Source organism: Homo sapiens, chromosome 11 (genome assembly GCF_000001405.40).
Source record: "Homo sapiens chromosome 11, GRCh38.p14 Primary Assembly".
Taxonomy (NCBI): domain Eukaryota; kingdom Metazoa; phylum Chordata; class Mammalia; order Primates; family Hominidae; genus Homo; species Homo sapiens.
The window spans coordinates 37,443,769-37,515,857 of record NC_000011.10 but is presented as its reverse complement, the minus strand read 5'-3'; the positions used below and the strand labels follow the sequence as shown (position 1 = coordinate 37,515,857).

The following is a 72,089-nucleotide window of genomic DNA, read 5'->3' as shown; positions in this document are numbered from 1 at the left end:
AATATAATAAGATAGTATGGTATTAAAGCCTGTGTGTGTGTGTGTGTGTGTGTGAGAGAGAGAGTGTATGTGTGTGTGTGTGTGTGTATTTTTTCATGTCTCTCTAGTGATATTATTAAATAATTAAATCAAGCAAAGACAGATAAACAAGAGACAAATCTCTTATGTAGAAGAAATAAAAATTGCTTTTCCCTTGAAGCGGTGGAACACAACTCATTATTTAAGCATGGGCTGTTCTTAGTGACTTCCATCTTAAAAGCACAGTATAGAAAGGTGGGAAAAAGGGTAGCTACAGTGGAGAAACTTAAAAAATGCTACCTCAGTGATATGGTTTGGCTGTGTCCCCACCCAAATCTCACCTTGAATTGTAATAATCCCCACATGTCTAGGGAAGGACCAGGTGGAGATAATTGAGTCATAGGGGTGGTTTCTCCCATACCGTTCTCCTGGTAGTGAATAAGTATCATGAGATGTAATGGTTTTATAAATGAGAATTCCCCTGCACAAGCTCTCGTGACTGCTGCCATATAAGACGTGACTTTGCTCCTCATTCACCTTCTGCCATGATTGTGAGAGGCTTCCCCAGCCATCTGGATCTGCGAGTCAATTAATCCTCTTTCCTTTATAAATTAACCCTTTCCTTTAAAAATTAACCAGTCTCGGGTATGTCTTTATTAGCAGCATGAGAAAAGACTAATACACTCAGCCAGGTGATCAAAGTTAACAGCAAGAGTTATATCATGTTGATAGTACCTACCCTTAAATTGAAGTGATGAAAAATGGCATTTCACCACTGTCCTTGTTCTGCCAAAAGCCCATAAATCCAACCTAATCATGAGAAAAATAGCAGATAAATCCAAATTATGGGACATTCTACAACATACGTCACCAGGACTGCTCAAAATATCAAGAATATGAAAAACAAGAAAAGTGTGAGAAACTATCACAGCCAAGGGGAGCCTAAGGAGACATGACTATGAAATATAATGTGTTACTTTGGATGAGATCCTGGAATAGGAAAATGACAGTTAAAAATTAAGAAAATTTTAGTTTTCAAACCTAAGAACATTAGTTAACAAAAATGTATCAACATATGTTTGTTCATTGTAACAAATACACCATACTAATTTAAGATGTTGATAGTAGGAAAACTGGGTAGATGTGGAATATATTGAAGCTCTACTATCTTTATACATTTTCTGTAAACATAAACCTGTCCAAAATAAAATTTATTTTAAAAATATAAGTATATATTAATAATTCCATTTTTTAACTCTGGAGCTGTAGCTCTGCTGTTTGCTGTTTTCACTTAGGGTGTAACTTTGTACTGGGACCTTATGTTTAACTGAATGTTTTTCTTCTTAATAAAGAAAACTGTGTGAAAAGTGTGTTGTTTATACATGCATAGAAAGAATTTCCTCTTGCTTTTCCCATAAGGATATCAGCCTGGAACTTCGTTATTTCCTCAACTTACAGTTTCTCAGACTGCTATATAGATAACTTTTGCACATACTGTGTAAATGTAAGTGGGTGACTACAGTGATCACAAGAGACTTCTACTTCTGAACTCATCTTGACACATACACATTTTTATGTTGTCTGTGTTCGCTACCCTAGAACATCCTTTTACTAACATTTTTTTTGTTTTTAGCTCTCTAGGGTTCTAACTTTAAGAGGTATCTCATTTCAAGTTATTTTCCCTTTATTTCCCAAAATTTTGTTATTTTGTTAACTAACTTAGTTTGTTAAAGGATGTTTCCTTTAAAACATAAGCCTTATGTCTCAGAGATAAGCAAAGCCCCAGCTTCTACTGAACTTTCTCTTCGTTTCAATGCCTTCCTTGGTTTTGGCTGCTAAAATGTGTATTCCTCTCTCCAAACCTCAACTATACTTTAGAAAAAACATTTCTTTTTTAAAAATGTTTTTACTGTGGTAAAGTATATACAGTTCATTGGTAACAAATACATTTATATCCTTATTTCTCTTCCTCAATCCTCCCTCTCTCTTTTCCTACCCCACCTCTGGTTACCACCATTCTACTCTTTATCTTCATGAGATCCATTCTTTTTAAACTCCCATATAAGGGAGAATATATAAATATGTGTCTTTCTCATAGTCATTTAACATAATGGCCTACAGCTTCATCCTTTAAGCTACAAATGAAGAAAATATGTTTTATGGAAGAATAACGTTCCATCCTGTATATGCACCACATTTTCTTTATCTATTAATCCCTTGATGGGAGATTTTATATTTTGACCATTGTGAATAGTGCTGCAATAAACATGGGAGTGCAGACATCTCTTTGATATATTGATTTCCTTTCTTTTGGGTATATATCCAGTAGTGGCCTTGCTGAATCATATGGAAGTTCTATCTTCAGTTTTTTGAGGAATCCCCATCCATACTTTTCTTTTTAGTGGCTGTACTAATTTACATTCCCATCAACAGTGTATTAGAGTTCCCATTTCTCCACATCCTGGCCAGCACCTGTTATTGTCTGTATTTTGATACAAGCCATTTTAACCAGGGTGAGATATATCAAATTGTGGTTCTATTTTGCACTGGAAAAGATATTTCTAATTTTCATGCAATAGTTATATGGATTTCAAATGGAAAGATGTTCATCATATATAAACTGTTATCTTTTGTGGTTAAAGTTATAGTTTTTAATTGTTTCTGATTCTAATGTCAGGTTTAGAAAGTATATACCAAGTTTAAAGAGATTGTCACAAATTGGACTTAAAATTTTAAATTCTGTATACATTTTAATTAGTCTGAATTCATTTACTGTATATTTTGAGTTACATATTAAACATTTTCTATGTGTATATAGATCTTTACGTGTATATATTTTATATATACTCTTTTCATATATTAGCCTGATTCCAATAACATATACTAAATATGAATGTATTCTATTACCATTTTAATGCCACATTGATCATATACTAAATCTCACATACATCTTTTGTTCAGTTTTTAATCTACATTCTGTTGAATTAATTAGACAATGTATTTATTTTCCCCAACTTTCAATGATCAAATATAATTCCCTTCTTTTTTATCCACTAAGAAGAGCCCTTATTTTTTCTTACGTATTACACTGAATAGTTTTGAAGATTTATTTCAGAACAAATGCCTGTTGTCATCTTTCTGTCTTTTAATGCTTGTGAAGGAATTTACAGAAAACAAATTCACCAGTGAGAGTTTGGTGGGAGTGCATTGCTCTTACAGATTAATGTTAGTATTGCTAAATTTTATCATTAATTAACCAATTACTCAACATTTCTATGACTCAATCACCTTGTCTTTAAAACATGTTTAATGGTGTACCTGCTTCATAGTGATAGTACATACCACATAAGAGCACTTTGAGTATAAAATAAGCAGAGTATTATTAGCATGTAGCACAAGTTAGAAAGAACTGGTAAAAAGGAGGAGTCAGAAATCCAATAGAAAGAGTGGATAACTGATGGAGTAATATTTCAGAGGATGCAACAAGTGACAGGACTCCAAAGTCCTGGCAGAGGGCCAATGTCTTACTTGTTATGTCAGATGAGAAAGTAAAAAAGATTTAGATTAGATGGTGGGGATTTAGATAAAGTTTAGGATTAGAGGTAGGAGATTGAATTAACCTTTTTTTTTTCAGGGAAATAAAAGGAAGGTCAACTGCAGACATACAGAAAATAGTTTGTGGTAGGAGGTGTTAGAAGAGTACAGATGCTTGAAATAGTAGCTGTGGAGAATGAGAAAGAAATAGATAGGAAAAAATAATAATTTCTGACAGTGTTGACATTCCAGTTAAGAATGGTCATTGTGATAGATTACACTTTATTTTCCAGTTCTTCACTCTGCTTTAACAAGGTTATACTCTCACACCCTTTGGCAGGTAGCATAGCAGTACTCTCCAACAATGGGTGGTGGATACTATCTGGCCCCTCAACACTGGGCCTGGCTGGGTGATGTGTTTTTGGTTTGGCTGATGAAATATTAGGAAATGCGAAGCAAGCAGAGGTCTGGCTGCACATTGGCTTGGCTATTGAGCTTCACTGTAAGAAGAACAAAACTAAGGTAACCACAGGTCCAAAGAGGGTGAGCCTTGCAAAGCAGTCCTGAACCAACTCAGAGCCTGAAGCCAGACTTAGCTATCCTGATGTCAGAGCAGAGCCAGCCATCCTACTGCCAGCCAAGTCCTCACCTAGACCAGACAAACTGCAGTCAGCTTGCAAAGCCACAAACATTAAAAAATGAATAATTACCAAGCAATTGTATTTTAAGGTGGTTTGTTAGGCAAGATTATTGCAGCAATAGCTGACTAATATACAGACCATAAATATGTACCAGCACTAAAATGTGTAGTAATTTTATTCAACAGTGTTTATGAGGCATAGTGTAGGAATGGGAAAGGAATGGAAAAGAAGAATGTATTCATTCAAGTTTGTGATTTTCTTGAATAAGAGGTATGGGAACAATTGACAAGGTAATGGTTAAAGTTATAAACAAGCCTCTTTCTCTGTTATTAAAGAAAAAAATTACTAGCTTTATTGCTGTCATACTTTTTTTCTGACTCTGTTACCTAAGATAGATAGATATAGATAGATGATAGATAGATAGATAGATAGATAGATAGATAGATAGATAGATAGATAGATGATAGATAGATAACTTTGGACTTTAAAAAAGCTATTTGAAATCAATTTACCTTTTATATTTCTATCAGAGTTTTTTTTAAAAAAACATAAATGAAACCATGAATTAATCTCTTGTTTTTAGGAATTAATTCCAAAATCTTTCTCATACTTGGCCTCTGCTACCCAGACAGCATGCTACCCCTTTGACCTCCTATCTGGATATTATTTTGCCCACTCTATGTGACAGAGCCCTACTGAAGGCTGTCATGAATTTATTTTGCTATTCATTCTGCATGTCAGACCATTTCCCACCTAAACATATAGCTGTAAGCATGGACACACACACACAAACACACACACACACACACACACACAAAAACCCCTAGAGAACGCCAATTCAGATGTCACCAACTTCTTCAACACACACAACCCAGACACACTGGCTTGGTTTTACTCTTTATTAAGGTACTGAATTACTTCGATACTGCCTAGTAAAGTGTCATTACCTTTAACTCCCTGAGTGCCCTGTCACTCTCATTTTTCTGGCCCTGCATGAGACTTTCTGCCCCTTTCTAGGAATCTAGCAACTATGGGATCAATGCGTGCCACATTTTGGGGTACCCAGGTCCTTTTCCAGCTCTAGGACCAGCATCTTTACTCTTGTTGGTCTGTGTATATGGTAGACTCTGTATTAACATATTTTAATATCACCCTGAATACAACCTTGTGAATACTACTGATGCAGCACTTTCTTACTTGAACATACATGTATGTGTAAGTCTGTCATAGGAAAATGTTTACTCTTAAAGTTAGGAGCAATATCTTTATAGTTCTTTTATCCCAAGTGCTTAGTAGAAGTTTATTTTTAATATTAAAAATGAATAGAAAAAGAATCAGAGAATCCACAAGTTATTGTCAGCTAACAACATAATAGTGCCCCAAATAAAATTTAGAAATTTCTATACATAAAATTTTAGAAATATATAAGCCTGATTTTAATTGACTTCTCTAATTTGCATTCCTTTTGTAGGGCTGGTCAGTGATCCATTTTCAGTTGGAAACAAATTGGTTTTATCATGTCCTAGGTTTCTTCCAAATCTGCATGAGAATTTCGGAGAGCAACACTTTGAAGATGGCAGAGAGATCATCGGTATTTGTTCCATTCTCTTCTGTCTCATGAAGGCTGGAGTTTACGGCAGGATGGTTTGAATGAGTCAAGTACCTCATATAATCTTCACGTAAGAATTTTGAAAGTTGCCTAATTAACAGAAATACATGGAAAGCCTCCCATGTCTGAGACCTTTAGAAAAACCATTTGAACAGCCTGATACACAGGGAATTACTAACAATTCCAATTCACCAGTCTCAGGGCAAGGCATATGCTTCAAATTCAAATAAACTTCAGTGTTCTTCAGCTGTCTGAAAATAGCCACTCCAAATGATTGCCTTGTGTATAATTCTGGTTTTATTATCTCGACACATTAAAGAGTTTACAGATTTACATATTGAAGCTTCAGCCTCAGGCTTTAGTGACTTATTGCTATGTCATGGCTCATATCCTTTCTTTAATACTGTGTTTCCTAGAGATACAACCGATCAAGTCACAAACTGTATGTCATGACTGTCATTGTTCAAGGGACTCAGAATCCAGGGGTCAGGTTCATTCTTCAAGGACTTCTGCTACAAGTAGATCTTTGCACCATCATCAATCACTTTTTTTAAATAGACTTTTTTGCTATTATAATTTTCCAATATAAATAACATAATTTTCTGAATCCAGGGTCATTATTCTCTTCAACCTTACTCAGAAAAAACTAAGATCTGAAGGAGGGGTATCCCAGAGCCTAGATATTGAACAAACTGTACAAAAATATTTTAAAAAATAAACTAGGTCACACACCACAAACACATACACACACACACACACACACACACACACACACTCCCCTTTGTCAATGGCACATAATTTTTTAAACTATACTTTAATTTTCCACCCATTTATTAATCATTCTTTTGTTCTGTGAAGCAAGGTGGTAATATCCGTGTGTGTGTGTGTGTGTGTGTGTGTGTGTGTGTGTGTGTGTGTGTGTATTAGGGATGTGGTATGTAAACAAGGAGGAAGTAAAGGGTTTCTAAAACTTGAGATTCCAGGACAGAATGAATCCTGGGGATGAATATTTAGAAAAACTATAGTTTTACAAATGCAAGGTTAAAATAAGCAATCAAAAAAGTGGAGGCATCTGAACTACAGAAAGCCCATTTTGAAGTAATGGCACATGGAAGAAATGACCTTGTTTATAAACAGATATTAAAGAGCAAAAAAAAAAGTTACTATGCACAGAGAAGCGGATTTGTCAGTGAAGGGGTGTGCCCATGCCCTTTTTTTTTTTTTTCCGATGGAGTTTCACTTGTGTTGCCCAGGCTTCAGTGCAATGGTGTCCAGGATGGAGTGCAATGGTGTCCAGGCTGGAGTGCAATGGCATGATCCCGGCTCGCTGCAACCTTCGCCTCCAGGGTTCATGTGATTCTCCTGCCTCAGCCACCCGAGTAGCTGGGATTACAGGTACCCACAACCTCGTCTGGCTAATTTTTGTATTTTTTAGTAGAGATGGGGTTTCATCATGTTGGCCAGGCTGGTCTCGAACTCCTGACCTCAGGTGATCTGCCCTCCTTGGCCTCCCAAAGTGCTGGGATTACAGGTGTGAGCCACCATGCCCAACCACCCATTTTTTTTAAACCTTCTGTTTCCTAACAATCTGGTGATCCCTCTCTCCCAAGCCCTCCAGTCCTGAGAGTGGCAGCTGATTGAACTTCAAATGGTGGGAATCATTTGAGTATTGATCTTAGTAGCTGTAATTGGTGGAACTATTTTTTACCTTACTATATGCTTAAGAAGAGAAAGTGGGTCAACAAAAAAGAGCAAGAAAGAGCAGACAGAGACAGAGAAAAGAAAAAAATCAAATGTTCCCATGAAAGATAAAGGGAGTCTCTTGTTCCAACTAATTTCTGCATTTTCTTCAAATTTTTTGAGGAAAATCCTTTTATTTCTGTAATAAAAGATTGTCCAATAGGTGCAGAAGAGTATTATCTTAATATTTGTTAGCTAAGAAACAAATATGTGTCCCTCTGCATTTTTTTTCCTAAAATAATCACCAAAAAAGTTAAAATATATTTACTGTTGAGGGAAAAATACTAAGCACGGAGACAGGCCCTCACTTCTGTTTTCTTATTTTTCTATGTTGCATATATTTACTTTGTAGGGACAGAAAGGTGTGATACCTTTTCTCTCCCATCATAAGGGTCATGGCCAACTCTCCTATCGCAAAAGACAGGTTAACAGGAGAAAAGCATAACACCCAGTTATTTAATCAAGTTTTACATAAGCCTTCAGAAATGAAGACCCAGGGAATCTATTTTTATGCATGGATTTGATGAAAAATTGATGGCCATGTAGAAATGTGATTAGACATAGGGTATGTTCTAATGGTAATAGAGAGGAGAACCTCAGCAATACTTGTCTTCTTAGATTCTTCTTGGTCTCCCTACGCCGCAGTCTTTCCAATTCTTTCTCTTCTAGGTATGGAGCAGGACCTTTATGGAATTTAGAATCTTTTAGAAAGAAGGGAGAAGAAAGAGAATGATCTTTCTAGGTTTTATGGCTTGTTTGAGGGAAAGGGGATCTAGTTGCTAGGATTCACCTTGGTGAAAAAGAATTCTGATTTTTGTGACTTTCTTCAGGGGAAGAAGAGGGGCAGGAAACAGGAGAGCAGGAGAAGGTCAGAAAGAAACTTTACTTTTAAGGCTCCTTCTTTTTAAATTTTTTTCTTGATGCATAATAGATGTTTATAGTTCTAGGGTACATATGATAATTTAATGCATTCATGTAATCAGTGTACTGGGGATAACAATCACCTTAAATATTGCCTTTTCTTTATGTTAAAAACCATTCAATTTATTCTGATGCCTTCCAATATCCTTTAGATCAAAGTACTCAGCTTGCCAAAGCACCATACTTTGGTGTATCATTTTCTGAGCCCCAGCAGCAACAAGGAATATATGTAGCATGAAATTACAGGTTATCTATGTATCTTAAACAACTACTAATACAGATTTCTATTGTAAATGTGAAATTGATCTCTCTCACAACAATTAATCAATCTCTCACTAGGAAAAGCAGATAAGCACATATCAGTTCTATGTTTTATCTGTTGAATCTACGTAACACTAATGAAACACTAGCATTCTAATGTGAGAAAACAAATAATTTCCAAAACAATTGTGAAGAAGCTCAGTTTCCAAACTTTGTGAATCTTTCCCATCCAAGTGCAACTCGGGACCCCCATTTAAAAAATATATATTAATCACCCACTTTGTTTCCCTCCCCTCTCATCCCTTCATTCCTTCCCTCTCTAGACACTCCCCTCCAGCAATGCATGGTTATGTAATTATGCTCTTGCTTAAGAAATTCCATCAGCTAACTTGAAACAAACCAGGCAGAGAGCCCCAGTTGCAGAATTCTCCCGCTTAAGGGAAGTTAAGAACAATTCGTCCACCACCAACAGGCTGAGGTCAAAATAACACCAACCAGACCTCCAAACAATTACCCAAGATATCCATCAGAACAAAGACACACAGACCCTGCCCCCTGCACCATGCCCACGTATCTCCCATACCAACTCCTTATGGTAAAATTTAAAATTTAAGATGGTCTTTGTGACTGTAGTCCACCATCTTCTCGGCTTGCTGGCTCTCTGAATAAACCTGCTTTTCCTCCCATCAACTCTCATCTCTTGCGTCTGGCTTTTGAGTGTTGAGCAGCTGAACCTAGGTTTGGTTATACAAGCAATTTTGATATTGTAAAACAAAAAGTAAGTGAGACAAGTTTCAATCAATTTGGAAGTTTATTTTGCCAAGATTAAGGACATGTCAGTGACACAGCTTCAGGAGGTTGTGAGAACATGTGCCCAAAGTGGTTGGATTACAGCTTTGTTTTATACATTTTTGGGAGACAGAAGTTCCAAAGACATCAATTGATATATGTAAGGTGTACATTGGTTTGGTCCAGAAAGGAAGGATAACTCAACGTGGTCATAGGTGGGGCTTCCATGTCATAGGTGGGTTTAAAGATTTTCTGATTGGCAATTGCTTGAAAGTGTTAAGTTACTATCTGAAGGCCTGGAATCAATAGAAAGGAATTTCTGGATTAAGATAAGGGGCTGTGGAGACCAGTGTTCTTGTTATGCAGAAATGAATCCTCCAAGTAGTAGGCTTCAAAGAGATTAGATGGTAAATATTTCTTATCAGGCTTATAAAGGTACCAGAATCTTAGTTAATCTCTCCTGGATCAGGAAAATATTTGGAAAGGGAAGGGGATTCCCTATAGAATACAGATTTCTCCCACAGGAGACAGCTTTGCAGGGCTATTTTAAAATACATCAAAGAAATACATTTTAGGATAAAATACTTTGATTTCTTCCAGGGCCTGCTATCTGTCATTTTGTGATATACCGTATTGTCACAAAGAGTCCGTTTGGTCAGTCCTGAGACCTCTGTTTTAATGTGAATGCTGATTAGTTGTGCCTGAACTTCCATGGGGAGAAGGTATAATGAGGCATGTCTAATCCCTCATTTCCATCACGGCCTGAACTAGTTTTTCAGGTTTACTTTGGAATGTCCTTGGCTGAGAGGCGGGATCCATTCAATTGGTTGGGAGTCTTAGAATTTTATTTTTGGTTTACAATATTGAGATGCTGCACAACAAGTATAAATTTATCACCATTTTCTCAGCATTTTAAAAAGGTAATTACTCAAGGTGTGTTAAAAAAGCAGTTAAGAAATATTGGTTGAATAATTTTAAAATATATTTCTGAAACTGAAAATCACAGACTTAGCTTATACCACACACAGCAATCATCTGAAATAATTTCCTCAAAACTAAAAGGGCAAGACCCAATACTGGTGACTTGGCAATTATCAGAGAGAACTGCTACATAACATTAACACTAAATAGATCCAGGTTTCAGTTTGCTTCATTCCAATAAGATGATGGCTGTTTGCTTATCTTAGCCATAGATAGAGGGTGGGTGGCGTGCGTTCCCTCAGGTCCCATTTTTTTCCCCCACAGCTGATATCATTATGAATCATAGCCCTCGGTTTCAGTGAGCATAGGTCTTGTCTCAGATTCCTTCTCAACATTCCATGAGAAAAAACTAATTTGTCATAACTACTTAGGCTGTAGTTTTTATGAAGCTATAATTTAGAAATCTATGCAGGAAGTAATAAGGGTTTGACATTAACTCATGACGAATAATAAAGAGTGCCTTTGATCCTTTTTCTCCTGGGCACATATTTTATGAAAATATATACCTTCCATTAATGAGTCCAAAAAAAGAGACTAACAACAATGTTGAGATAAAATAGATACCACTTAATAATTACCCAGTATGTCCCAAACACTGTGATAAGTGCTTTACTCTTCTTATCTTGTTTAATCTCAATAACAATTCTATGAGATAAGAAATGATATATCTGCAGTTGCTGAGAAGGAAACCAAGGCTTAGAGAAGTGAAATAACATGCTCAAGATTACTGAAAAATTCGCTGACAGCCAATATTTGCTAGCCAGTTGTTCTGACTCCAAAGCCTATCATCTTAACAATTACACTAAAGTGCCTCTCCACCTCAGCTACAAAGTCCAGTATTCAGAGACAGACTGCTCTTTGCTGAGAAAGTTGCATTGCAATGACCTCATTGTGTAGCGCTTGAAAAGAGTCCTTTCTCATTAATTAAGGAAAATTCCCTTTTGGCAAGAGCAGTCCCCACTGTAATGAAAGCAAAGCACTGGTCTTCAATTTAATAGGGATGCTTTCAGCTCTGAGGGCAAGGAAGGAGGCAGCTCTGAGTCATTACTTATTGCCACACTCAGTCAGTGGAACAATCATCAAACATAGAGGGCCACATTCTTTACTCCAGGTTGCCAGAGCAAAAATAGTGCTTCCTCTCACTTTCAACCTCAGCTTATTTGATTATGAATCAGCTGTTACTAACTTTAGAGCAGTGGTTACCGCTTGGGGTCTAGTAAGGATGTGATGAGGTCCACATGCTGTCGTTGTTACTTCCAAAGCCTAATAGTTGTGCTAAGACTTTATAGATTAATGAAGACACAAAATGCCCCTGATTTTGATAAGGATGTTACCAAATGAATGTGGTTATTGTAAGATGAAACCCCAAAGCTGCATGTATTTCCCTCCAAAAGTCTGGATTGCAGGCACTTTCCCACTGCATTCACATCTCTGCTTTAAATTGTCTCCATCCCCTATGATACTGTCACTTGTGCTATAGATGTCAGCAGGAAATGAACCAGAAAGGCTTATAATAATGGCTTTCATTGAAGGTCAACATACTGATATATTGTAGTGATTACATTTGGTAGAGCAACACAATGAAACCAAAGATACGGGGTTACTGAACTCTGAGTCTAAAAGCCAACATTTATATTTATGCAATACTACTTGTTTCTTCCCCCATTTTCACTTGTGGAACAGAAAGTGGCTAGCAGAGGATGCCAACATTTAGCATATACTATTAATGTGTAGTAGAAACTAGGTAATGTTTTATAGTCACACATTTATTCCCTACAACAACCCAATGAAGCAAGACCAATTATTGTCCCTGGGTGAAGGAAATGAGTTTCTGAGACATGGGGCCCCACAGTTAACAAGCCGCTCAGTTGAAATTCACAGCACCCTGATATGTCACCCTAAATTTCAAAGATAGGGTGGGGCCTTTCTCACAGGTTCCAGATCTGCTGCTTCTTTTCGCTTACTTGGCTCCTTGTGCAAACACTGGTCATAACATTAATCCTGAGCATCTTCACATTGTTGGTGTACAGTCTCTGTCTCTTGAATTTGGGCTGTGGCTTCCTATACAAGAACAATCCTCATTTGTTTCACATTAGGAACACTGGATCCCATTCAAATGAAACCACATACTTTATTGATATCTATCCTATCTACCTTATGAGAAAATATCATTTGGGTATAAAAAATGATCTTCAGAAGCCCAGATCACTGTCTGATACGGATACCTTTCAATAGAGTTTCAATGATTAAAAATTAGTGCAAGTACAAGGCTCTAGATCAGAAGAAAAAATAAGAAGAGTAAGTTTCCACTATTACCCACTACAATAGTCAGAGTCATGTGGTTTTACATCTTCCCAGGATGACTCTGTAATATAGCACATGAGATTTTAGCTGAATGCTCTTATCTGGCCCTATCATTCTCTTGATAGTGTGGTGCAGGAGATAAAAGTTTGAGATCAGAAAAACATGGGTTTGAATCCCAACTCTATTACTTAAAAGCTATGTGAATTCAAAGAAATTACAACTCCCTGGACTGAATGGTAGCTACCTTCCTCAAAAAAAAAAAAAAAAAAACCCTCTGAAATACTACAAAAACATGATCTCCATAAAGGTGAATCAAAACCCTCCTATTGCTGCAACAATGCTCGATAGGTATAGGCACACAGCCATCATTTCATGTCATAACTTAATATCCTCTTTTCCCATTCTCCATATACCCTCATGAACAATTAGACCTACTTAATGCCATCTGCTTCTAATTCACTCCTATAAAATTATTTTGCATCTGTCTTTACACCATGGCCTCTGATTTTGCCTCTCAAAAATCCTTAGTCGATAAAAAAAAGTCAATTAATCATATTAAAATGAAATATTTTTCAAGGGTTGTGAAATCACTAAAGCAAATAGCAAGAAATGACAAGCAGAATAGCAAGAAGATTCTTACAAACATTGCAATTGGACAATTTACTTTCAATTTCAATTTGAGCAAATCCTACAAGCCACATATCCTTTAGAAGCATACCTACAGCAATAAATATGTAAACATAACATTTGCTGAAAGTGCAAATGAAAACCTGATCTCAGTTTCATGGAATGCTAGGACAGTCGTATTGGAGATACAGATATAAAATGTTAATCATTTTGTCCTATGTTGAATTTATTCTCGGCATACCATGAAAGACCTTAAGAAATTAAGATTCATGTAAATGGAGTTGGGAGTCAGGATGGTAACATCTCAATTAGACAGGAAATTCTTATGATGTTGACGAGTAAAATGACATGTCAAATTTTATAAAGCTGGCTTTACTGACTTATATTTGAGGATTTCTTCTGTTTCAGGGAATTAATTTAGGACATCTCCTATGAAATAGTGATAGAAAATTTTGTTTCTCTGGTGTCACAATATGGGAGAGAAACTTATGCCCATGAATATTCACACTTCCACCCTCACTCTACCAACGCTCCCAATTCCAAACACTAGAAATCTTAGTTTTTCCAGGGAAATTCTCATTTTTCCTGTGTTTTTCTATGTTTTTGTCTTCTGTTTTACTCATGAAATTCATGGGTATTTTTCTAAGAAAATTATCATGATGTAATTCTGATAATATGAGCGAAACAACCAATGAAACACTTCTGATGTAATAGTCAATCTGTAATTTTTGAAATGGGCAAGAGTGTCCACTTCATGTAGTTGTAGCGAGGATTATATGGTTCATTCAAATTAAAATGTTTACACCTTGCACCTACTAGTCATGCAAAAATTTTTAATATTAGCAATTTTGTTTTTACATATGTAAAATAACTCTATTTGTAAAGAATAAAACATTAAAGGTTTATTTTTTTAGACTCAATTAAAATAATTTTGTAGGCATACCAAAATGTCATGGGTTCTTTAAATGATAATGGAAAGAAATCAACTGATCAGATTAGAGGACATTTCTCTCCAACTCAGAAGTTAGTTATCACGAAGTAAGGGTCAGTTACCTCTTGTATATTTAGTTCATAATCTAGAATTGGGATCAAATTGTGATGTACATTAAAACATTATTTGACCTTGTTTATTATTATTTGATCTTGTCAAGAATGACACTGCTTTTGTCATCAGAGGGAACATTAATCAGCATTCTTTTTTATCAATTTATACATCATCAAAAATACATTATGAACTTTCCCTCAGAATGTGAATATGGTCTTATATTCAGCTCAATATTTTTATCAAGTTAAATTCTAACTAGGATCTTAATTGATAAGACCTATATTTTTCTGTCATGATAACATAGCAATAGCATATTAAAAAGTTGAGGGCTTTTGCCTTGTCAGATTTTAAATGCATTTTCTATTATCTACCTTTCTACTGCTGCCACAACAAATTATCAAAAATATAGCAGCTTAAAAGAATACACATTTTCTTCTTTTAACGTTCTGTAGATCAAAATAATACCAGCCTCACTGGGGTAATATCAAGACGGTAGCGAAGTTGAGTTTCTTTCTGGAGGCTCTAGAAGAGAATCTGATTCCCTACTCTTTCGGGTTGTTGGCAAAATTCAACTTCTTGTGGCAGCAGAATTAAGATCCCTGTTTTCTTGCCGGCTCTCAACTGAGAGCCACATCCAGCCTTAAGAGGCCTTATACATGCCTTGATTGGTGTCTCCTTTCCCTGTCTGCAAAGCCAGCAACAGCTAATCTAACTCCTTTCACGGTTCAAATCTTGCTGACTCTACCTTCATCTTATCTCACTGACTGACTCATCTGTTCCTGTCTTCCACCTTTAAGGGCACACATTACTGCAATGAGCTCATCCAAATAACCTAGGGCAATCCCCCTATTTTAAACTCTGTAAGTTTAATTGCTTCTGCATGCATATGTGTGTGTGTGTGTGTGTGTGTGTGTATATATACACATATATATGTATACATGTCATAAGGCAAATATATATATATGGAATTTGATAAGTATATATATGGAATTTTCTATTATCTTGATTATATTACCTTACCTTGATTATATATTTGCCTTATGACATAATCACAAAGTCCATTGATTACAGCATGAATATCTCTGGGCACCCATTGTTCTGCTTACCACACTGATTAAATATCTCTCAGATTCTCTAAACAGAAAGAATTTGTTGTCTAAATACTACACAGACAGTTTCAATCATAAAACCTAGGCAAAGCAATGTATGATGAGAATCTGTGAAAAGCAATTTGTGGATTTTGTCAAGTTTTTAAATCTGTATTTAGAGCTCTGTCTGAGTTTGTCAACATTTTAAAATCAGTTAAGCAATGCTCAGAATGCTTCATTGCAAAACGTTTCATGCGCAATGCAATTAGAGACAAGACTGTCTAATCCATTTAATAGCTATTTCAGGTGATGGTTTATATCAAAGAAACAATATTTCTTAAGTGTTCACATTGTACAGATATCATTCTAAATGCCTTTTAAAATCCATGCTCCCATCCTAGAGGTTAGTTATACTATTTTTAATAACATTTTGTAAAAATTGGGAAACCGGGCTGGGTGCAGTGGCTCATGCCTATAATCCTAGCACTTTGAGAGGCCAAGGCGGGTGGATCACTTGAGGTCGGGAGTTCGAGACCAGCCTGGCCAGCATAGTGAAACCCCAACTCTACTAAAAAATACAAAATTAGCCGGGCCTGGTGGTGCGTGCCTGTAACTCAGCTACTTGGGAGGCTGAGGGAGGAGAATTGCTTGAACCCGGGAGGTGGAGGTTGCGGTGAGCCGAGATAGCGCCACTGCACTCCCGCCTGGGCAAAAAAAGCGAAACTCTGTCTCAAAACAAAACAAAACAAAACAAACAAACAAAAAACATAATACTAAAGATCAGAAAGTTGATATAGTCAATAATGAGTAGAGCTGGGATTTTAAAACAGGGAGACTCCCTCTGGGTAAGTTCTGGTCAGTAGAAATTTCTGTGATGATAGAAAATTTATATCAGCACTGTTCAATAAAGTAAACATTACCCACATGTGACAATGTAGCTCGAAATATAGCTAGTGTGAATGAAGAGATAAAACTTCTGATTGTATTGAATTTTAATTAATTTTAATTTAAACAGTATTTTGTGCCCAGTGGCTACCATATTGGCTAGTGTAACTCTACAGTCCATCTTCTTAATCAACTCACTGCACAGCCTCAAGAAAGCACTTTGCTACTTCTTGACTATTCTTTCATAAGCATATGCGCTGCAGCTCAAGTTATGCTTTGCATTTCTGAGTTTGGAAATAGAACAATTTTAGCATCGTAAATAGTCTAATGTAATAGTTTATCTCTTGTTATGATTTGTGGAAACAAAATAGAGAAGAAATCTGCTTGGCAGATCATTTTATCCTCTCTTCCACTTCTGTTTAGGTGAGATAAATCACTTATGGTTAATATACACAGTGTTCTGTAATGCAACGCCATGATGTAAATTAGCCTTGGTTTTTCTATGGGTATGTAAATTGTCTTTTTTAGGGCTTTATTTATAGAAAATTTCAAACATATAAAAATGTAAAGAGAATGGTACTTTGAAACACAATGTTCTCATTATCTAACTTTTAAAATTATCAGTTCATGGCTACTTTCACATCTTCTGTACTCACACATGAAACAGAATATCAAATGTATTTCAATTAATTTCAATTATTATCCTAATTGATTCAAAAACCATTCCAATTTTGGATAGTAAGAAACTGTTCATTGGCTGATAATTTTTTTATTTGTGTTTTATTCTACCAACTGCATATTCACTTTCATTTGTTTCAGCTAACTTTCAGTTTTAATGTAAGTTAATTTTACAGTAATAAAAAATTTCACAGGGTCTCAAGTAAAACATAAAAAACTAGACATACTAAAAAATAATCTGTATCCCTGTCTGCTCTCAATTTTTTTTGTTTCCCCTTTAGGTAACAATTTTTATGACTTTATTTATTTTTATTATCTTTTTCCCTTATTTACTTTATTACTCTATTACTTCATTTTATTACTTTATTTGCTTTATTATCTTTCTACTAAGGTATATAAATAAATACATATATCTGTTAATTTTCTTCATTCTTGGATAAAAATATGGGCTAACATACGAAGCTTTCTCTTCCTTACTTTATTTAACAACATTTCCTGCCAATCATTACGTATTAGTACATAGAGCTATCTTTTATTCCTTTCATTGCAGCTACATGGTTCTTTATTGCATCTATGAGCTATTTTTTTATTTAACAAGGTCCCTATGAATAGATATTTGGGATTATTTTCAGGCATTTAGTATTACAAGTCATTCTTCAATTAATAGCATTCTTCATAAATCTTTTCATGTTTTTGCCAGTATAAGACTTTCTTACATACAAAAACAAATGGAAAAACTGTAATACCTAATTCTTTTAAAAAATAATCTTTTCAGAGTATGGTAATTCTGTGAGAGTCTAATTTTTGCTAGTATGTAGAAATATGATCACTAATTTTATTGAGATACACACACCCTTTGCATGCACACAAACCTAAAAGTATAGAGGTAGTGGGTGACTTTTAACACCTCTTGATTTCTTTCCACAGTTACAAAGCTAGAAATTCATACCAAAAGGCAATATACCTTTTACTTGAAAAGTTCCAGAGTTGTATTAGTAATGTGTTATTTTTTATACTGTCCATTTGAAGATAAGGAAGCAATCTCTATCACTGTCTCCACCTTCCTCTATATCATCACCAAAGGACAGAATATGAGCTTGTGTTACTCAATTTCAGATCTGATGAGGCCACGTTTGCTGGAAGGTAGGGTCACTCTTCTTTTGAAAGGTCTTAAACATGAAAGAAACTATGCCTTTCTCTGGTGCTCTCTTCTCTTCACATGTGCTAGGAAAGTAAGCACACTCCTGTAGGCCCTGCCCTGCCCTGCCCTGCCCTGCCCTGCCCTGCCCTTCCTTCCCTTCCCTTCCCTTCCTTTCCTTTTCTTTCTCTTTCTTTTTTCTTTCTTCCTTTCTTTCTTTCTCTCTCTTTCCTTCCTTTTTTTCTTCTTTCTTTTTCTTTCTTTCTTATACTTATATGTCTCTCTGTAGAATTTATGTATCATTCATTCTATATACTGAAAAGTCAACTTTATTTCTACATGGACGGAACCTCTCTCTTCTGCCGCTTGAGAACCTGCATGTTCCCTTGGGAGCAAATGTGACTTCTTTTACATTGTACCTCTCTGATTACATACCCTCTTGTGTTAACAAATGTTAGGAATTGCTCTCTTATTTGAAGCCACTTAGGGCTAAATAGCTTAAGAAAAATGGTTGCTCCATATGGTTCTGTATAACTTACCAAATGTGTCTGTATCATCTGGTTCAGGGGCCAAGTCTATCTAGCAATGTATTTATTATTTTACATCTTTAAGCCACTAATCCTCATGTATTTATCTTCCTCAAAATCTAAATACCTCTATTATTCATTCTTCTGTCATAGAAGCACTTTCAAGAATACTAGAGATTACAGTGAAATTTGATGTTTCACTATTTGAAAAGGACAATTACTGCTTTTATCATCTTCTGCAAAATGCCACGCAAAGAATTTGGGTGTTAGACATAAGGCTCTCTTCCCATCAGTAAGGAACAAATGACTGATGTCTATTATGTGATTCAACTCCATCGTAAAATATAGCTGTCAGTAATAAATATAAGGAGACATAAGTTCATTTTGCAAGCAAAGGCTAAAGTGTCTACTTGGCATTTGAGTTATAATTTAGCCCTCCTTTACCTCCAGCTATATAACATATTCTTAAAATTTTACAAATCAGAACAGAAATGTATCCTAGAGGATCAACTAATACTTTATAGTGATTAATTGATGACTAACAAAAATATTTTCCAGGCTGTGAAAATTAGTGACTTTGTAACTCCTACTGCATTCAGAAGTCTGAATATTAAAGTAAAATACAGTATATTTTATGATGGCATCCAGGAAAAGCTGTATCAGTGTGAGTCATCAGTTATGTGTGTTATGGGTAATGAACTAAAGAAGGATCATGCCTAGAATCCCTGACCTAGGCATTGAGATTTTGCTTAGTTTATATTTACAAAAAGAAGAATAAACAAGCAGAGTAGATTAGCCAAACTGTAAGATACGGACTTAAAAATCATAGAAATTCTGCAAAATAAAATTCTCTCAGGTATTAAATAAGGGATGAAACAAAAATTTCAAAACTTTGCAATATTAAATCAGATAAGCTGATACATATGGAAATTCTTTATGAGCATTATTATCATGGAAGGGTGGTCCAGCAAATGTAGGGTTTCCCATTAGTGAATTGATGGCTTCCTTTAACTCTTCTACAATCTTGGCCATATATCTACTAGTAGAAGGATAATAGTGAGAATTTGGGGCTGAGAGTAAGGAAAATCTGGGTTAAACATAGTGATTTTGGTTATATCACTGGTTATTCACTTCGAACAATGCATCAACTCTAGTAAAAAGCAACAAGAAAACCTCTGTACCATCACCTTGATTATTTATATACATTCTAGTAAAAGCTAAAGATTCCCCTCTTATAACAAGCACAGACAACCATAAGTAGTAATCATTAATTGAGCATCTACTATGTTCAATCCATGTACCAATATTAACCCTGAATATAGTATTGCCTACCGTGCTCATTGTCCTTATAGGGAACTTTCTGTCCAATATCCCTTTAGGTAGTTAAATTTTATACCATATTGTAAATCTATTCTGCCCATCCCCTTAGTAGAAAAGCAAAGTTTAGTCACTTTACCCAAATACAGAGAATCAATAGGTTATACACCTAATCTATAACCCTTCTAGGAAACAAAATATGTGGTGGCCACCTGATTACCATTCTCATGCTATATATATTATATTATATAGAAATATAATAGTAGAAACTGAGGTAATTAGTGGGAGAGTTAAAGCTGGAAGGTCATGATAAGAAATGATGCTAGAGAGACCATGATAGAGCATATCTGTGTAAGTTTTGAGTGAGCAGAAATAAGTATACAAACATTGTGAGTAAAAAAATTAGAATACATGATGGCGATGTTAACAAAGAAACAGATGGAATTTGAAGTTCATTGGTATTAAGACACATCAGTCCACAAAATAATAGATTATTAGAAATGACTCTTTCATTTTCAAGTGACACAAACCCTGTATAAATCAGCTGATACAATGAAGTCCATAGGGAAAGTCTAGCTTAGAACTGAATCTAGGTACTAAAATGCTTATATCAGGAAACTTTATTGTAATTTTGCTTTTCTATGTGTTGGCTTCATTTTCTGACTGTTTCTCAATGAAAATAATTAGACTTACATTACACAAGATGTCATTTCCCAAGGAAAAAAAACGTGGTGGCATTACCAAAGAAAGGCTGAATGAGTGCTTGGCAGGCAAAAAAGCAAAGGCCTATTACCTTGAACCTGGTATTAGATTTTGGTGTGGCTATTTTCTGCTTTGTTTTATTTTCTAAACCACTGTATTGCGGTATTACTGACAAACAAGAAGTTTTACATATTTCATGTATATAACTTGATGAGTTTTGGAGATAAATATACATCCATGAAACCATCACCACATTCTATGTATAAACAACCTATCTATTGCTTCCAAAAGTTTCCTTCCCCTTCTTGTTTATGATGATGATTATTATTTATCTGTGATAACACGTAACATGAGATACAACCTCCTAGCATATTTCCAAGTATACAATACAACATTGTTAACCATAAGCACTATGTTGTACAGTAGATATTTAGGACCTACTCATCTTGTAAAACTGAAACTTCATATTATTTGACTAACACCTCCCCATTTTCCCTTCCCCCATCTCCTGGCAACCACCATTCCACTCTCTGCTCCTCTGAGTTTCACTGCTTCAGAGTCATCACATAAGTAATATCATGTAGTATTTGTCCTTTTCTGTTTCTGCCTTATTTTACTTAGCATAATGCCCTTCAAGTTCTTCCATGTTGTTGCAGATGGTAAGATTTCTTTTGTTTTGAAATCAGTATTTTGTATAAGGTGTAAGGAAGGGATCCAGTTTCAGCTTTCTACATATGGCTAGCCAGTTTTCCCAGCACCATTTATTAAATAGGGAATCCTTTCCCCATTGCTTGTTTTTCTCAGGTTTGTCAAAGATCAGATAGTTGTAGATATGCGGCGTTATTTCTGAGGGCTCTGTTCTGTTCCATTGATCTATATCTCTGTTTTGGTACCAGTACCATGCTGTTTTGGTTACTGTAGACTTGTAGTATAGTTTGAAGTCAGGTAGTGTGATGCCTCCAGCTTTGTTCTTTTGGCTTAGGATTGACTTGGTGATGCGGGCTCTTTTTTGGTTCCATATGAACTTTAAAGTAGTTTTTTCCAATTCTGTGAAGAAAGTCATTGGTAGCTTGATGGGGATGGCATTGAATCTGTAAATTACCTTGGGCAGTATGGCCATTTTCATGATATTGATTCTTTCTGTCCATGAGCATGGAATGTTCTTCCATTTGTTTGTATCCTCTTTTATTTCCTTGAGCAGTGGTTTGTAGTTCTCCTTGAAGAGGTCCTTCACATCCCTTGTAAGTTGGATTCCTAGGTATTTTATTCTCTTTGTAAGCAATTGTGAATGGGAGTTCACTCATGATTTGGCTCTCTGTTTGTCTGTTGTTGATGTATAAGAATGCTTGTGATTTTTGTACATTGATTTTGTATCCTGAGACTTTGTTGAAGTTGCTTATCAGCTTAAGGAGATTTTGGGCTGAGACAATGGGGTTTTCTAGATATACAATCATGTCGTCTGCAAACAGGGACAATTTGACTTCCTCTTTTCCTAATTGAATACCCTTTATTTCCTTCTCCTGCCTAATTCAAGATGGATTAAAGACTTAAACGTTAGACCTAAAATCATAAAAACCCTGGAAGAAAACCTAGGCATTACCATTCAGGACATAGGCATGGGCAAGGACTTCATGTCTAAAACACCAAAAGCAATGGCAACAAAAGCCAAAATTGACAAATGGGATCTCATTAAACTAAAGCGCTTCTGCACAGCAAAAGAAACTACCATCAGAGTGAACAGGCAACCTACAAAATGGGAGAAAATTTTCGCAACCTACTCATCTGACAAAGGGCTAATATCCAGAATCTACAAAGAACTCAAACAAATTTACAAGAAAAAACAAACAACCCCATCAAAAAGTGGGCGAAGGACATGAACAGACACTTCTCAAAAGAAGACATTTATGCAGCCAAAAAACACATGAAAAAATGCTCATCATCACTGGCCATCAGATAAATGCAAATCAAAACCACAATGAGATACCATCTCACACCAGTTAGAATGGCAATCATTAAAAAGTCAGGAAACAACAGGTGCTGGAGAGGATGTGGAGAAATAGGAACACTTTTACACTGTTGGTGGGACTGTAAACTAGTTCAACCATTGTGGAAGTCAGTGTGGCGATTCCTCAGGGATCTAGAACTGGAAATACCATTTAACCCAGCCATCCCATTACTGGGTATATACCCAAAGGATTATAAATCATGCTGCTATAAAGACACATGCACACGTATGTTTATTGTGGCATTATTCACAATAGCAAAGACTTGGAACCAACCCAAATGTCCAACAATGATAGACTGGATTAAGAAAATGTGGCACATATACACCATGGAATATTATGCAGCCATAAAAAATGATGAGTTCATGTCCTTTGTAGGGACATGGATGAAATTGGAAATCATCATTCTCAGTAAACTATCGCAAGAACAAAAAACCAAACACCGCATATTCTCACTCATACGTGGGAACTGAACAATGGGATCACATGGACACAGGAAGGGGAACATCACACTCTGGGGACTGTTGTGGGGTGGGGGGAGGGGGGAGGGATAGCATCGGGAGATATACCTAATGCTAGATGACGAGTTAGTGGGTGCAGCGCACCAGCATGGCACATGTATACATATGTAACTAACCTGAACAATGTGCACATGTACCCTAAAACTTAAAGTATAATTAAAAAAAAAGAAAAAAAGAAATCAGTATTTTGAAGAGATATCTGCAGTTTCTTGTTTTTTTGCAACATTATTTACAACATCCAGGCCCTGGAAGTAACCTAAATGTCTATCAATGGGTGAATGAATAAAGAAAATGTGGTACATACATACAATGAAATATTACTAACAGCTAACAAAGAAAAATGGTAGCTAGTTTTTTAAAGGTTATGAAAACCATATTAATGAATCAATCAATTTTTTTAACAAATTACTAACAAGACATATGCAAGTGGATATATTTATATATCATTATTATTCAATTAATCTACCAATATTGAATAACTATTATGTGCCTAATCCTGGTCTAGACTTTGGAAATAAGTAGTAAACACTCAGACAGAAATACAGATAATGAGTAAGCAAATAAAAAAGCAAGAAAACTATACAGACAATTAAAATATGGTGGAGGAATGAAAGGACTAGATGATGATATTTTTTAAGGGAAAATCTCTTCTGAAGATTTGATATTGCAGCTGAAAGCTGTCAAAAAGGAACCATCCAGTGTGTTCCAGGCAGATTAAAGAAGATAGCATCTGTTTATTTGTTATATTTGACTGTTATATGGTATTTAATTACTAGACATGGTAAACGAAAAAGTGCTTCCACAATAGTCTGTACTCATCAGATCATAACACTAACCAAATTTTCATGCAATTACTTATTTAACATCTTTATTCTTCACCAGAAAAATAAGCTCCATATTGACAGGAACTTTAGTTTTTGTTTGTTCGATTGTGTATCCCCACGGCTAACTCTTGGTATGTACTCAGTGGATGTTTTCAGAATGGCAGGCTAGATGCAAAAGAATTGACAATATTGAAAACCTGTCCTTGAGAACTTTCTCAAAACAAACAATTCAATTCTCTTATTTTAAAAAGAAACTATAATCAATGTTTTAGAAGACTGACAATGATTTTGAAAGTCTTTTAGAGTCATCCCAAACACAAGCTTTGTGTTTGGGAACTCTTCCAAGTGCTTGGTAAAAATCAATCTTTCCTCATTATAGAGCAATATTCCTGACACACACACACATATATATATATATATCAGGACACACACATATATATATATATCAGGAATATATATGTATATGTATCATCGTGTGTGTGTACATATATATATGTGTACATCTATACATACATATACTTATGTGTGTATGTATGTGTATATATGTGTGTGCATATATATACTTGTATATATATAATTTCCAGAATGTATAATACTGTATGCACATAATTCCAGAATGTATATATTCACATATATACACACATACATATATACATATACATACACACATACATATACGTATGTATAGATGTACACACATATATGCATATATGTATATATAGATGTACACACATATAGGCATATATGTATATATGTACACACACATATACATATATGTATATATGTACATACACACATATACATATGCATATGTGTATTTTATGCGCACATATATACATATGATATATATCCATATATACATGTATATATACACATACATATATACATATACATAGACATACATATATGTACATATATGTACACACATATACATGTATATATACATGCACACATATATACATATACATGCACACATATATATACATATGTGTATATATGTACATACACACATATATATAACGACAGTAATAAAATCTATAATCAGAATTGTGCAACTTTAAAAAATGCATGTTTCTGGTCTGTTTTCATCAGCAAAATTTATAGATCAAATGCATCAATATGTTGTAGAAGTCTTAGAATGGTGATGTTTCTGGCATTCAATTTTCGTTCCTGATTTTAATTTTGCTGATTTCCATGCTATTGCTATGGTGATAGGATTAGAAACAACCATTGTACAAGAATGGCGATGGGTCTGCAATTCCATGAGATTTTCTCCTATTAAAAAAAATATTACACATTCTGGAACTTACATGGAAATGGGCTAAAAATACAGAGAAGAAAGAATTTAAGAGTTCAGATGCGTGAAGGTAGAGAAAGAAACAAAATATATCAGTGAGGGAAATGCTTGAGCCTATGTCAAGGGCTTAAACAGAAACCATAAGAAATAGCCTTCAGAATGATGCTAGAAGGAATGTAAGTGATTGTGGTTAAAGATCACCTCTGGCTGAGCACTAAATGGGTTGTGGGGAGGAACAATATGGAGCATGATTGGGAGAATAAATAAAGTGTGTGTGTGTGTGTGTGTGTGTGTGTGTGTGTGACAGAGAGATAGAGAGCCAGAGAGAGAGACAGGTTGGATGATCTAGCAGAGTAAAAGGAAATTTGAAAAAGGAGGCAGAACAGACCATCTCACATTCCTCACTACTGGTCAGGTGTGAGCTGGTGAGGCTGGAAAAAGCTTTAAATTCACAAGGAGAATAGAAACTTCATTTTAATATTGAAAATAAAACAGTAATAACCTGAAAATTGTGGGACTTGTGTCCCACAAAGCTAACAACTATATCTATTTTCCAGGAAATGGCAAAGAATATCTGACAAGATACATTTGAAGAAAGAGGTGGAAAATACTAAGATTGTTTCTGATTATACCTGATCATGTTGAGCTCTTTAGCAAGACATTTATGATCTCTAATATTAATACTCTTTACCACAGTATTATTTAAAAAAAAAAACAGAAAAATAAATGGGACTCTATTTTTACTCTCAAAAACCATATAGTTTAAAAGTAGAAAAAAATTATAAGAATAAATTTACTGGGGGAAATGACAGTTTTCAAATTGCTCATAAGATACCGGCATTAAAGATAAGAGATTCTAAAATCTTCTTTCTTTTGCATGGTCATTAAGTTACCTTCCAGCTCCTCCCAGCTGAAGACAATAATCTTTGTAAGAAAGAAGACTGATGCTCACACCTGTAAGCCCAGCACTTTGGGAGACCAAGGCAGGTGGATTACGAGGTCAGCAGATCGAGACCATCCTGGCTAACACAGTGAAACCCCGTCCCTACTAAAAATACAAAAAATTAGCCAGGTGTGGTGGTAGGCGCCTGTAGTCTCAGCTACTCAGGAGGCTGAAGCAGGAGAATGGCATGAACCCAGGAAGCAGAGCTTGCAGTGAGCCGAGATCGCGCCACTGTACTCCAGCTTGGGCAACAGGGCGAGACTCTGTCTCAAAAAAAAAAAAAAAAAAAAAAAAAAAAGACTGATGAAAGCTGCAGTTATTTGCTTGCTTCTTATAATTCATTTTACTAAGTTGTAAATCTCCTGAAACAATTCATCTGTCTTTCATAGAGCAAGTCCCCAACAAATGCATGTCTGGTTGAGTAGCAAGCACTGTGGCTGAAATTTGAAATCCAGGCTTAAATGTGCCTCATTCATACTGGCATAACTACTATTAAAGTTAAGAAGAATATAAATGGAGAAATCAACTTAAACAAAGGTCAGACAAGAAGAGTGAGTAGTTGCTGGTAAGTGGGGGGAAAAGGAGAAAAACTACTGCAAAAGTGGACTAAAATATTTTATTAATTTTAAAAATGTGAATTCATTTCAGCAGCAAACTGGAGGCTGCTGACCAGGCAAAGAATAACAGATCATTGTATGTATTTGATTTAGGCAGTACACTAAATTTCCAATGAAATATCTAGATATGACTGCTTTTTATCACGGTTAGAATATTGATGCTATACACATGTGCAATGTCCATTCCATGTCTAATTTGATCAGATAAAGCAGGGACTTAGCCACCATCTTTGGGGGGAAGAAGACAGAACATCATATATTAAGAATAAATTAAAGTAGGTTAATTTGTTTTTTTTAAAAAAATAGAAAATTAAGAAACACATTGACAGAGCTATGAAATCAAACTGGCCTGCCAGAGCAGTACATATTCAAGTTCAGAATACCCTTCCAAAGAAAGACAAGCAAGGAAATATGGTAATGTGTAAAGAATACTAAGATTTAGCAATATCGTCTCTGTTTTTAACTAGCTATGTGACCCCCTCTGTGTTCTTCGGTTTCCTTCTGTGAAAAATGAAAGTGGAGGATGAATTAATCTTGTAGGTCTTCTTGTTCTATCATTCTATGTAGAGAGAAGGCTTTTACATGATGGAATGATCAATGGTATTTATTGTAACATCCAAACTAATTAGAGATGATTCAACAGCACCAAATATATGTGGGCTCATTAATAATCATAACACTGAAAACCATGCAATCTTTTTTTTTCATCTTTTTAAAAAGTGTTCAGTTCTCTTCTTGGGTACTCATAGGAGAATAATTTATATTAAGCTGTTGGCGTCACAGTTAATAAACCTAATGAAGTATAGCCGAGCTCCAGATTTCAGTTTTGATGTGGTTAATTGATTTTATGAAATCTTTAAGCGTATGAATGACAAATGTTTAGAAGTCACTCCTTGATCCCATTTTGTATGTTTGCAGTGACTTCAATTTGAAAACTCTCAATGGTGATTTTGCCTATTTATTTTTAACACAGATGTCTAATAACTTTCCCATCTTTTAGCCTAAATACAGCATCACTGTTTGCCCCAGGCAACAGGCAAAAATGATTGATAGCATTTCAAAATTCCAGAAGAAGCACAGAGGGTGCTTCACAGTTTCTGTCATAATTAATTGAGAGTCCAACAAGAACATATGTTTGTGTGGCATTACAATGGGAAAGTGTTAAAGGAAATGGAGTTATTTCCACTTGTAGCCAATGGTGGGCAAATGAAAGCAGAATCGGCCCTACAACACTGAGCAAAAGAAAATTAAAAAGTGAATCTATTTCAAATTCAGTCTGTTTGGCAACCTGTAATTCATAATTAACTGGTGTTTCAGGGCAGATTAATTACATAGTACTAACCATGCAATTATAAGTAAATTTATTTATTTCTTATTCTTCAGCATTTTAGGCAAGGGGAGCTCACCATACATGTTAATTAGTTTTAGATCCACTCAATGTAATTTCCATATAAAAGGTAGAGACGTGTAATTACCAAGTATTCAGTATTTAACAAGTATATGTTTCTCAGACTAAAGAAACGAGGTACAGTGCAAAAAGCAGGGTTTTAAAGTCAAACTTGTATTTGAATATTTGAATCCCATTTTCTCCACATTATTATGGACTTTCTCATCAGTAAGAATAGAGTTGCTGTATTGATTAAATATGCGATCACTTAATTTATCTCTAGCTATATAGCACAGGTATAGTCACTGAAATCATTTTTCAGCCTGCTCAGATACCTCACAAGTCTTCGTGGCTTGACTATTCTGTTCCTTCTGCCTGATACAATATTTATGTATTTCTACAGCTGTTTAGTTCCATCTTGTTTTTCATGATCTAGATAAAGATTCAGCCAAGTATGGCCAGTGGGTCAAATTTACCATCACCATCCACCACAAAGATTCCTAAATAAAGTTTGATTGGAACACAGCCATACCTATTCATTTAAGTATTGTTCATGGCTATTTTCATACTACAACAGCAGAGTTGAATAGTTGTGACCAAAAACTGCATGGCCCACAAAGCTTAAAATATTTTTACTTCAGGTATTTTTCCTAATACCTAATGTAAATGATGAGTTAATGGGTGCAGCAAACCAACATGGCACATGTATACATAGGTAACAAAACCGCACATTGTGCACATGTACCCTAGAACTTAAAGTATTTTTTAAATATATATATGTATATATATATTTGCTATGTAGCAGATAGTAAAAGTTTGCCAACCCTTGATTCAGAAAATGCTCCATATTCTCTATGCTTCATTTCCTGACCAACAACATGTTTGTTTTGATATATTTGTGCTGTACATTAACTGTATTTTCACACGAGCACCGAGAAGTGGAGACTGCATTTCAGTGTTCTTTTGTCTCCAGTCTGCTTAACATAATATCTGACACTCAAATACTTTTGGTTTGAACCTAAAAATAAATTAGTAAATTTATATAGTCAGCCCTCTGAATTCATGAGTTCTACATTTGTGGATTCAACCAACCTTAGATTGAAAGTGTAGTTAGGCCTAGGACAGGATGTTGCAACTGTACTAAACATATACAGATTTGTTTTTGGTCATTCTGCCTAAACACTACAGTACAGCAACTACTTACATAGCATTTACATTGCATTCAGCATTAAAAGTAATCTAGAAATCATTTAAAGTATATGGGAGAATATGCATAGGTTTTATGCAAATACAATATTACATAAGGGACTTGAGCACCCACAGATTTGGGTATCTGTAGGGTTTGGGAGTTCCTAGAACCAATCCCCCAAACATGAATACTGAGGGATGACTATATATAGATTGGATGTAAGTCTAGATAGAACACAAATTAATATTTTTAAAGTGTTTACATGGAAAAATATACATGTACATAGACACAATATACTGAAAAAGAAGTTCTGAAAGCTAAATGTACATGCTTATTTCTCAGAACAAGAATTCAGACCTCTGATTAAAGGACAAAGGACTCAACAAGCTTTAATATTGATTTCTGCAGTGGGTTTCAGCTCTTTTGTGACCTGTTCTAGATTTGTTACACAGTTGTGTCTGTGTGTGTGTATGCATGTGTATGGCTTGAACAGAACAGGAGATTATTTATTTCATTGATATAAAATCTGACATAGAGCAAATTTCTTCCAGACTAAAATCATTCCCATTCTGTACTTTCTGGTCTCTTAGCTTTAATCTCCCCTGCATATAAAAGTGCCATAATTCCAAATATGACTGAATATTACCTGCGTTATCATTCTTAATTTATACAATATGTATTTAAATTATTCCTAATCTAGAGGATATTTTTGAACAGAAAATATCTAAACAGGTTATAAAGTTCAGATCATTTAATTTTCTCTCATGTAAAACAGGATCTATTTACCCCATTATAGAAAAGAGTATTTTGTCTGTTGTTAATTACAAATGCTAAATTATTATGTTGCATGAAAGATAGACAAAAATATTACCTGTCTCAATTACTGCCTGTATTAGTCCATTTCACACTGCTGATAAAGACATACCTGAGACTGGGAAGAAAAAGAGGTTTAATTGGACTTACAGTTCCACATGGCTGGGGAGGCCTCAGAATCATGGCAGGAGGAGAAAGGCACTTCTTACATGGCTGCAGCAAGAGCAGATGAAGAAGTAGCAAAAGTGGAAACCCCTGATATATCCATCAGATCTTGTGAGACTTATTCACTATCGCAAGAATAGTACCGGAAAGACCGGCCCCTGTGATTCAATTATCTCCCCCTGGGTCATTCCCACAACACATGGGAATTCTGGGAGATACAATTAAAGTTGAGATTTTGGTGGGGACACAGCCAAACCCTATCACTGCCTGTATTGTTATTAGTGTGTTTCTTTTTGGTAATCAGCATGATCTGTATAAGAGATATTTCCAAACTGATTTCAAAGACAGCTTTTGGTTTTGTCCGCTTTACTTGCTTTGATTGGACAATGACAAGGTCAGAAACCTTTTGTAAACACTGAGACTGTCTAGATTAATTACAATCCTTAATAAAGTGAAATGGTATGTAAGTAGTCGCTATACCACAGTGTTAGCTTTAATTTTACTTAATCTGTCAGGGTATTGTGACCTCACTCTTCATGCCTTAAAAATAGTGGCCACCACTTTGTTTAATCTTTTAAGGATTTACAAACTTTGTTCAAGTTTCTACCCTTTTATATGTGTGGGTAAATTAGGCCACTGTAACTGTCATTATTTTTTGTTTGTTTTTACTCCTTAATGTCTTCTGTAAGTGATTTACATCCATTAAAGGTTAACATCATGATTACTCAGGCTTTGGTTTACCTGCTCTGGTGTATGTTTTCCCAGTATAAAATGTTGCTCTCCCAACATTCCTGGGGCATCACTCTAATGCCAGGATGTATTAATGCCTTAATAAACATATTCCTCCAAAGTGAATCATGGCTGTCCAAAATTAATTGCCATAAAAATGGAGATTATAATCAAGATTATCTATTACATGTGCACTGAGGCACAACAGTTAAAATGGAGACTGTGTGTAGTTATTGAGGTCATGAACAGCCACTACCCTTATGTTCATTGCTTAATTATTAGCAACTATTTATAACGTATGCCATTTCTTACGTGCTACCTGGCCCTATGCTGAAGAACTATGAACTGATATCTATAAAATATAAGTGTATAATTGTGTAACTGATCACTCTTAAGAAAGAGGGGAGGTTGCCATAGCACTGACAATAGTATTTTGTATGCATGCATGTGTGTTTATTTATTTATGGACTTACTTTTCTTGACTGCTGAGCATTCATTCTCATTTTCTTCTAGTAAGAACACTTTCCAGTTCTGTTTGAAGAATTACTCCTCCATCACTGTGCTTTGCGTTTCCTGGGTCCATCAATCAAAGTATCCAGCTTTCTGCTAACTGAAGAGAAAGCATATGGCTCAAGCTAGTTAAATTATGCTCTCTGTATTACTCTTGAGTTTAGAAACCTGAATGTCAAATTTAATGAGAAATATCATTGCTTTTGTTTTAAATACCCCAGAGCTGACTTATCTCCTAAAGAGATAAACATTTAGCTTATGCACCTGGTTTGACCTGGTCTACCCAAAGATAGCACTTTAGTATTTTATTTAAACCTTGTGAGCCACATCATATCCTTCCAATTAATTTTCTTTCTTTCTTTTTTTTTTTCTTTTTTGAGACAGAGTCTCACTCTGTCACCCAGGCTGCAGTGAAGCGGCATGATCTCGGCTCACTGTAACCTCTGCCTCCTGGGTTCAAGCAATTCTCCTGTCTCGGCCTCCTGAGTAGCTGGGACTACAGGTGCATGCCACCACACCTGGCTAATTTTTGTATTTTTAGTAGAGATGAGGTTTCACTATATTTGTCAGGTTACCTGCCTCAGACTCCCAAAGTGCTGAGATTACAGGCATGAGCCACCATGCCCAGCCAAATTTTCTTTGACCTACTAATACAAAGTTTCTTTCTCTTGAAAACAATGCACTTAATTGCATTGTGATTGCAAGCTAGTTTTGCAAGCTGGAGAACCAGGAAAGCCAATGTCTGAAGGTCCGAGAAGGGGGATTGAAAGGTGGGGCATGAGAGCAAGGGATGGGCCATGGTGTAAGTCTCAGCCTGGTAGAGCACTGATATCCAAGGTCAGGAGAAGATGGATGTCCCAGCTTAAACACGGAGAAAAAAAAATTGCCTTTCCTCCACCTTTTCATTCTATTGGGCTTTCCATTTTTAGTCTTTGCCGTTTCATGATGCTATAACAAAATACCATAAACTGGGTGGCTTCTAAACAACAGAAATTTGTGTCACAGTTATGGAGGCTGGGAAGTTCAAGCAAATTTGGTATCTGGTGATAGTCCACTTCCTGGTAGGCCATCTTTTCACTGTAACCTCACAGTGTGGAAAGGGCAAGGGGTCTTTTTCTTGGTCTGTTTTTTTTCTTGGGCTCCATTCTCACTCACATCATCTCTGACCTCGTGAAGTATTCACCTACCAAAGGCTCCACATAATACCATAACTTTGGAAGGTAGGCTTTCAACATATGAATTTTCGGAGGACATAGACATTCAGATCATCGCAGTCTGATTGTAAGAACTTTCTATTATAAACCTATTTGGTGCATTTAAACATATCTTATACATTTAAACCTTTAATAGGATACAACGTCTTCCAGGAAATTGAAAATAATAATAAACCAAGAAGGTGAATAGAAAAGCATTCCTTATTAATCCCTGAGCTATAGCCCTGTAGTAGAAGCTGGCTTTTAAATGTTCTGTAATGCTTGGTGTGTACAGAAGAATGCCACAGATTCCAATTGTGTCTTCATTTGCAAGTAGCCTAGGCTTTAATTTTAAAAGAGGTTGAATACTACTTACTACTTGTCCTAGTTTCCTATTGCTACAATAATAAACTGTCACAACATAGTGATGTAAAACAACACAAAATATCCTCTTATGGTTGTGGAGGTCAGAGGTCTACAGTTATTTTCATTGGGCCAAAGTCATGGAGTTGACAGGGATTCCTTTTGAGGCTTTGCAGAGAAAACTCATTTTTCTTGCTTATTTCTTTTCTTTCTTTCTTTTTTTTTTTTTTTTTTTTTTTTTTTTTGAGATAGAGTCTTGCTCTGTCACACAGGCTGGAGTGCAGTTGTGCTCACTGCAACCTCCGCCTCCTGGGTTCAAGCGATTCTCCTGCCTCAGCCTCCTGAGCACCTGGGACTACAGGCACACACCACCACGCCAGGCTCATTTTTGTTATTTTAGTAGAGACGGGGTTTCACCATGTTGATCAGGATGGTCTTGATCTCCTGACCTCATGATCCACCCGCCTCCGCCTCCCAAAGTGCTGGGATTACAGGCGTGAACCACCGTGAACCACCGCGCTCGGCCTTCTTGCCTATTTCTAATGGTCACCTGTATCCTTTGGTTCCTGACGTCTTCCTCCATCTTCAAATTGCATCATTCCAATTATGGCTTCCATCATAACATTGCCTTCTCCTCTGACTTCTCCTGCATTTTTCTGTGAGGATCATTGTGATTACATTGGGCCCACCTCTAAAATCTGGGAGCATCTCTTCATCTCAATATCCTTAATTTAATCAAATCTGCTAAGTCCCTTGTACCACACAGGGTAACATTCCCAAATTCCAGAGATTATTATGTGGATATATTTGGGGGCCCATTATTCAGCTTACCATACCGTTTTAAATTATCTATACTTGATCCTAAATGTTATGTTGGACTCATAACACTTATCAGAGCTAATATGTATTTACAAAATAAAAAAGCAATGTCCTAATTGCTATGGTCCTGTTTTCCCAAAAGCTCATAATTTACTGGACAAGTCAGGTACACAGCCAAATGTATTAGGCTGACGCAAAAGTAATTGTGTTTCTTGCCATTAAAAAAATGGCAAAAAAAAACTGCAATTACTTTTGCACCAGCCTAATAAATCTTAGCAGATTTTTCTTTTATTTTATTTGCTATAGAAGCAGAAGTATATGTTTTGATACTAGGAATATTTTCACAGTATTTCAATTGACCAAACAAACCAGTATTCAAAGTCATAATTTTATAGCAGGGCTGCATTCAACTTTTAGTGTGTATGGCATTCAAGAGGTCATGACTAAGATACTTTTCAGTGTTTTCTGAATTTACAAAACATCTTCTGTGATTTTATTACCTGAAGCAATAAAAATTTTATACCTCTGAAAGGCAGCTTCTAAATCAGTAGTTTCTAAACATTGATTTTTCATCTCATGCTCCATAATGAAGACTTCACTCGTCGGAGAAGAATGGGGAAAAATATGAAAATGTAAGGAGTTTTTTATAAAACTAAATGTATTCAGTTTTAAGACTGTCCTTCATGTCCTTTTCACAATTTTTACTTTTCAAAAAATTTTAGAGATCATAAGTAAATCTTTTTAACCTGAAAAATAATAACTTAATGAATGTATGTCAGTAGCAAATTAATACACACACATACAAACATACATGCATACATTCTGGCTTATAAAATTTGAAAATCTAGAAATCATATCTGTAGCATGTTAATTAAATTACACTAATAAGTTAGTATTAACACCTATAATTGTATACTGCTAAAAAATTTACAAAATACCTTCATATCCATTAGCTCAAGGGCCCTCCCCACAAAATAAATCCATGAGGAAAAAAGTAAGTGATTATTATCTTCATTTTGTAGAATGAGAAATAAAAGCACAAAATTTTAGATGACTTACCAGAATTATTTCAGTTGATATGCTGTATCTGTCATCTTAAACTTGCCTTATATCTTCAACCAGTTTTCAGAACATTTCATTTATCACCTTGCACGAACTAAAATGTTGGTTTTCCCTAATTCCTCTGCAGTCAGCTCAAGTTCCATATCCACCGCTTGAGCTGTGCACATTTCCTTTGGACCAACTGTCCCAGTGTGGGGAGGCTAAAGAGAGATATGCTAATGCATCTTCCTTGTTCATACTGTTGGTTTTAACCCAGTTTTGTCTTTTTTTTTCATCTTCCTAAACTATAACTTCCATCTCTGAATCTCATGTTTTTAATGGGGGGAAAAAAAAGGTCATCTATTTTGAGTGCTTCAGAAAGGTCAAAAAAATAAGGAAATTAATGTGATCAGTGGTTTGGCCACATACAGGTAAGTGAAAAGTATGCATTGTAGAGTGCTGGGTATGAAACATATTTAGAATGGGATAACTGATAATAAAGACAAAGGGCACATAACTCTTTCAAGATTGTTACTAGAAATAGGTATAGGCAAAAAGAATGTTAGAGAATGATAAGGTATGAGGTCAACATAATTGATTTTTTAATTACGTGAAACAGAAATTATGCCACAGAAATACATGACTCCTTTATATATAATAACCCAATATGCTACTCCTTGAAAAATCTGGTTAGAGGTTAGTAGTGCTTAATCACTTTAACATATATCAATTACAGAAAATGCTACAACTTCATTAAATTATTCTTTGGTGATATATTGTGGAAACAGCATTCAGAGAAGGCTCTCTAAATGTTATGGAGGCTGGTGAAAGCCCTTCTACTCCATTATTGGAGGGGATGTAATTATGGAAAATATCAGGAAGGCTTCGCAAAAAAATAAATGGAGATGGAATAGTTGGATTTGAAAATTAGGGAAAAATAAACCTTCAGCCTTATCTCATTTTATACATAAAAATTAGTTTGTGATGAATGATAGACCTCAATGTAAAACAAAAGTGTAAAGCATTTGAAAGAAAATATAGAAGAATATCATTAATTCTTGATTGAGACAAAACTTGCTTAGATAAGTCAGAAAAAAGCAGTAATCATGAAAGCAAAAAATGACAAACTGGGTTTCAACAAAATTGAAAAATTTTGTCATGACATGTATTTAACAAAATGAACAGGAAAACCACACACTGGAAAAAATACATATTTCTACATTTAAAAGCCCCTTAAAAGTCAACAATAAAAAGGACAAAACATTTTTGAAAAGGGAAAGAGGGCAATGGTTTTGACTGGTTGGACTGTCTACAACAGAAAACATATTTTTTCATTAGAGAAGTAATAATTTAGTCCTCAATTAGGTCGTATTTCATACTCATATGGATGGCTAAAATTTAAAAAACAGTACCAGTTTTAAATATTGACAGGATGTATAGCAACTGATACTTTCATATATTGGCAATGGATGTTTACATTGTTGTAATCATTTTGTGAACTGTGACCCAAATTCCACTCCTTGGTATTTATCTAAGAGGATTGAAAATAGATATCCACAGACATATACAAAAATATTCATCATAACTTTATTCATAATAACTATGCCTTGAAATAACCCAAATGCCCACCAACTAATAATCAATAAACAAATTTTTATGTGTTTATACTACTTAATATAAAGAATCAAAATAGCAAAAACTGTATATGAATGTATATATAAATACACAAATTACATAAAATTTGAGAAACATTTAATTATATAGAGTGAAAGTAACCTGTGATAAAGGAGTAAATACTGTATTGTTTCATTTGTATGAAGTTCCAAAACAAGAAAAACTCATCTATGGTTATTGACATCAAAGATTAGTTGCCTTTTGGGTAGAGGAGAAGGGAGCAAAAAAGGGGACATGGGAGAACTTTCTGGGGTGCTGAGATTCTTGTGGATGTTGGTTTCTATGTGGATTACAGCTGTATAAGCAATTGCCTCAGCTCATTAAACTTATCACTTAATATCTCTACATCTTGTTGCATATAAATTATAAATTAATTAAGAAAACAAAAAGGATCAGTAAAAATGTATTAGTCCAATACTATACAATGTCTCCATTTAAAAAAATTCTTGAAATTCTCTATGAATTAGTATGCTCAATAGCAGAACAAAATTATATGGTTTTTGTCTTAAGAATAAGTTAAAATAGGAAGATTTTTACAACAGATTTTAAAACTCAACTTCCTTCAAGGGTGACCATCTTTGACGTTTTCTTTTCAGATGCCTGAAAATATTTTTGCAAAAGAGAAGAGGATCTCTTATGCTACGTAAGATTGTATATATTCTTTATGTTTTGGTGTATTTCAACTTTGTTTTGGTGATGCGATATTTATTTTAATCTAGGAAAAATGGCAGTAATAATCATGCTAAACTAAACTTGAAACAAAACAAATATAAATAATATATACTTTGTCCAACACCAGAGTATTCTAACATCTGTACGTGATGTTATTTCTAGGAAGAGGTATATTCCTTCATGTTTTCCCCTCTGTATGACTTTAGAAAGGATTAATATTTTGAGATGTCCTCACAATAAATGAATGTTTTGAAATATACTGAAAAAAATGTGAGTGTATTGAAAATATGCTTCTTTGCTTAACAGCCAAGGCGTAAGACATACTCATATCTTATTATGAGTATTCAACTTGGGCATTGAATGAGTTTAGGTTGCATAACACTTTTAACAAGACAATAATGAAAACATAAAAACAATAGAAAATAAAAAGTTTTCTAGAAAACATATCTACAAAATGAGAACATGCTCTCAAATAATTTCAACGTGTAGCTTGTAGTTATTATTCAGTGATCTCCATTCCAGCTCAGTATATTAAACCTTCACAGTTAAAAGCCCCACCCTAAAACTTAATGTCTTCTACCAAAAACTTGTACCAAAATCATAAAAGCAGATTTCTGCAGTTCCCTGTGAAAAATATGTAAAATGTATTCGAAAAAGATGCCAGACACGAAGACTACATATTGTATGGTGTCACTTATGACGAATGTCTAAAAAATTGTAAATCCATAGGGACAGAAAGTAGGCTAAGCAGTTGTCTGGGGCTGACAGGCAGAGGGCATAGGGAATAATTGCCAATAAATATGAGTGATCTTACTGGGATGATGGAACTATTCTAAAACTAGATTATGCTGATGATTGCACAACTTAGTAAATTTACTAAAAATCATTGAATCGTACACATAAACTTGGTAAATTTAAATGTGTTTGAGGCCCCGTGCGCGGTGGCTCACACCCGTAATCCCAGCACTTTGGGAGGCCGAGGCGGGCAGATCACGTGGTCAGGAAATCGAGACCATCCTGGCCAACATGGTGAAACCCAGTCTCTATTAAAATACAAAAAAATTAGCTGAGTGTGATGGCGGGCGCCTGTATCCCAGCTACTGGGGAAGCTGACGCAGGAGAATGGTGTGAACCCGGGAGGCGGAGCTTGCAGTGAGCGGAGATCACGCTACTGCACTCCTGCCTGGGCAGCAGAGCAAGACTCCGTATCAATCAATCAATCAATCAATCAATAAAGTGTTTGAGTAGTTAAACTAACAAGTTTTTTTTTTTTCTAAATTAGTGTCTAGTTTCTTATACATCCACGTTACAATGTGGAAAAAAAGCACAGTATTAAGAAGGACCTATTTTATTTCTAGTGGTTGAGTGATTGACACAGTTTGATTGTTAAGTTTAAATGGATACTTATAACAAGTTAAATATGAAATGCCAATTTTTCTTGCTAAAAGCAAGAGAGTGGAAATTTTTTTATACTTCAATGATTAGGATGTTCTCTACAATATATATGGAGAGGCATTCGTCAATAATGCTTTCATATAGTTTTTTTTCTTTCACAAGTTAGAGGTACTGTGTTTCTCCACTTGGAGGAAGTAAGTCAATGTGAAGTGTCTGCTTTTCTCTCTCTAGCAATACATACTTAGGATTTCAATTAAATTAATAAGATAAAATTAAAATATTTACTTTGGGAAATAGGGGTTTCTCAACCTTAGCAGTATTTACGGGTATTTTGACACTAATAATTCCTTGTTTTGGAGGCTGTCCTGTGGTGTATGGGATGTTCAGCAAAATCCTTAGCCTCTACCATTAGACAATAATAATTAGAAGGATATATCCAGACAGACAATGTTAATGAAAAAAAATAAAGAGCTAGTGTATATATCGTTTGTAAGTGTGAGGAATTTGTAACATTTTTAGGATAGGATTTATGTTCAGGAGATAGGGAAGGGAATTAGATACATAAGGAGTTAAAGGAGGCTTCAGCTTTATCAGTAAGATTCTGACAGATAACATGAAAAGAGACCTAAAATGTAGAATAAAAAAGAAAACAAATATCTGCAATCTGAGTGATGGAAACATTTGTTTTGGTGAAATTATTCTCAATAATTTTATACATGTAGAATAAACTACATATATAGTACAGAGAGAGAAAAAGAGAAAGATAGAGATTAATAAACTAAACTTCATGGTCACAGGGCCCTGGGAGATTTGGAGAATGTTTCTATTTCCCCTCTTTGTTTACAGAATCAGAAAGAAGAACAGTCACGAAATGAAAGTGCATTCCTAGAAACTGTAGGTGTCCTATATATTACAATGCTGCTATTTTGCTTCTTTTATCAACATGATTTAGATTCTAAATAATAGTAATCATTTACAACAAAATTACAATAGAGAAAAGTTACAAATGCATGCTTAAACACAAGCATTTTAAAAATTATACACTATCTCTAATTATTCCTAGTGTTTACACAGAATTATATGATAGCCAAGGTTTAAGCAAATGATTACAAATAAGTAATTTAGTTATTACTTATTAATTTTAAATAATTATTATAATATGATATTAAATGTAACAATTATTATTTATGATTATTACCTACCTAATAAATAATTTTCAATTTCTTAAAAAATACAGAAAACTTCTTTTAGCAGATATTATGATAATCCATTCTGGTCATTATTACTTAGCTTGGTGTTATAGAAATTGAGAAAAATGAGTGTAAAATCATGTCCCCTCAAACAAAAACAACTCCATATGGTAAAATACTGATAAAAGTAGTTCTATTGAGAGTTATTCCTGCTCTCAGAAATTAGCACAATAAAGAGTTCATATTAAAATTGAGATAATAGAATCCCAGATTTTCCTCCTTTTAATTTTACAGTTGAAAGACCCCTGAAAAGTTGTTTAGCTCTTATTTTATAGATGTGGAAAATGAGATTCAGAAAGTTCAGACGATTTCCTTCCCCAAGGACACCTGGTGATTTAGTAGCAGAACTGGATCTGGAACGCATATCTTCATCTTTCTATGCTTTTTCTACACTCCCGAAGTGAATTCCTGTCATAGTATCTTTTTATTTTCTAACAGAGAGTATTTTATAACACAGCACAATGGTAACTACATACCTAATGTGCATTTCAGAACACATTAGGAATATTAATGTTATTATTAGGAGAAAAGTCTTTTACTGCAGCTTAAACTTTCATTTTTCCCCCATTATCTATTGCACAACTCCAGTTCTTAAGGGGGAAAAAAAATCAGACTCAGTCAGCAACTTGTAACCTCTGCAAACTCTATGACTGTCTCTATGACAGCCTGAAGGTCAAAAGACTGGATCATCTCTAAATTAGTCAATTCTCTGAAACTCAAGGATGTCAGTCATTGGAAAGGATCAGCTGACCTATCTCCCCACAAGCACTCTGACAGATTTAATGTTCACAACATCTATTGTCAACAAAGAAAATAGAGGGGGAAGACACTCAATTTGTATACTTCCCTCCTAAGGCATTCAAGGCACAGACTAGGATAAATACGTTGTTTATTTTCTAAACTGATGGCATTTCCCTGTTTGCTTTTATCTGCTGTTTCATTTAGCTCAAAAGATCTAACTTTCTTCTTTATCTCTTCCTTTGAGCTAGCTGGATGAGATTTGCTAAGGACGGGAAAGCTAGCACTGCCATAATAGAATGTCATAAATTGTTTCAGCATACAGTGACTTGAGTAAACAATTTGTTTAAATTCTCCCACCAAGAGCCATGCATATATTCCCATTGTTACCAAAAGAGATTTTTACTTGTTTTTATTTGCATCTTGCCTGAATAGATCAGCGGGGAAAGGCATGGAATTTGGAGCAACACTCTCTTGGGTTTATATATCCTAAATTGAGATCATTTACCTCTCTGGACCTAAGTCTGTCATTTACATAAGAAGTGTAATACCAATTATATCGGTTAGGATTATATTTAGCTGCTGGTGACAGAAACCCCAAAAGTAACAGAGGCTTAAGCAAGATTGACGTTTATACTTTTTCTAAAACAAAACTGAACAAGTGGAAGAGGACTGATATGGTGGTTAATGCATCAAGGGATCAGAGTCCTTTTATCTTCTTGTTCTATCATTTGTGGCCTTTACTTCATAGTTAAGGAAAGCAGAATTTTGATGTAGAGGCAAGAAAGAAGAAAGGAAGGAAAAAAGAGGGAGTGGTAAAGGGTACACAGATGATATGTGATATGTCACAAAGAACATGTCTCATTGGCCAGCACTAGTTACATGGCTGTACCTAGCTGCACAGGAGGCTGGAAAATATGGTGTCCATTCTGGATGGACTTAGACCCACTCAAAAAGTCAAGATCTGCCTTATTTTCAGCTGTCTTTCCCTCTCTGTGGGACCTTCAGGCACCTGCTTGGGTCTCTTCCAAGGAAATTTTCCTTTCCTTCCTGTTCTAAAGCCCTTTTAAATAAACTTCCACTCCTGCTCTTAAAAAAAAAAATCAGGATCCTATTACCACAGCAAAAAAGAAGAATATTTTGGGACACAACTAGCATCTCTGCCACACCTAATTTAGGAGACATTGCTAGTTTTTCACAAGTTTCTGGGCTGCAATCCCAGGTTCCCTTGCATTTAGATATTATCATTTGACTATGCTCTCCCCATTGGGATATGAGTTAAAGTGATCTGAGCCATTTCCATGCCAAAATCTTTAAAATTTTGAGTATTCTCTCTCTATGTTCTCTTTGCAGTATGTGTCTTTCCTTTGAGCTAGCTAAAAACCTGGACTTTCACGCAGCTACTTTTCAATGTAAATGGGTACAATAACTTAGGAAATAGAGTAGGGAACATGGAAGGCATCCAGTATCTGCATGGCTGTGGGGAAGGAAAATACCTGCTGATCTGATATACTTACCCAGTCCTAGTACATTTGAGAGAGATACACTTCTATATTTTGTTCATACATCCTAGTAGTTAAGCCTCACTTTGAGTGATATATTTAGCACACAGGAATTTTTCTGGAGAATAAATGATGTAATATCTACAAAGTGCTGACAGTGCCTGCTTATGGTAAGTAAACAACAAAAATAAATTTAAAATAAAGATATATATAAAAAACAATAATATACATACCAGCTATACATTTATTAAAATATTTTATGTAAATTTTTATAACTGTGTATATAGCTTTATAAATATAACCAGCTGTCTCTTTGGAGTAACATCAGGATCCTCTAAAGTGAATTTTACATCAATTATTCTATGTAAAATATAAATAGTAACATATCAAATATACCTTCAAATTTACTGAAAACCCATGTACTTCTGTTGCCCTGATGAAATAGCCCAAAATTGTACTTATTTTAGACAAAAAAAAGGTGTATGGACCAGAGCTACCTTAGTCTTCCATGTATCAATTTCACCTATTTGAGGCCTCCAATGAAGTATAATACATAAAATAAGGCCAACACCACAATGAAAGAGGATCATTGTTAGTATGTGGACTTTGCCTTCCTTTACAACTAATAAGCTTCCACCTTCTAACCTCAGAATCATTTCCAGTCTACTGCAAAAATTTATGCAAACAATATTCATCACATGCCGGAAGAAAAGAAGTGATGTAGTCCTGATAACAAGGTATATGTAACTGAAGACATCATCCACAATCTTACTCTCTGCTCCAATGTTTGGGATTATAATAAAGAACATACATTGGCCCTTGGTGTAGCATATAACCCTGAACTTCAATTTTCTTTCCCTCAGCTCAGGAAAACTGTCACTGCTTTTCTCTTGTCCTCTAATTCAGTACCACAGATCAGCAACTACTCTGAGGAAGAAAGCAATTAAAGGTAGGTTTCATCTCAAGCATTCCCATTCTTTCAGATATTCTGGCCCCTCAAGTCTTGATTTCCTTGGTTTCTTTCTAATCATAACAAACATGCTCTTTGTATTTTATAAATATTTTTGATGAATGGATTAGCACAATATATTATTTCATAACAAAAAGAAATAAAAATGAGCTTTTGATGGTATAGAAACCGATCTCCAGGATGAATTCTAAGGATCCTCATCTCCTTGTATTCTCACCCCTGTGTAGTCGTCTCCCATAATATATGAGGGTTGGTGTGTTAGAACAATAGAACACAACAGCAGTGATATTAGATCACTTCCCAGGATGTGTTATAATTTCATTGTAGCTTCTGTCTCACTCTCGACTCTCTTGTTCTAGAGGAATTCAGTGCCAAGCCATGAGTACACGCAGCCCTGTGAAAAGATCAAGTAGTGAGAAACTGAGTCCTTCTACCAATAGTCAGTGAGAAATTGAGGTATCCTGTCAACAGTCACATGAGTGAGTCATTTTGAAATGGATTTTCCATCGCCAGTCAAGCCTATGGATGACTGAAGTCTGAGCTTATAGCATGACTGCAAACTCTTGAGACTCAAAGCCATAATCATTCAGTTAAGCTGCTTCTGCATTCTTGACCGTCAACCACTGTGTGGGATAATAAAGGTATGTATGTATGTGTGTGTGTGTTTAATTTGTAATTGTAGTAAAATATGCATAACATAAAATTTATCATATTAACCATTTTTAAGTGCATGGTTCAGCAGTGTTAATTATATTCACATTGTTGTCTAACCAATCTCCAGAACCTTTTCATATTGCAAAATTGAAACTTCATACCCATTAAACAACAGCACTCAGCTCTCCCTTCTCTGGAAACCACCCTTATACTTTCTGCTTCTGTGAGTTTTACTAATCTAGATAGGTCATGTAAGTGGAATCAGAAACTACTTGCCTTTTTGCGACTGATTCGTTTGACTTAGCATAATGTCCTCAAGGTTCTCCATGTTGTACTATGTGTCAGAATTCACTTCCATGTGAACGCTGAATAATACATTATTGACTGTGTATACCACATTTTCCTTACCCCTTCCTTTGCCAATGAACATTTGGGTTGCTTCCACCTTTGGGTTATTGTGAACAGTATTGCCATGAACATAAGTATACAGATATTTTTTGAGACCCTGCCTTCAATCTTTGAGATATAAACCCAGAAAAGAAATTGTCGGATCATATGGTAATTATTTTTTTTTAATTTTTTAAGGAACTGCCGTACTGTTTTCCATAGAAGCTACACCATTTTAAATTTCCACCAACAGTGAACAAGGATTCAGTTAATGTACTTCCTCATCAACACCTGTTAATTTTTGTTTTCTTGATAAGATCCATCCTGCTGGGTATAAGGTGATATCTCATTATGGTTTTGATTTGCTTTTCTCTGATGATTTGTGACGTTAAGCATCTTTTCAAATGTCTGTTGGCTATTTATATATCCTCTTTAGAGAAATGTCTTTTCAAGTTTTTTTGTCCATTTGTTATTCAGGTTTTGTTGTTGTTGCTGCTGTTGTGTTGTAAGAGTTTTTTTAAATGTATTCTTGTTATTACTTCCTTATCAGATCTATAATTTGAAAATATTTTCTCTTATTCCACAGGTGTCTTTCACTCTGTTAATTGTATCCATTGATGTGCAAAGTTTTCAGTTTTGCTCTGTATAGTCCAATTTATATGTTTTTACTTTTGTTGCCCGTAAAATTAGTGTTGTCTTAAGACACTAAATTTTGGGTAAAATGATTACACAGAAATAGCAAACAGAGGAGGCTATTATTTTATTTATCTATATTAATGATATAATTTGGCTCTGTGTCCTCACCCGAATCTCATCTTGAAATGTAATCCCACATGTCGAGGGAGGGGCCTGATGGGAGGTAATTGGATCACGGAGGCGGTTTCACTCATGCTGTTCTCGTGAAAGTGAGTGAGTTCTCATGTTATCTGATGGTTTCAAAGTGTGTCACTTCCCCCTTTCTCTCTCCTGCCATCATGTAAGACGTGCTTTGCTTCCACTTCACTTTCCGCCATGATCATTAAGTTTCCTGAGGCCTCCCCACCCATGTAGAATTGTGAGTCAATTAAACCTCTTTTCTTCTTAAAATTACCCAGTTCTGGTAGTTCTTTATAGCAGTTTGAAAACAGACTAACACAACTATTTTATTTCAGAGACAGTTTCACCGCATTGTTCAGGCTGTCCTTAAATCCCTGGACTCAAGTGATCCTCCTGCATCACCCTCCTAAGTGGCTGGGACTGCAGATATGCGCCAGCACTCCCAGCTATAGGAGGCAAAAAAATGTTTTCTTTGAATGCTTTGTAATAATCACTTTAAAATTATTATTGAAATATACTTAAGATGATGCTGGACATAAATTGTGAGGATATATCTTATAAAAGCAGATAACTGAATTGGAGAAATTAGTGAAATAGTTGACAGTATAAAGTGTAAAATAGTGGAGAGAGAGTAAAATCTAGAAAAGATGGGAGTTGAAAAATGTATAAAAGAGCTTAAGAATATGTAGGACAAGATGGGGAAATGATAACATACTTGTAACTAGAGACCTTGAAGAGAAGAAAAAGACAATGAAGAAAAGCAATATTTGAGGAGAAAATAATGGTAATTTTCAAGCCAAAAAGATGTCATGCCATGTGTTCAATGAGTTTTAAGAAAACCAAGCAAGTTAAATACAATAAAATGCCACACATAAATATGTTATGTAAAACCAATGAATAAAAATTAACAATGAGTCAACTATTTTACAATAAAAATGTCTGTACAACGCATTGAAGGAAATTATAATCGTCTCAATATATGGTATTCAATCAATTGCATATCAATGTAGGAAAAAGCATTAGTTTGTTTTTTGGAGACAGAGTCTTGCTGTGTTGTCCAGGCTGGAGTGCAGTGGTGCAATCTGCAGCCTCCACCTCCTGGGTTCAAATGATTCTTCCACCTTGGCCTCCTGAGTTGCTTGGATTCCAGAAGTGCACTACCACACCCAGCTAATTTTTGTATTTTTAGTAGAGACGAGGTTTCACTCTGTTGGCCAGGCTAGTCTCAACCTCCTGGCCTCAAGTGATCCACCCACCTCGGCCTCCCAAAGTGCTAGAATTACAGGCATGAGCCACCATGCCCTGCCCACAAATTTTATTCTCTACTTTGAACTACACAGAATCAATTCCTGATGGATAATAACCAAAATATGAAAGGTAAAATAAAACATCTTCAGATAGTAACATAGGATACTTCACAAAAGAATATCTAAATGATGAATTCATATATGAAAAGATCCTTAACTTCAATATTCATCAAGGAAATTCAAAGTTACAATGGCACATATAAATCAGAATGTCTAAAAATCGTTATGGTAATAAAAATATAAAAATCTGACAATATAAATGTTGGCAGGAATGTAGAATAACTAAAACTCTCATACTGGTGGAAATGGAAATGGATAATTCCATTTTGGAGAACTCTTTAGCAATGTTTACTAAAGCTGAACCCATATGTGTCTGATAAGCCAGCAGCTGCACCTCAGAGTACATGCCTGTATTAGAAATTCTTGGTGCCCCACCAATTTCCCTTAAAAATTCGCCATTTCCATTTACTCTAAACTGATGATTTTCTTAACTTCATACCTGTGACTTTTTTCTACATTATTTATCTGCCTAAAACATTCCCTGTAAACATATTATTTATGCCAGAATTGCTGATAAATTGAGTGTTCTAGGAACATCATCAACAATGGCTGAATTGACAGGAATTGGTAGATAATTTTCATGGCTTTTCCCCTCTAATTGGGATAACTTGGAGTCATTTGTGTAGCAACTACTTGCTACCCAAAGTAGTTACCGGTTGATGATGCAATCTTTATTGACTTTCTTCTTCACTCCTCACTTTTCAACCTCTACCAGGGCTTCCCGGGATTACCGCCCGTTTAAACTATTTATACTCACATTCTTTTCTTGAGGTCTGTTTCTGAGAGAACTCAAACTAAGACAAAAGTTATCTGGACACTAAATAAACAAATACACCAAAAATACATATAAAAGTGTTCATAGCTTTATTATTCATGAGAGCTCAAACTGAAAATAACTCTCATGTCTAGTATTGGTGCAATGGATAAACAAATTGTGTTACGTTAATGCATTGTAGTACTATGAAGCAATGAACCATTGGCATGTGCCATAACATGGATACAGCTCACAAACATGTTGTTTAGTAATATAAGGCAGACACAAAATTACACAAAGCAAATGATTTGTAGAGTTCAACATTTGGGGTTGTGATAAAATCAGAATATTAATCTGTGGGAGTAATTGTATTTAGAAGGAACAATGGGAGAATTTCTGGGCTAATGAGAATGCTCTATATCTTAATCAGGGTAGTGATTATGCAGATGTGTTCACAGTGTAAAATTTAATCTGTGCTCTTTTCCTTTACATAGATTTTACTTAAATACAAAGTTTACCTAACCAATCAAACAAATAAATAAGCAACATGGTAATATCCACCATGCTTAGAAAAGCCCTTTAATGCATGGATTAATATATAGCCAAACATTACTCTTTGAAAAGTTTCCTAAGAATTAATGATATAGAAAAGTGGTGGTTCTCAGACTTTAGTAAACATTGGGATTACATGAAAGGGTGTTTGGTGCATTTGAGGCGGAGCCTAGGATCTGCATTTTGAGTAAGCTCCCAGGTGATGCTGCTGCTTCTAATCCAGACACAACACTGTGAGAACTCATTAGACTATGGGATTCTCCTGTAGTAAGGAATGTCGGTGTCTGCAGCAGCAATTGCAAGGGGAAGTACCTCCTGGCTCCAAGCTGAACCTCTCAGGGGAGATGGAGCAGCAGAGGCTGGGTGCCTTGATCACACTCCTCTCTCTATGCTGCCATCCTGAGCTCCCATGCTCTACAGGGACCCTAATACTTCCTTGCTGCACTCCAGCACTCTCCCTCAGACATTCTAGTGAAATTTTAGTTTTTTGTTTGTTGCTTTGGTCCTTTTTTGTGTGCATGAGGACAAGTGCCAGGCACCTTTAGTCAGCCGTCTTGCTGATGTCACGTATTTTGTATATCATTTTGTTAAAGTTTTAAATTCAGATTTGTTTTCTGATATGTCTTGTCACTACAATTTATCAATCAGGAATATTTGCTTATTTCTTAATTGCTGCCTATAGATTTGTAAGTTCTTTATTGCCCAAAGGTATCCATTTGTAATGTCTCGGAAAGATGACTGTCCACATATATCCATTTGTAATGTCTCGGAAAGATGACTGTCCACATATATAATGCACAATAATCTGGTGTTTATTAATCACAACCAATTATTCATTTCAGACTATTGGTGGAAGACCTTTCCTCTGGAACTACTTTGCAAAACATCAGTGTGGTTAAATAAGGAAAAAAAACATAAAAAGAGCTTTGTTGGACTTCAGTGCTTATAGAACCACCTCTAATGTGAGAAAGAGACATAGGCAATTAAATAGAAGATCACTATTGCTCTTATTTGAGAGTCAATCAATCTATTCCTACTCTATTTAACCTCTGCTTTATGGCAAGCTAACACTTCTCCATTTTTCTAGCTATGTCCTAGCTGCATTCTCTGCCACAACATGGATAGTTATCAGAAATAGTGACTTAATTTTATTATATTTTCCTCATCAAGTATACTATTTTAAATATGTTAATATTAATTTAGCTGATTCACACTTTAAAACTTAGAAAGTACATTTGTATCCATGTTAATGAGAAGGGAAAAACATACTTTCTCAGTCCATAGTAATGAAAGCTGTACAATTTATATAGTTGTAGGAGTGTTGCAGTTCTGACACAAAACAGTAGGCAGATGTATCTGCAATGAGATCCACATGAAGAAAACACAGCAGAACTTTTTAATATAAAAATCAAGACATTTTTACAAATAAATAACACTTTCTTGATTATGTGTATATGTTTAACACAACATAAATGTGTATAATTAATACACAGGTGACCTTCAAGCTGACGCTATTCTTAGATCCTGGATATTCTTTATTTGTCTCTTAGAAACTGGGTAGAATAATGCCTAAAGTTATGCACTAAGGCATTGTCATTGGAACTGTAGAGTGTTGAAAGTATTTATTTTTCTCCCCTTTGAAACTTCATACATTAATAAAAACCACAACAACAGGATATACATAGTATTCAATAATTTAAAATATTCAGAGATATTTCACTTTAAAAGTTTCTTATTTGACCTTTCCCTGTGAAATAGGGAAGACAAGAAAATGGATGATCATCTCTCACCTAGTTCATTAAAATACCCTGTCAAAGATACCCTTGCATGAGATGAGGCTGGAGATCTGCAGTTTAGAAATCAAGCATAACATCTGGAACATAACAGAGCTACCGCCTCCATAAAATAAAGTAAATAGAAATATATACTATCACTCATGTATAAAATGAGAAAGATTATCAGTTATCCAGGGAAAAGTAAACAAAAAATGTACCCATTGGGAAATGAAAGCTGGATACATTAGATTGCATTATGTAGCCCCCAGAATTACACACTTGCCTTTAAACCAAACCAGCCCTGATGATTACTTGCATTCATCCCAAGTTCAAAAATCTAGGATACCAAGAGATCCTTAGGGTCAAGGTGACCAAAGTATCTGTACTACGGGTAGCTCCTGGCTACCCAGACAAGACCTACCTGATCACCTCCTGATCATGCAATAACTCTCACCTCCTGCCTGCATGCTTCCTGCCTCCTCCTTGGGGCATTTTTGTTAAGCATGAGAAACAATGTGGTAAAGAATATTTCTAGGCACATATATATATATATCTCATGGGTTGCACTTTTAACCAAAGGGAAAGATGATCCAGTTGATCCTGTAGGCAAATTCTTTGCCTTTTCTTTTTCCCTCCTTGCCCTGTGGTAGATTCACTCACAGCAACACTGCTGATATATATTTTAAAAGGCTGCTGAAAGGCATGATTCCAAGGATGAAGCAATTAGTCACCCTTAGCAGGGGGCAGACAGATAACACATCTTTGCATTGACTCTTTTTTCTGTACTGTTTCACTATCCTTGTTTCACATTTCTACTCTTGTGATTATGCTTGGTATTAAATAATAACATATTAGCCCTCTTCTATGAGCTTTCATTTTTCTAGACATCAGGTAAAAACACAAAGCCAAATGCCACATAAAAATTCACACTATGAAGTGAGTGAGCATACTGCTGAAAAATTAACAAAAACTAGTATCAGTCAAACAGTTGAAACTTCTATTGATCTGATTGAAATAAGAAGCTGTTCCTATAAAAACACTTCCATATCAGAAGGCTCATAGGACCCACACAAAGAAAAACACTCTCAGCAGCTATGGGCTCAAACTAAAATAATTGCGACTCACATAAATAAACTAGCATGAGCAAGATTAAGTATTGCAAAAATTCAAGAAAAGAACTTCAAATAATAGAATACTAAGAACAAATCTATTTAACAATCTGTTTAAAATAATCGAAGACGTACACTGAAGAGGGGGAAACAAAATCAAATAACCATGTAGTATTAACAAGAGTAGGTACATTTTCTACAGAAGAATCAAATAAAAATTCCATAAATGTAAAACATAATACAGTAATTGGCAATAAAATCTCAGTGCATCTAATAAAGAGCAGATTACACAAAGCTGAAGAGAGAATTATTAAACTGAATTTGGTGTCTAAGGAAATCAACCAAAATGGAGCACAGAGAAATGAAAACACTATAACGAATTTTTAAAAAATGATTATTTATCACTGGCAACAGAATTTAAAACTTCAATATGTTTCTATTAGGAATTGCAGAATGATAGGAAAAAGAAATGACAGAATGTATAATGTCTAATCATTGTGCCAATGGCCAAAAAAAATTTTCTAGAATTGAATTACTGCAATCACAAAGTTGTTTGGCTTACCTTTCCATTTAGGGCTCAAAAATAATAAGGCATTTAAAAACACTTTTAAATTTATTTTTATTTTTAATTGCCATTTAATTGTGTATCATTTTGGGGTATAGTGTCATGTTTTGATGCAGGTATAAAACGTACAATAATCAAATTAGTGTAATTAGCATGTCCATCACCTCAAACGTTTATTACTTCTTTGTGTTAAGAACATTAAAAATCCTCTCTTCTAGCTATTTTGAAACATACACTGTATTATTATTAATTAGAGTCACCCTACTGTGCAATGGAACACAAGAACTTATTCTTCCCATCTATCTGTAACTTTGTACCATTGATTAACCTCTCCCCATCACTCTCCTGCTCAGCTTTTCCCATCTCTGGTAACAACTATTATACTGTCTACTTCTATGAGATCAACCTTTCAGACTCCACATATGAGTAAGATCATGTAATATTTGTCTTTGTGTGATTGGCTTACTTCATTTGATATAATGTCTTCCAGGCTCATCCATGTTGCTGCAAATGACAAGATTTCATTCTTTTTTATGACTCAATAATGCTTAATTATGTAAATAAACTACATTATTTTCTTTGTACATTTATTTGTTGATGAACACTAAGGTTGATTCCATATCTTAGCTACTGTGAGTAGTACTGCAACAAACATGGGTGTGCAGATATCTCTTTGATATACTGATTTCATTTTCTTTAGCTACATACCCATTAGTGGGATTGCTGATCATATAGCATATCCTTGATGGACATAGATGCAAACAAAACCTCAACAAAATAATAGCAAGCCAAATCAACAGCTCATCATAAAGATTATTTACCATGATTACATGGGATTTATCCCAGGGTTGTTAGGATGATTCAACATATACAAATCAATAAATGTGATACATCACATTAACAGAATAAAGGACAAAAAGCATATGATCATCTCAATAGATGCAGAAAAAGCATTTGATAAAATTAAACATCTCTTTATGATTTAAAAACTCAACAAATTAAGGATAGAAGAAATATATTTCAACACAATAAAGTTTGCATATGACAAACCCACAGCAAACATAATACCGAAAAAGGAAAGGTTAAATTTTTTTCCTCTAAAACCTGGAACATAACAATAATGCCCACTTTTACCAGTTTAATTCAACATAGTACTGGAAGTCCTAGACAGAGCAATTAAGTTAAGAGAAAGAAATAAAGAGCTTCCAAATTGGAAAGGAGAAAGTCAAATTGTCCTTGTTTGCAGATAACATGATCTCGTCTATAGAAAACCCTGAAGACTCCACACACATACAAAAAAATCTATTAGAAGCAGTAAATAAATTCAGTAAAGTTTCTGTACATAAAATCAACATAAAAATTCAGTAGTGTTGCTATACATTAATAGTGACTATCTGAAAAAGAAATCAAGAAAGCAATCTTATTTGTAATAGTTACAAAAAAAAATACCTAGGAATAAATTTAATCAAGGAGATGAAAGATCTCTTCAATGAAAACTATGACATGCCGATGAAAGAAACTGAAAAGGACACAAATAAATGGAAAAATATCCCATGTCCATGAACTGGAAAAATCAATATTGTTAAAACATCCATAAATTATAGACTTAATTCAATCTCTATAAAAATACCAATGACATTCTTCACAAAAAATGTTTTTAAAATCCTAAAATTCATATAAAAACTTAAAATGTGTACAAAATTTAAAAACCCTAAATAGCCAAAGTAATCTTGGACAAATAGGATGAAGCTGGAGGCATCACATTACCCAACTTTAAAATATACTACAAAGCAATATTAATCAAAACACCAAAGTACCGGCATAAAAATAGACACAGATCAATGGAGCAGAACAGAGAACCGAGAAGTGAATTCACACATTTATAGCCAACTGATCTTCTACAAAGGTGCAAAGAACACATATTGGGGAAAGGAGAGTCTCTTCAATAATTGGTGCTGAGAAAACTGAATATCCACAAGCAGAAGAATAAAACTAGACCCATCTCTCATCTTATGCAAAAATCAATTCAAAATGCATTAAAGATTTTAAGACCCTGAGCTATGACACTACTCAAAGAAAATGGGGGAAATTCATCATGACATTGGTTTGGGCAATTTTTTGGATATAACCTCAGAAACACAGGTAACAAAAGCAAAAATAGAAAAATAGGATTATATCAAACTAAAACGCTTCTGCACAGCAAAAGAAAAAAAATTAACAGAATGAATAGACTACTTTCAGAATGGCAGGAAATATTTGCACCTATGCATCAGACAAGGGGTTAATATCCATAATATATAAGGAATTCAAACAACTCAATAGCAATCATCATCATCATCATCAATTTTTTAAGTGGACAAAAGATCTGAATAGACATTTCTCAAAGGAAAACCTAAAAAGTGGCCAATATGTATATGAAAAAATATTTGACATCACTAATCATCAGGGAGATGTAAATCAAAACTGCAATGAAATATCATCTCACCCCATTTTGCATGGTCATTATCAAAAAGAAAACAAATATCAAATGCTAGTGAGGATGTAGAGAAAAGGCTACTGTTATACACTGTTGGTGGGAATATAAATTAGTACACTCATTATGGAAAACAGTATGGAGATTCTTTAAAAAAATAAATTTATTTTAAAGCTCTTAACACAGTTTCTTTTTTGCATTTTTATTTTAAATATTTGGATTGGAATTTCTCTGGATATAGTATCTTTTGTTCACAAGGCATGACTTTCAATCAGTATCCAGATATGTCTAACACCAGAGTTTTGTTTTCAATTGACCAGAAAAAAAAATTCCTTAACAAACTTGGAATCCCACAGACTTCTTTATGCCATACAGGGTATATACCCAAAGGACTATAAATCATGCTGCTGTAAAGACACATGCACACGTATGTTTATTGCGGCACTATTCACAATAGCAAAGACTTGGAACCAACCCAAATGTCCAACAATGATAGACTGGATTAAGAAAATGTGGCACATATACACCATGGAATACTATGCAGCCATAAAAAATGACGAGTCCATGTCCTTTGTAGGGACACGGATGAAATTGGAAATCATCATTCTCAGTAAACTATCGCAAGGACAAAAAACCAAACACTGCATGTTCTCACTCATAGATGGGAATTGAACAATGAGAACACATGGACACAGGAAGGGGAACATCACACTCTGGGGACTGTTGTGGGGTGGGGAGAAGGGGGAGGGATAGCATTAGGCGATATACCTAATGCTAAATGACGAGTTAATGGGTGCAGCACACCAGCATGGCACATGTATACATATGTAACTAACCTGCACATTGTGCACATGTACCCTAAAACTTAAAGTATAATAATAATAATAATAATAATAATAATAAAAGAATCACCTTCCTGTATTGCCTGCCGCCCAATGCCTCAAAGAGTTACCTCACATATTTTATTCGATTTTATAGTTGCTTATGGTAGAAGGGCAAGTTTGGAAGCAGTTACCCTATCATGGCTGAAAATAAAATTTCTACAGCATTGTATTTAAGAGCAAAATTGTGAACTAAAAATGAGAAATACATTAAATCTTAATTAATATGTAATTGGTTGAGTAAATTATTATGCATACTTATCTTCTTTTTTTTTTTTTTATTTATTTTTTTTTTTTTGAGACGGAATCTTGCTCTGTCACCCAGGCTGGAGTGCAGTGGCGCGATCTCGGCTCACTGCAAGCTCCGCCTCCCAGGTTCAAGCCATTCTCCTGCCTCAGCCTCCCGAGTAGCTAGGATTACAGGCACTTGCCAACACGCCCGGCTAATTTTTTGTATTTTTAGTAGAGACGGGATTTCACCGTGTTAGCCAGGATGGTCTCAATTTCCTGACCTCGTGATCCGCCCACCTCGGCCTCCCAAAGAGCTGGGATTACAGGCGAGAGCCACCGCGTCCGGCCTATGCATACTTATCTTTAAACATCATCCTGCCCTTGAAAATAATAACATTAAACGATGTATAAAACACATTGTTAATTTTTTGAGACTATGCCCAAAGCCATCATTATGTATGTATCTCTGTGTGTGTGTGTGTGTGTGTGTGTGTGTGTATATATATATATATAATATGTACATGTATAGATATGCAAAATGTAGAAAGAAAACTGCAAGGATAAACTCAAAACTGCTGATAAATAATTACTGTGAAGAGTAGGAGTGAAAATATCAGTGTATGCAAACTTCGTGTTTTAGTCTATAGAGACTTTGTGATGTCTGCATCATTCACAATGTGAAAATGAAATAATACTTCTCAAAATAAAATAATCAAATGGACTTTTTATTAGTAAATTGCTTGGGAATCACTGTCTACACTTTTTACTCTTGTTTCTTTGTAGGACCTGCTATAACTTCAGTGTTGGAAGCATCAATGGTTAAGAAATGTAAAACTAGACAGATTTATAAAAATAAAATTATTTTCTTTGCACTGACTGGCTAACTTTTAGTTTTGACACATAATCTGTGCAGCAGTCTCTCTTACGCTTTCTGTGCTTTATAATACTGCATATCTGAAATACTCTTTCTTTGCTATTACTGGAAACTGACATGAAGGATCCACTTTCTCCTGCAAATATGACATGCCAATTTTCAGGGAGGATTTGAGCAGTAAACACTTGACAAAATTTATTTATTTTCAAATTGTGAGACTCAGAATCTCTCCCAGGCCCAGGTTTGAACATTTGAAAACTAGTTTTATGTCTTTCAAAATCTTGACAGTGGTGGGGATTCAGAGCATGCCAGCAATGTGTCAAACTACATCAGTCCCTCTGTCTCCAGGAATGATTGAGACTATTTTTTATGATGAATTCCCAAAGTGTGATTCACTCAAAATCAACTCATTCAAACAAGAATTCTATTCCTGAGAGTTCAAAAATTCATGGAAATTGGATCTAAAAATGACACAGGTTAGCCAATCATTTCTTCGCCTTCCACCTTTCACCTTATAACTACTATTCTCTAGAAAATCGGTCACACCAATATCAAGATTTCCCCTAATTAAACTATTGGGAATATAACGCCATAACTGGTAAATATTTCTATAAAAATGTATTCCATATATTCTAATTGCATTTAACCCTATAAATGTGTTATCAATTTGACACAAATCTCAGTGTCAGAATTTCTAGACTCTGAAGAGAGACTGCCTTCATTCAAGTCCTGGCTCTGTCAGTTTACCACACAATTTGGGTTAAGGTTATTTAACTTCTCTGCGCTTTTTTCCCTCATCATTAAAATGAGGATAATAATGATGCCTATATCAGGATTATTTGAGAATACAATTCTTTGTTTTCACAATTACATGGGCTTAATAAATACTCAGTACATGTTAATTATCATCAGCACCATCATCATCATCTACACGTTTATTATCAGTATATCATCTCCCAGGGGCTTAAATTATTTCACTCTATTGCAAACCAGTAATGGTTTCTAGTGAATTGATTTATTGTCTGTTTTCTTTAAGAATTTTACCTTCTCCAAGTTGTGCCAAACTAACAATAATTGCTTATTTTTAAAAAACGAATAATGGCTGTAGTGTTAGAAGAATGAACCCCAAATTCAAAGAAAATGGTCAATGAGTTTTAGCTGACCTCAATATCATTTGTTTGAATTCATTTACACAATAGCTTACCATTTAACTAATAATAACCTGCTTTAGATGCTACAGACAGATGCTCATTAAATCCTTACTAAATTAATGATGATTTTATACAAATATATATATATAATATATAATCATTTCCATTTAATATTGAGGAACTAGGATTTATTAAACAGATTAGGCACCTTAAGTCTGACATTATATATATATTTCTATGAATGGGTTGCTAAGCAAGGCTTTGGGGTCTGTATATCTTGTTCCTTGGAGAGCAACTTTTCTTAAGAGAAGGAGCTCCAATCACTAGTAACAAAAAGGAAATGCAATTCAGACTCCTACATCTAGCCACTGTACCCATGCTACCAATTCTTTGAAAGTGGTAGGACTAATGAACCTCCACATAAGCCATATCCTTTCTTACCTTTTGTAACTTTCTTTTCCACTTGATGTTTACTTTAAACTGACTCCATTCAGAACAAGGTCGAGCTTCTGGAGCACAAGACAATGTGATTATTTCTTGCCCACACAATCTCCTTCCAAGGATGATGTGGAGACTTCAAAGGAGAGAAAGCATTGCCCTGGGGAAACCTGAGAGAAATGCAGTAGAGGCTGAGGTAGGACTATAGCTGGAGTGTTTAAGGAACAGCAAGGACCCAGTGCAGCTGAAGAGGAAAGAATGGTCCAAAATGAGATTGGAAAAGCAGCCAGAAGTCACATTACAGAGGACCCTGGAGGTTCTATTAGAGAGTTAAGTTTTACTCTCGCTGAGGTGGTAAGCCACTGGAGGGGTCCCAATACGGTAAGACATTATCTTTTTAGTGCCTTAATGACTTGCTGGCTGTTGTGTGCAGAATAGACTTGAAGAGACCTGAGAGTAGAAGGAAGATGGGAAGGCTGTGTGGGTTATTGACTCTTCATTTTACGGTTATTAATACCCACATCACTTTTTGCTCTATATTAAAGTAGGCTTGAAGTCAGCAACCATTTCAGGTTCATTTTTGTATCTATTTCAATGCTTACCACATTCTCTTTTAATTTTCAAAAAAATATTTATTTATTTATTCATTCATTTTCAATACTTCCAGCATTTAGAAATCTACTGGAGGACTATCCAGCAAGGGGCATGATAATGAGCCATAACAGACAGCAAGAGGAAAAAACAGACTGGCTGATATCCTGACAATGAAGAGAAGAATGGAGATCTGCTGTATCAAGTGCTACTGAAAGGTTTCCATTGAATTCAACAACCTTAGGATCACTGGAGCCCTAAAAGAAAAGAAAAAAAAATAGTTTCAATGAAGTGGCAAGGCCAGAAGATGCAGTGCAATGAGTTGAGAAACAGCCACAGCCAGACAATCAGAACACCTCTGATCTCTATTGTCATTGAGCCTTTATGTCTAGAGGATGACCCATGGCAATTTCAAAATTACTAACTTGGTGCCAAGTCCTCAAAAATATTTATTAAAAGAATAGTAATTATAAAAATAATTAAATTCTCATGGTTTCAAATGTAGTTTAATAAGGCTACAAATAGAGTACATTTTAGTTACTGTTTTATTTTTTATTATAATAACAATTTTTTCCATAGTTTGTGAATAAAAAGTCTCCCAAATTACAGATATTACATAATCAAAAGACTTGGAAAGGCAACACAGGCTATCACCAATGCATTGTAATTGTATAAAGAAGAACATGTATTAAATGGCCACTTGAATGCATGGTTTTGTAGAGAAATACTGTTTCATTATCTATGTTGGCAATATTTCATCATCTCTATATTTACATCAGACTAACAGGATTTTGTGAAGATTCCAATGAACTAAATTTGCATATATGACATGCATATGCTGTATAAAATCTACACAGTATTTAAATTATTACATAATCTTGCCCAATAGAGATTAGTGACAAGAAACACATGCAACCTCAACTTTCTTTCCTCTGGTCAAAATGCATTTCATTCCTTTGCAAAAAGGAAGAGACTAAGCCTCATCTATCATTTCAGAATTGATATGCATAACTTTGGCTGAACTTATCTCCTGCTTGTAAATCCTTATGTAGCGAGAGAGGGATATAACATAAGCCTGATGATTGAAAACAGTATTAAGTAACTAGGTGCTACACAATTCACAATGTCATGTAAGAGTAGCACAGTCAATATTAGATAAAGCATAAAGAACTCCATGGGGAAAGTAAAACAATTTGGAGTATTAAAGTCATTATTATGTGACTGTCTGTTTTACCTCTTTTTGGTTAAGTCTTAACAAGACCACATGTAATTGTGTTTCTCTAAAACCCAGTAATAAAAAAGACATGAGAAATTAACCAATTGCATTTTATAATGAGCAATTCTATGAGTTTCTCAAATCCTAGAACTTATCTATTCTTTATTTTTCACAGCATTATAAAATAAAGTAAGTATCCATTGGTAATCTGGTGTTTGATACATTTTTTCCCGTTTTTGAGGCAAAGTCCAATAAGACAAATTTTTTGAAGCCTGAAAATTAATGATAGCCTTTTAAACAAATTCTAGGAAGTAGGAAGTCCTTTCTGTTTCTTTGAAAACATTAAATTCACATAAATTTAATCAGTGCCAATATTGTCTACTTCTCTACTATTTCAAAGCTCATCTTGACCCAATCATATAAAAAATGAAAAAACAAATGGTCTTGACATTCTTGACTGTTGTACTATTTTTCAAATTCCTGTTGTGATAAGATAGCATTTCTCATTTAAATATTGTCGGTACATATTAACTCTCCTCAGTAACGACAACATTTGAGAATCATATTAACTATTACAGTTACTATTGCTGCATAACAAACCACCACAAAATAACATTTTCAAAAAATTAATTTCATGCACTCTCTGGGTCTGTAGTGCTTAGAGAATATAGCAAGAAAAACTTTGATCTGCCTCATGGTGTCTAAAGCCTTATCTGGAAAGGTGTAAAGGCTGGGTTGTCTTGAACAAAGGGAGCTGGAATTATCTAAACAGCTCCAATGGCCAATGCTGGCTGTTGCCTGGGATCGCAGTTAAGGCTGGTGACTAGAACCCACACATGGCCTCTCTCTGAGGCCTGCACTTTCTCATAGCATGGCCCTCTTAAGGTAGCTCTCACATAATGGCTCAGGGGTCCAAAGATACATTTGCTAGGCAGCAAGCCAGAAATTATATGTATTTTATGACTAGGTCTTGGAAGTTATGTTGCATTATTTCTGCTAAATTTAATTGGATACAAATTAATCACAAACCAACCCAGATTCAAGGAAAGGGCAGTTAGGTACCAGATATGGATGACAGAGAAGTAATGTTCAAAAGAGTATATGGGATGTGAGATATTGTATGGCCATATTGGGAAAATACAATCTATTTCATTTACTTTTACATTCCAGTAGCAAGTCAGATGTACTTAAATGAAGGTCTTGGCCCAAGCAACAGTAGTAACCAGAGCAGACAACCTGTGCTTGAGACAAAATATTAAAGTAGGGGCTTTCCTATTTCACTCAATGACTGAATACTCAGATATGAAAACTAAGAATACCTTATGCCAATATATCCTAAAGAGATTTGGGAAACTTCTGAAGATTTGCTAAGGAGTAAATAAAACCCATTTGATATGGTTTGGCTGTGTCCCCAGACAAATCTCATCTTGAATTGTAGCTCCCATAATCTCCACTTGTCATGGAGGAGACCCAGTGGGAGGTAGTTAAATCATGGGGGCTGGTTTTTCCCTGTGTTATTCTTGTGGTAGTGAGTAAGTCTCATAAGATCCAATGGTTTTATAAAGGGCAGTTCCCCTACACATGCTCTCTTACCTGCCACCATGTAAGACATGCCTTTGCTTCTCCTTTGCCTTCCACCATGATTGTGAGGCCTCCCCAGCCAAGTGGAACTGTTAGTCCATTAAACATCTTTTTCTTTGTAAATTACTCAGTCTCAGGTATTTCTTCATAGCAGTATGAAAATGTGCTAATACACCATTTATACCACCTTGGCTTCAAAACCCACCTCCAAACTATAAAACGATAAAATGATGTTCAAAGAAAAAATTGTAGTTAAAATAATTTTTTGTGACTCATTGAACTGAATGGACTCCCAGCATTCATGAACTTCTTATAAGAGGATAAATTCATGGAGAATATTTACATGTTCTTAAAACAGAATGTGAGGGCTCTAGACATTTATAAGTTTCTGGGCAAGTACATCAAGATTTACTACTTAAATTTCCATCTCACAAACTCCTACTTAGTCTAAAATACTTATGGTCCCTCACTTATTCCACTTTATGTGTCCTAACTGGTCTCCTCACATCCATGTGCCTCACTCCAATCCCTTCATCGCAGTTTACAGAGTAGTTTTCAACAAATCTAATCAGTCCACTCTTCTGCTTAAAATCCTCCAATGTCTGCCTAATTGAAGAACCTTCAACAGGAGTCTGCCTCTACTTGGCTCTGGCTTTGTTTCATACTTCCACCTCCTCATGAGTGACTTTCAAATCTCCAGCACCCCTTCCAGTGCTCCCATCGCTGGTACTCTCCTTGCTAGCCATTCTGAATTCCCATGACTCTTTAAAACTCTACAACTTTTCTTAGGCCTCACAATTTTCAACATGTCTTTTTTAATCTACCTGATGTTCCCTCTGACTTTACCACTTTGAAAGAATAAGTGGTATATTCCAATATTACTAGGAGTTCCCTTCATATTCTGTATGTTTCTTATTCTAACAGTTACCACACCTTATAAAAATTATTTTTTCACATCTCATTCTTTCTCCAGAAGATAAATGCCGTGAAAAATAGTGACAAATATCTATGTTGACTGCCATTCAGCATTTAGTAGAGTGTTAAGCATATAATAACTCATTAAATATCTGTTGAAATAATACATTTTTAAAAACAGTTTTCAAATTATTTTTCAGCTTCTTGATAGTGCACTGGCAGAATTTCCAACATACATATTTATATCATTATATGCTTTTAGAATGTGTTTCTCTTCTTTTTAAAAGCTTTATACAAGGAGAAAAATAAAAATAAAGCACCAGGGAAAATACTGTTGTGGTGAGAGTATTCTACATATACACATTTGTACCAAGATAAATATTACCACTTGCCCAGGTGTGTAGTTTTCTTATCCATTCTGTACTACAGTCTTATCAGCTGCTTGCTTTGGAAATGCTTTATTTCCATTATAGCTTTCCTTGTTTAGAGCTGTTAAGTTTTTAATCACTAATGTCTTTTTGTACAATCATATGCAATCACATGTTTAGGTTATGGCTTGCACTCTCTCTCTCCCCGCCCCCCTTCTCTGTCTCTCTCTTCTTAGAATCCTTAATATTCTGAGTGTGGGCCTATATTTTATAGCAGGATTGCAAGTAAAACAAGTTGATATTTTAACATGAAGAAAATTTTATGATGTTTCTCAAGGGCACTAAAAACTCTACCTTGAAATTTTCTTAGGGCAAAGGGGCAAATGACAGGAATATAAAAAAGACTTAAATATCAAAATATGTACCTTTGAATGTACTTGTGAGCAGGAAGTGGTTCCTGGAATTTAGTAATAAATTTAGCCTAGTAAGAGTACAGTGCTTCAGAAGCTGTGATTATGCCAAAGCACGGTCATTATCTTAGTGGATGGAAATGACAGGAAGAGTATGCACACCTAGACATCTCAGCAGATGCCTTAAAGTGGAAAAACAAGTGGAACTTCCTTTCATCTGAGCAAAACCATTTATAATTTAGAGAATGTGACTACCTCCAAGTTCAGAATGCATGAGCCAAGAAATTTGACTTTATCAGCTTCTTATAAGAAAGAGGTTTAATAATAAACAAATGTCATACGGATTAAGAAAATAAAATCCATCAGTCAAATGTTCTCCCACACACAGAATAAAACAAAAACAGAAACAGCTGTAATAGAGGCTTTAAGTACTACCATTTGAAGTAATCAAAACATTATCCATTTATTAAAAAAATATTTCCATTTCTTAATGATGCCCCTTTGTATTGTTGAGTGATTAGTTCCTTTGGGGAAGCTAGCTGTTAATAAATAAGGTCTCATGTTAAGATCTTTGTTCGTAAATTATGTGAGAAACTCTGGTTAATTAATTCCCTTCAGTTGTGGGGGAGACCATAGTTAATTTATACTTGGTAAAACAGAATGATGAAAATGCTTATATAAACAAGTAATCACTTCTTTATGACATAAGCTAAAAAATTAATTAATACTTGTGAATACAAAAGCACTTTCAATTTAACTTTCCTTTTATTCTTACAATGCACATGAGACATAAAGCACAGGAATATTTTTGGAACTTTTTATATGTAAAAAGAGAAAAATCATTCTTGTTTTCCAACTTTTAAGTATTTTTCCAGGACATTTCTTCAATTAAAAAAATTTCTATATGTGTACATAGAGATACTTTTAAAAACTGAGTAGATTTCTGAGTTACACCCCTCTTGTCAAGATTCACACCCCTCTCATCAAGATGTCCAGCATGCATCTGTGACCTGTTTTAAAATACCTGCTGGGTGATTCTGGGAATGTTTAGGATTAATAATCCCTGCTCTACTCAATGTAAACCCTTCTCTTTTATGTCAGTCACTCCCAAAGTTCTATTTTCTCTAAGTGGGTGATTTCCTCATCTGCATTTATAGTCTTGATATGTCAGCAGAAATTCCAATCAGCAATTCTAACTCCACATTGGATTTTTCCATGTGGATGACCTGTCAAACCCAAGTTAATGTTCAACAATAAATCCATGCAGAGGCTTTAAAAGAGGCACACAGTTTAAAAAGCAGAGGTCTGTGGTCAGTGGATATTTCAGTGTTGTTTTGGCCTTCATTTTACATCAGTTTGCTTCTTTTGATTGTGTTTATTACACCCTCTGGGATCTGGCCTTCATTCTAAGTCTTTAGTAATATGTCACATTTTCTAAATTCAAAGATGTTTTCGAGCATTTTCATTCTAATTCCTGTACATTCAGAAAGCTGGAATTATTTTCTTTCCCTGTATTTTCTGGGAAGACTTTTAAGTATTGATATTGAATGTTAGACTTTATCTTTCTGAAATCGATCAATATTATTACAAACAGAATGTCAGGGTTTCCAGACCTTGCAAAGAGCTTTTAAATCAAGATCAGTTGGCATGTGTAAAGGCAATAAGTTTATTACTTGTGACCTCTGAGGAATTCTTTCTCCAAACTATGAGGAAAGGCTTTGATTGCAGACACACATTTTCCTTCAATAATATTTATGCTGGCTATTACGACAATGTGTAATTTTAACAAAGCAAAGTTTTGATGAGGAAGGTCTATAAGAATATGCAATAATATGAAAAAGAACTTCACTAATAAAAATCTTTGTAAAAGTTTATCATTTGAACTTTACTCAAAGGTAAACTTGTCTACAACTGTGACGTTGAAACATGAACTCAGCATGTTTTCTAACAATCTTGCAACCCAAATATTTCAACTTCTATTCCCCGGAAAACACAAACACCAAGGTGAGGATTAGGGATGAGCTCAGTACCTTCTCTGTCTATCTGCCTAGATTGTATCCTTATTCTTCAAGACCCATTTCAAACACACCTTCTGCATAATGCCTCACATGATCCCATGTTAGACATGATTTTTCATTCCTTTAAAGCATACCACATTAACTTGGTTTTTATAGAAATTATTTTATGATGCTCCATATTGCTATTATGTAAACATCTAATTTTCCTATCTTTGAAGACATTATTTCCTATACTATCTAAAGGTCTGTTTCGTGCAATAGGTACTCAAACACCTGAGTCACATAATAGCTACTCAGATACCCAAGTCACATAATGGTACTCAAATACACAAGTTAATTGAACCAGTTTCACCAGCACTCAATCTGTGTCTCTTCCAATTTATTCAATTTGAAACACGTGAACCTTTGCCAGTTTCAGTAGTAGAAATCAATCTTATTAGTGAAACTAACAAGTGGTGAAAGCAATATTCGGTAGAAGAAAGGTCAGGGAGTAGTGATGAGGAAGTCTTGCCACTCTTGGCCCACAAACCACAGAACAACTTCATGTTTCAACATATCCTCTCTCTCCTATTGCTGCTTGGGCTGTTATCACAGCAGCACCAGAAAGTCTTTACATCAGTTTCTGACTGCCACATAATATTGCCATGTCAAGTATGGAACTGAGTTCTCAGAGATGCTGCCTAATTGATAGCAAGATCAGGATTCATGGGAATCTTTGTCAGTCTTAATCAAGAAATTAGGGGAAAAGACAACTCTGAGTGATAGAGAAACAAGTAGAATCAGTCGTTCATGCCACCAATTTGTTTCTTCTTATTTCTTCCCCACACCTCCCCACTCCACCCCCTTTAGAATTTGTTTCCTGCTATGAAGATGCAGTCTAAACAGCTTTCCTTCCTTTTTACTTTGCTTTTTACTTTCTAATACGTTATAGCATATTAGAGAGGCATTTTAGAATAATAGATTGAGAGATTTGGGTTGCAGATCCTGATTTTGAGAATGCAATTAAAGAAAAAATAATAGCATATAATGGCATGATATAACCATTTAGCATATATTAACTCATTTCATCCTTATATTTATATGTTTGTTACCAATATTATCCACATTTTGCCCATGAAGGAATCAAAACCTAGACTGCATTAGGACCTTGCTCAGCATCACAAAACTACCAAGTAGAATGCCTCTGAGCAAGACATAGAAGGTCCAAAACCTAAATTTTATCTAGGGGTATTTTTTATGGACCAGGAAAAATCTGACAATATAAGTCTGAAACTCATTCATTCTTTATTTCTCTTACACCAACATTTAATTCATTAACAAACTGCGTTACTTTTTCAGGGACGTCTCAGAGATCAGATTATTAAATTGTTAACCCAATCCCACCCCCAGCCTGGGCATCCTCCATTCTTTTTGTTTTCTACCTAGAATGTATTATTATCTAATATGCTATTATATGGGCTTATATATTATATTTGTATGTTCCATCTTCATCTCAGCAGCCCCTTCCATACCTTCCATAGCTCTGATAGAATATAAGCTCCACAAACAGTTTTGTTGTGGTAGTTTTTTGTTTGTTTGTTTGTTTTTACTAATTCGTTCAGTTTTCTATATTCAGGCCATGGAGCACTGCCTGGTACAGAAGAGATAAATATTTGTTGAATTAGCAAATTGTTTAGTTACTCATATTAATTATTGAATAAAGCAGCAGAATCTTCCTTTCAAATTTATGTTTGTATAAAGCATTGTTTAGAATTAAGAAAAACAAAAAAGTGTACCAAGAACATTTCTCTCATAGATTTACAAAAGTCTGTCTTTTCTTCCTCTGTAATAGCAAAATAATAATATTTTCTTATTTGGAAATAGGGCAAGAGCATGTCTCAGTTGGAGCCTCTTGCTCTTTTCTTTCATATTGAAACAACCCCACCTTGTGGAATGAAGGGTAAATTTGCCAAAGTCTCAAATACTCGGGCAGCATTTTTGCAACTGCAGATATATAGGGCACTGCGTACTTTTGGCTCTTTCAAGTCTCTGTTGATTTCCAAATGTTTCATAACTACTGTGGGTGGAGGTGCTGGAAACACAGGCTGTTTACTGTCCCAATTGAGCCACTCCCTGAGGTGATGTTTGAGCAGCAAACTTTGATTCGCTATTTTTTTTTTTTAAGAAATATTCCTTTGCCTCATAGTTGTGCCAGAATATTATTTGTTCTAGTTTGTTTTCCTAGAAGAATACCATACTTTCTCATAAAATGTATGTAAGTTCTAAGGTGGTGTATTTATACAATTATAAGGCAACCAGAGACGACTACAACCAGTGAAGATGGACAGTTCTGGATTGATTAAGGAAATCAATGACTATATCCTGAGATAATTCAGACTGAATAGGAGCTTTTGCTAGGAAAAAAAGATGTTCTAGATTATATTGTACTCTGGGCAGTAAAAATTCCAATTTAAGCTGAAAGTATTGTAAGGAAATAACTATGTGTTCCTCAGTGCTAATAGCCTTAGAAGTTCCAAGGATAATTTGTTTGATTGATGGACTATGGCAGATGACACAGAAAATATCATATTTTATATTTAAATGAATACAACCACTGTGTATTGTTTACTCAAAATTACTTTTGGTTTGAAACAATTTTTCTTCCTTTTAGTAAATATAGAAAAGAGCAAATTGCTTTACAAATATTATTGGTTTTAAATAAGTCTTCCTTCACATCTTAATTTTTTAAGTAAATTCTTAAAGAAATCAATTTACCCAAAGTTCCTTAAATAAAAACTATTCTAATTTTCTTGTTATCCTTCTATTTGTATCATACTTTTGTATGTATTTTATATTGTTCAATATATTTTATATTGAACAAGTATATTATATTATACTTGTTCAATATAATTGAACATTATATTATATTGTTCAAGTATTTTATATTGTTCAATATTCATGTGGTTTACATTTTAGACATTTCCCTTAGTATTTATAGTTAATATGTTTTGACGCTGTGAGCATTTTTCATATCTAAGTAATATTTCTTTAATATTAAGTATCATAACACATGTAATAATTCTTCCATTTAAAAAAATTTATAATTTCTCTCTACTGTAATCAGAATATGAATTGCTACCATTTTATGACTGCAATATTCTTTAGAAAAATTATTGAATAAAGTCAAAAGAGAGAATAGAGATAAACATCACATTTAAATTCAATGTTTATGTATAAGAACATCTTGGGTAATACAGGTTAGGTTTTTCTCAATAACAATCTAGTTACCTCTTCTCCCTATACGTTCTCTGCATGATGTGAAAGACAGAAAGATTTCATTTTCCTTGCCAGTGCTTATAAGGGCAGTTATAGATAACCCACTCTGCCTCTTCCTTCAGGATGTTAAGTAGAAGTAAAATCCCAAGAATACACAGTCCAGAGTGGGTTTCCAATACCCACCAAAACCTAGCATGAGCTGTTGTATAATTAGATCAGACTGCGCATAAAGCACTTTGAACAATGCCTGGCATAGAGCAAGAACTCAATAAATGTTAGCTGTTGTTACATTTTTACATCTATGTCTGTTGAAAGGTACATCTATTCTCCATGGATCCCATATTCATTCTCTAAAGCTCCATAATATTGTTAAAATATTTTGAAGCAATAAGAGATTCTGTGAACCAGTAGCTTCCCCAATATAGTCATGCATAGCTGGGGCTAGAATTCAATCACAGAAATATTGTTTGTTTTTCTTCTTTCCACACACAGTTAAAGAAAACATAAAATAAATTCATTAATCTTAAACTATAATAAGCTCCAAATTGTAGAATCAGAAAGACTACAATTGGTTTTTTACATTTCAGGTAAAATTATAAGATATAATCTTATCACATAGCAGCCAAAAAAAATCTTAAAAATCTAAAATAAAATGATTGCTTATGTAAATGCAGATTTGAGATTATTATAAGAGGAGAAGATCATTATTCTTTTCAGTTTCAAAGGAAATGAATTCTAAGATTTTAGTCAGAAAATGGCATTAGTGTAACACTCAGAATTGATAACTCTTTAAGTGTTATTTAATAGGGTTGAACATTGTTAATTTCAGGGTGATGGTAGGCTCTTCTCCCTGTGGTGAATGAACAAACAAAGACGATAAAAGTCAATCAAGAATTCAGAATCACAACAAGGGTTCTACTAATTTACTTTCATGGTACATTTTAGTTATTTTTAAAGCTCTCTTACATTCAACAATAAGTACATACTACTAGACATCGCTATGGGATGCCAATTGTACCATGACTATGAATTATTTGTAGAAAAGTAGAATGAGTGTTGTAATTTTTTTAAAGATATAATTGATTAACAGCTTCACATCTAGTATATTCTAGGAAGCCTGAGAGAGAGGGTTTAGATGTGAAAACACAAATTATGTAATTACTAAATCAACCCCCTCTTGTCACTCATTGAATAGTAATCCTTTCCACATCAGTTTTTGGCATGATTTTAATGACTAAAAATAAAAGTACTGTTTCATTTTCAGATTGCAATTTAAATAGCAATGCAATCATGCCAGAGATTTAATGAAAAAAAAATTCTGATATATTCTTATATGCAACCCGACCATAATGTAATGAGACTGCTGTGTCCTATCACAGATTAAGAATCCTGACAAGGTTTTCTCAAAGGCATTCCATATAGAACAAGTCCCTCTAAAACAAGATTCTTTCGGATAGTCTTGCTGAGGGGTAGTACAGTGTAGTAATTAAGAGCATAGGCTCTGGAACCTGATCATAGGAGTTCAGAAGCTATTTCTGTCATTATTCCATTTTGATCCAGTATTGCCTTTAGATTAGGCTGAAAGGGCCTGTGTTCTGAGCTCTATGTCTAGAGGGCCCCCCAAATCACAAAAACTGAAATGCAAAGTTTTTTTTTTCAGCCTCTTAACATGTTTTGAAATTTCATAAAAGGAGGGAAGACATGAAGGAAAGAGGTAAAAACCAAATTGGGTTTCACAAACCAGATAATCTCAGGCTAACAAGAAATGTGGGCAAGGATAGGTAGAGCCAGGGTGAAGAAATCAAAACTGCCGCCCCTAGGAAAATCAGATGAAATATGCTTTATACCAGGGAAACTTGTTTAAAGATGGATGACCCAAATCTTCCTAAGTGGGGCCTGAGCAGCCCAAGTTTCTCTGATAACTATACCACTTCCCATGCTATGCCCATCTGATGTAGTTTTGAGTGGTAAATAGAAAGACCTGGAAATCCTAAGATACAAAAGTGAGGTGCTGGAGAGGAGAGCCTGCTCACCACCAGTTTATCCTGGTCAGTTTCTATCCCAGGTATAGGTGGATCCAGTTGCATCCTAAAGGCAACATTGGCCAGGGCCAGACTCTGCCCCTCATCTTTCCTTGTCCCAGCAGATTTTTCACTGTACTCAGGCTGCAGAAAGCAAGTATCAATTTATGTTTGGCTTCTTAGTTTGTAAGACTGATCCCAGGGAAGAGAGCTGCTAATCCCTGCATGAGAATACAGGCCAGCCAGAGGGAGCCACTTCAATTATAAAATTTAAATATCTCGACACTTTTGACATTTTTGTCAACCAATTGTATACATCATTTTCCCTGTCTTATGACTGAGACAATTTCAGCACAGCACTTAAAATCGCCTGAACTATGTCCATATGGCCACTCCCCCCTTTTAAACAGGATTTAACTAAATATAAATGCAAATTTTATATGAATATATAGTTCATGATACACTGCTATTTTTCTTTTTCTTTTCTTTTCTTTCTTTTTCTTTTTTTAGACACAGAATACGAAGGCTACCATTTATATTCTTGCCCTCAGCCACACAAATGTTAGGAGGGAGCCCAGTGTGATCTCAGTCAAGTTACTTAACTTTTCTCTTTGCTTCACTTTTCTCATTTGTGAAACAAGTAGAATAACAATAGAACCTACCACATAGTGCTCATGTAAAGATTGTCTCATTGGCAGGGCGTGCTGGCTCACGCCTGTAATCCCAGCACTTTGGGACGCCAAGGCAGGCGGATCTTGAGGTCAGGAGATCTAGACCATCCTGGCTAACACGGTGAAACCCCGACTCTACTAGAAATACAAAAATAAAGCCTGGCGTGTTGGCAAGTGCCTGTAATCCCAGCTACTTGGGAGGCAGAGGCAGGAGAATCGCTTGAACCCAGGAGGCAGAGGTTGTAGTGAACCGAGACTGCACCACTGCACTCTAGCCTGGGCGACAGAGAGAGACTCCGTCTCAAAGTAAAATAAAATAAAATAAAATAAAATAAAATAAAATAAAATAAAATAAAATAAAATAAAATAAAAAAGATTATGTGCATTAATAGAGGTAAAGTGCTTGAACAGGGTCTGGAACCTGACAAACATTAGGTACATATTTGTTATATTTATAAGTGTGTTAAGTATTTTGTAGATTGTATCTTTTTTTTTTAATTATACTTTAAGTTTTAGGGTACATGAGCACAACGTGCAGGTTTGTTACATATGTATACATGTGCCATGTTGGTGTGCTGAACCCAGTAACTCGTCATTTAACATTAGGTATACCTCCAAATGCTATCCCTCCCCTCTCCCCCCACCCCACAACAGGCCCCGGTGAGTGATGTTCCCCTTCCTGTGTCCATGTGTTCTCATTGTTCAATTCCCACCTATGAGTGAGAACATGCGGTGTTTGGTTTTTTGTCCTTGCAATAGTTTGCTGAGAATGATGGTTTCCAGCTTCATCCATGACCCTGCAAAGGACATGAACTCATCATTTTTTATGGCTGCATAGTATTCCATGGTGTATATTTGCCACTAAATCCTTATTTTATAGTGTAGATATTGTTACTTTCTCCAATATGCATGTTAGAATGGAGGCCCAGACAGATAATCTTACTCAAAATTACACAAAATGGAATATGCAAAGCTGTAATTTGCACTGGATATATGTGAATCAAGATCTGGCTCTGTTTACGACTATGGCAGTATCAGCCTCCTACACTGGCAACCCCATGGTTAATTCTCAGATGGAATGTATTAAGTCAGTAATTTAATCATCTTAAGTCACTAATTTATAACATTGTCCATCATTTCAGAGTCACATATTTAAATTTGTAGCAAACAATATGTTAATACCTGACACTAGTGAAAAAATCAAAGGTCCCATAAGAGTTTTGACCATGCCAATCATTAGCTATGTGTTCTTGGTTAAGCTCATTCCATTTTTTCAAAGTAAATTACAGCAAAAAAATACCAATCCTTGAACTTCTGAGCTATAATGAAAATTAATGCAATTAATTATTTTAGGGTATATTTTATGCAATCCACAGGAATATGTATTTTAAAAATATAAATTAAATAAGGAAATGATTGACTCTTGGCTGGGAGCGCTGGCTCACAACTGTAATCCCAGCACTTTGAGAGGCCGAGCCTGGTGGATCACTTGAAGTCAGGAGTTCAAGACCAGCCTGGCCAATATGGTGAAACCCTGTCTCTACTAAAAATGCAAAAATTAGCCAGGTATGGTGGCGTGTGCCTATAATCTCAGCT

General features: G+C 35.0%; 1 long non-coding RNA gene across 1 annotated transcript, besides 1 other annotated feature; it reads left to right on the top strand.

Annotated features, from left to right (window-relative positions):
* Positions 10,084–11,283: an enhancer, noted in NCBI's record as "CDK7 strongly-dependent group 2 enhancer chr11:37526125-37527324 (GRCh37/hg19 assembly coordinates)". NCBI's record gives its function as "activates an origin of replication core promoter dependent on BRD2, BRD4, P300/CBP, MED14 and CDK7 cofactors, with strong dependence on CDK7, by STARR-seq in HCT116 cells {active_cell/tissue: HCT116}" and the evidence as "EXISTENCE:reporter gene assay evidence [ECO:0000049][PMID:35650434]".
* On the top strand, positions 26,799–44,072 carry LOC105376632 (uncharacterized). Its single transcript, XR_931200.3, has 4 exons — positions 26,799–26,958; positions 37,490–37,536; positions 43,314–43,399; positions 43,780–44,072. It is a non-coding gene; the product is annotated as an uncharacterized LOC105376632 (long non-coding RNA).
* The last annotated feature ends 28,017 nt before the right edge of the window (positions 44,073–72,089 follow it).